We start from the raw sequence: 50,646 nt of genomic DNA, 5'->3' as shown, positions 1-50,646 counted from the left end.
AGATGGGTCGCCGCCCCCTCTGTCTGGCTGCCGAAGATGGGTCGCCGCCCCCTTTGTCTGGCTGCCGAAGATGGGTCGCTGTCCCCTTTGTCTGGCTGCCGAAGATGGGTCGCCGCCCCTTCTGTCTGGCTGCCGAAGATGGGTCGCCGCCCCCTCTGTCTGCATGCCGAAGATGGGTCGCCGCCCCTTCTGTCTGGCTCCCGAAGATGGGTCGCCGCCCCCTCTGTCTGGCTGCCGAAGATGGGTCGCCGCCCCCTCTGTCTGGCTGCCGAAGATGGGTCGCCGCCCCCTCTGTCTGGCTGCCGAAGATGGGTCGCCGCCCCCTCTGTCTGGCTGCCGAAGATGGGTCGCCGCCCCCTCTGTCTGGCTGCCGAAGATGGGTCGCCGCCCCCTCTGTCTGGCTGCCGAAGATGGTTCGCCGCCCCTTCTGTCTGACTGCCGAAGATGAGTCGCCGCCCCCTCTGTCTGGCTGCCGAAGATGGGTCGCCGCCCCCTCTGTCTGGCTGCCGAAGATGGGTCGCCGCCCCCTCTGTCTGGCTGCCGAAGATGGGTCGCCGCCCCATCTGTCTGGCTGCCGAAGATGGGTCGCCGCCCCCTCTGTCTGGCTGCCGAAGATGGTTCGCCGCCCCCTCTGTCTGGCTGCCGAAGATGGGTCGCCGCCCCTTCTGTCTGACTGCCGAAGATGAGTCGCCGCCCCCTCTGTCTGGCTGCCGAAGATGGGTCGCCGCCCCCTCTGTCTGGCTGCCGAAGATGGGTCGCCGCCCCCTCTGTCTGGCTGCCGAAGATGGGTCGCCGCCCCCTCTGTCTGGCTGCCGAAGATGGGTCGCCGCCCCCTCTGTCTGGCTGCCGAAGATGGGTCGCCGTCCCCTCTGTCTGGCTGTCGAACGTGGTTGAAAATGCATTCACACGGTCAAACCAGGTCTGGCAAGCGGTTCGTCAAACGCGGTCGAAAATGCATTCACACGGTCAAACCAGGTCTGGCAAGCGGTTCGTCAAACGCGGTCGAAAATGCATTCACACGGTCAAACCAGGTCTGGCAAGCTGTTCGTCAAACGCGGTCGAAAATGCATTCACACGGTCAAACCAGGTCTGGCAAGCGGTTCGTCAAACGCGGTCGAAAATGCATTCACACGGTCATACCAAGTCTGGCAAGCGGTTCGTCAAACGCGGTCGAAAATGCATTCACACGGTCAAACCAGGTCTGGCAAGCGGTTCGTCAAACGCGGTCGAAAATGCATTCACACGGTCAAACCAGGTCTGGCAAGCGGTTCGTCAAACGCGGTCGAAAATGCATTCACACGGTCAAAACAGGTCTGGCAAGCGGTTCGTCAAACGCGGTCGAAAATGCATTCACACGGTCAAACCAGGTCTGGCAAGCGGTTCGTCAAACGCGGTCGAAAATGCATTCACACGGTCAAACCAGGTCTGGCAAGTGGTTCGTCAAACGCGGTCGAAAATGCATTCACACGGTCAAACCAGGTCTGGCAAGCGGTTCGTCAAACGCGGTCGAAAATGCATTCACACGGTCATACCAGGTCTGGCAAGCGGTTCGTCAAACGCGGTCGAAAATGCATTCACACGGTCAAACTAGGTCTGGCAAGCAATTCGTCAAACGCGGTCGAAAATGCATTCACACGGTCAAACCAGGTCTGGCAAGTGGTTCGTCAAACGCGGTCGAAAATGCATTCACACGGTCAAACCAGGTCTGGCAAGCCGTTCGTCAAACGCGGTCGAAAATGCATTCACACGGTCATACCAGGTCTGGCAAGCGATTCGTCAAACGCGGTCGAAAATGCATTCACACGGTCAAACCAGGTCTGGCAAGCGGTTCGTCAAACGCGGTCGAAAATGCATTCACACGGTCAAACCAGGTCTGGCAAGCGGGTCGTCAAACGCGGTCGAAAATGCATTCACACGGTCAAACCAGGTCTGGCAAGCGGTTCGTCAAACGCGGTCGAAAATGCATTCACACGGTCAAACCTGGTCTGGCAAGCGGTTCGTCAAACGCGGTCGAAAATGCATTCACACGGTCAAACCAGGTCTGGCAAGCGGTTCGTCAAACGCGGTCGAAAATGCATTCACACGGTCAAACCAGGTCTGGTAAGCGGTTCGTCAAACGCGGTCGAAAATGCATTCACACGGTAATACTAGGTCTGGCAAGCGGTTCGTCAAACGCGGTCGAAAATGCATTCACACGGTCAAACCAGGTCTGGCAAGCGGTTCGTCAAACGCGGTCGAAAATGCATTCACACGGTCAAACCAGGTCTGGCAAGCGGTTCGTCAAACGCGGTCGAAAATGCATTCACACGGTCAAACCAAATCTGGGAAGCGTTTCGTCAAACGCGGTCGAAAATGCATTCACACGGTCAAACCAGGTCTGGCAAGCGGTTAGTCAAACGCGGTCGAAAATGCATTCACACGGTCAAACCAGGTCTGGCAAGCGGTTCGTCAAACGCGGTCGAAAATGCATTCACACGGTCAAACCAGGTCTGGCAAGCGGTTCGTCAAACGCGGTCGAAAATGCATTCACACGGTCAAACCAGGTCTGGCAAGCGGTTCGTCAAACGCGGTCGAAAATGCATTCACACGGTCAAACCAGGTCTGGCAAGCGGTTCGTCAAACGCGGTCGAAAATGCATTCACACGGTCAAACCAGGTCTGGCAAGCGGTTCGTCAAACGCGGTCGAAAATGCATTCACACGGTCAAACCAGGTCTGGCAAGCGGTTCGTCAAACGCGGTCGAAAATGCATTCACACGGTCAAACCAGGTCTGGCAAGCGGTTCGTCAAACGCGGTCGAAAATGCATTCACACGGTCAAACCAGGTCTGGCAAGCGGTTCGTCAAACGCGGTCGAAAATGCATTCACACGGTCAAACCAGGTCTGGCAAGCGGTTCGTCAAACGCGGTCGAAAATGCATTCACACGGTCAAACCAGGTCTGGCAAGCGGTTCGTCAAACGCGGTCGAAAATGCATTCACACGGTCAAACCAGGTCTGGCAAGCGGTTCGTCAAACGCGGTCGAAAATGCATTCACACGGTCAAACCAGGTCTGGCAAGCGGTTCGTCAAACGCGGTCGAAAATGCATTCACACGGTCAAACCAGGTCTGGCAAGCGGTTCGTCAAACGCGGTCGAAAATGCATTCACACGGTCAAACCAGGTCTGGCAAGCGGTTCGTCAAACGCGGTCGAAAATGCATTCACACGGTCATACCAGGTCTGGCAAGCGGTTCGTCAAACGCGGTCGAAAATGCATTCACACGGTCAAACCAGGTCTGGCAAGCGGTTCGTCAAACGCGGTCGAAAATGCATTCACACGGTCAAACCAGGTCTGGCAAGCGGTTCGTCAAACGCGGTCGAAAATGCATTCACACGGTCAAACCAGGTCTGGCAAGCGGTTCGTCAAACGCGGTCGAAAATGCATTCACACGGTCAAACCAGGTCTGGCAAGCGGTTCGTCAAACGCGGTCGAAAATGCATTCACACGGTCAAACCAGGTCTGGCAAGCGGTTCGTCAAACGCGGTCGAAAATGCATTCACACGGTCAAACCAGGTCTGGCAAGCGGTTCGTCAAACGCGGTCGAAAATGCGTTCACACGGTCAAACCAGGTCTGGCAAGCGGTTCGTCAAACGCGGTCGAAAATGCATTCACACGGTCAAACCAGGTCTGGCAAGCGGTTCGTCAAACGCGGTCGAAAATGCATTCACACGGTCAAACCAAAAATTTTTGCCTAATGTGAAGATGAAAATCGACGGTAATTTTGCTTAGTGTGAAGATGGAAATCGACGGCATTTTTGCTTAGTGTGAAGATCGAAATCGACGGCAGTTTTGCCTAGTGTGAAGGAGGAAATCGACGGTATTTTTTTCGATTGTGAAGATGAAAATCGACGGCATTTTTGTCCTGTGTGAAGGAGAAAATCGACGGTATTTTTGCTTAGTGTGAAGATGGAAATCGACGGCAGTTTTGCCTAGTGTGAAGATGGAAATCGACGGCAGTTTTGCCTAGTGTGAAGATGGAAATCGACGGTAGTTTTGCCTAGTTTGAAGGAGGAAATCGACGGTATTTTTGCCTTGTGTGAAGATGAAAATCGACGGCATTATTGTCCTGTGTGAAGGAGAAAATCGACGGTATTTTTCTTAGTGTGAAGATGAAAATCGACGGCAGTTTTGCCTAGTGTGAAGATGGAAATCGACGGTATTTTTGCCTTGTGTGAGGGAGGAAATCGACGGTATTGTTGCACGTGGCCTCACGTAACACCGAACGAAACATTCTGAGAAAGCCGTGTAGAGAAAAATGTTTTACGAATATAGAAAAGACGATCAATTTTGACAATTGTGTTCTTATTAAAACTGAGCGAAACATTCTGAGAAAATCTTTAAATACACGTAGAGAGAAACGTTAAAAGACGATGAATTTTGACAATTGTGTTGAACGAAACATTCTGAGAAATTTTCTAAACACGTGGAGAGAAAGATGTTTTAAAAATATAGAAAATATGATGGATTTTGATGCGACGTGACGTCATAACGTCGGCATCAGAGTGCGGGAAGATTTTTTCGGTCCTTGTGTTATGGTCATCGCGCGTAGGCAACTTTTTCCTTGACTTTAGGCGATGAAAACATATTTCTGTATTTTGAGGACCAAAAACTCGATGGAGATAATCAGGAAACTTAAAATGTATATATACAAAAATAGCGTTTTCTATCGACGTCATGAAAATAATGACGGCAATGGAGCGCGGTGCATTGTGGGATTAATGACGTCTTTCCCAATGTGAGAATCTAAAAATTAGTCTTTTTGTCAACTATGCATGAGCACAGTTGTATGATTAAGCAGTTGTTGCACATAGATTATATTTCTGACAACAACATATTTCCACCAAAATGTAAATATTTCTTTTCCAAACTCACCCTTTTTGGCGCATTTCATTTACTGCAAAGTATCTACATCAAATACAATGTCTTCATTTCATTCCTTCTTCCTTAAAGAACCTAATATTGCAAATTAATCGACAAAAGTAATTATAAAGATACCAAGTATCAAGATGATATAATGTTAATCATCAAAATTCGCAAACACAATAGCAAATGTACTCCTACCTCCAACCTCCATTTGAATAACGACAATATGACTTCCGTTGCAGACATCTAGACGTCTCCAGGGACATATTCAACAGCATATGACGGAAAGATAATTTGTTGTTTGGAAATTTGAACAATTAAAATTTGTAACCATATATCAAAATCCCACGAATCAAAATGTCATAGTCAATATCATCCTATTGCTCATAATCCCACATATAATATTCCAGGATGTTGATAAACTCATTAATGAATATAGGCCTAGGTTAATTGGCGTGGGATTTTTACCAATGGGATTATGATCTTATGGGACTCTGTCATGGATTCGACACAGGCAAGGTCATTATATCAAGACAACAGGTCAGGACTCGCAGTTATGGATTTAAACTGGACAAATTTAGATTAAGTTTTTTCAAGAAACGGTTAGACAACTTTATGCACGGGGATGACAAGTGGTAATGGACATGGAACTGAATATTGTAGGCCACATGGTCTCTTGCAATCTCCTTCGTTCTTATGTTCTTATCCCACTGGTCGTCGACGACCGTTGAGAGTTTGTTCGAGTCAAAAACGACGTTGGTTACAAAATTCAAATTTTCAAATGATATTTCCGTTACATCTACCAAAGATGAAGGATGAACTACGAAATTGTGTAAATCTAGATACGGATGTTAGACATACTGTTGAATTGTGCTTGGGGTGTCTAGGTTTCTGTAATAAGCGAAGTCATATTCTAGTTGTATTCAAATGTTGGAGGTTGTAGGTAGGAGGATGTCGGAGGAAAAATAGCCCAGTGTGATTGATAACCCTCCTGGAGGTCAGCCATATTGGATTTGCAAGTTTGCACCTAGATGCTACGCAAGTTTGACGACAATTATTAAAAGATCAGACTATTTGTTACGAAAATTTCCTTAACGATAAGAAATATAAGATAATGAAAATAATTATATATATTTTGGGATCCGGCGAATTCACCGACAACAATTCATCGATACACACAATTCATCGAAAAATTAAGATATTCTAATTTAAAATATATAACTAGGTTGTTTTCATCCTTGATTTAGCATACTTTTACCTATGATAATGAAATAATTACTTTCATAACCTTTATTCAGGATGAAGAATTTCTTTTCGTAGTATTTATCAAGAATAGTTAAAAAAATTACTGACAGAACTATTGAAAATGACAAATCAGTTTAAACTAAACTCAGAACTATAAATTGGTTTACTTAGAATTATAAAGCTAGGTTATGGGCTATTGCCAGCAAATAATCAACGACATTGCTGTATGAAGGATATCTAATTTCTACAATGTCTTTTTTTATCCGTTCAGAAGAGTCACGATATTTCTTTCTTTGTAGTCGAGATGAAGTACTACCAGCCAAGTATTGATCGACTTTGACTTCATTATAGTTTTGTTCCTTGATTTAGCACACTTTACCTTTGATAATGAAATAGTTACTTTCATAGCCTTTATCTAGGATACTACAAAAGCAAGGTAGAATTTCTTTTCATATAGTTCAAATTCTTTAATGACAGAACTATCAAAAATGACAAATTAGTACTTAAAACTATGGCATAGGACATTTGAGACAGGTTGCTGGACACCGCCCTAATATTTGGAAGTTTTTCGACTGCCTGAAGAAAGAACAAAACTATAATGAAGTCAAAATCGATCAATACTTGGCTGCTACTTCATTTCGACCACAAAGAAAGAAATATCGTGACTCTTCTGAACGGATAAAAAAAAAACTTTGTAGAAAGATATCCTTCATATAGCAACGTCATTGATTATTTTCGGGCAAACATGTTTGTCAAACGTGTATGAAGTGATGTTTGACCGTGTGAATGGTTGTCTAACGGTTTGTCAAACGTGTTTGAAGTTGTGATTGACCGTGGGAATGTTTGACAAACCGTTTGACCGTGTGAATGGTCCTTTATACGTGAATATCTCTCTTCGACATGTCGAATTGTACACAAACATTTCACGTCGATACGTTTAGTCGTCACGTTTAGTCAAACGGTTTGTCAAACACGTTTGACAAACGTGTTTGAAGTGACATTTGACCGTGTGAAAGTCAAACGATTCGTCAAACGTGTTTGAAGTGATGTCAGACCGTGGAAATGTTTGACAAACAGTTTGTCAAATAAATGAAAAGTAATGACACAAGATCCATTTTAACATTCTTGTAAGTTTTGACTAATTCATTACATAGTGATGGATATGTATATGTTCAATATAATTCTTCTCTCCAGGCATTCTACCCATCATAACTGATCGTTTTGGAGTTCTATGGTCCTCCATACGTGCCACATGCCCTGCAGCCCATCTCAGTTTTGTTCTGCTTCTTACAAATGTTAAAAATAATAATAAAGAAAATCAAACTAAAGGCTGCATGTAAAGGTGGCACACACACCCCTCGCCTCCCCCCGCCCCCCATACACGCTGTTCCACAACTGCATACTCGTAGATGTAACAGTTCCGCATTTTGTGTCGAAAATAATTTCTTTTAAATGATTTTTGTTTCTTTAGGGGGTGTTGAAAATTGATTTGGCCCCTTCAAATGATAATATATTACCTTTATTTGTTCGTTGCTTTGAAATTACTCTCATGAATTCCACATTGATGGGCGTCGTGTGTACATTGTATTGAGATTAGTGATACAAAAAAACTTTTTTTTTAATAGCAAGTTTTATTAAAAAAATTATAATTTATTTTATTTTATTTTTTTACACGTCCAAATTTGTTCAGATATTAGATACCAAGTATATGAAAACAGGTGTAAGTACTTGATTCATCCCTCCACATATGCATATCTACCTTATCCAAAGAGACATCAGACAGTATAAAAATAAACAAGTAACTGACCTTTTTAGTCAGGACTCAGATGCTGCAACAACAAGTGTAGATACTGCATATGGGCCAATATGGCTGCCTTACAAAATTTACTCTTAGTATAATCTTGAAAGATTAAACGCTCCAAATTTCCTTGTCATGAATGGTTAAACATAAACATGAAATAGGATATACAATAAGGTGGTATGCACAAATCAATCATGGTCTATGGGCCTGGAAGGAAAAATCAAGAAGAGAGTGCAGCAAGGAAGGATAGGAGCAAATGGAGCCTTTTGTCATGGCCATCCCCTAGAGGGGGAGGGGGGGGGAGTTCCTAGGAAGAGGCAGCATCAGACTCAGACATTGTAGATATAGATAGTTCAGGCTCTGAACTTCTGACTCCATCAATCCAAGTCCTGCTGTTCCTCTTCAGGCTCCTCTATATCAGATGGGGCCCTTAATATCTGGGGCCGGACGGCTGGCCGCCGGGGCTGGGCCGTTCATCAATTGAGCCCTCACAATATTCCGTTTCTGAATCATCCGACTCAAGCTGGAAAGTAGGGATGTTGCTTGAAGCAGCAAAATCCCTGATGGTTGATGGCTGTGGTTGTAGTAGTGGTGGATAAGTAGCAGGAGCTGCGTAAAACAAAAAATATATATATAAAAAACGAAAATGTCCATGTTTTTTTTGTCAATTTTTTTTAATATAAAAAAGTACCTTTTTCTAGTTGCATCTATAATTGAGATCAATCAATCAGTCCATTGGCCCTGGTCTCTCTTGCAGAAGACCCATGGTCAGGGATTTTTTTTTTTTTTTTTTTTCAGAGCCATTTTTTTTTTTTTTTTCACCAGAGCCATTTTTTTTTAGTTACCAGAGCCATTTTTGATACTTCCAGAGCCATGTTTTGCAGGTTCGATTTCCTTCCAACTATTGGAAGGCTAACTCATTATTCATGTGCATGAGGGTGGGAATGCACGACAAGCCTTGCAATACACCGTTAGAGTACCATCACTGCCCTGATCCACTTCAAGCCAATCTAGGTTCCACGAGCGTGTAGTAGATTCATGCTTTACTGGTTTTCGTTTTCCTTGGCCCTTGCCCGTAGAGTTTGAATTAGGCTTTGCTGGTCCAGAAGCGGTTCCTGCCGTCAAAACACTCTCCCTCGATTCTGAAAAGACTGAATCTGAGGGCAAACCATCTTCACTCGCTTCACTAGAAATCGCTCCATGTTGTACCAAGATCTATGCATCAAGACCTTGTGATGTACGATCATCGAAAGTTTGGCATGGACGTGACCTAGCTACCGTAGACCCAAGCTAGCAAACTAATAATTTTTTACTTTTGTATTTTTTATTCTCCCTCCAAAGATCCACATTCATGAACTAGATATATAATCATCAAATGTTCATATTTATATTTAAATTGATTTAATTTCAATTTTTTATGAGAGTAGTAGAGCTTGTGTCAGGATTAGAAATGGAGAGAGTGAGTGGTTTGAGGTAAAGGTGGGACTTCGTCAAGGATGCGTTATGTCACCCTGGCTGTTCAACTTATACATGGATGGGGTGGTGCGAGAGGTAAATGCAAGGGTGGTGGGTCAGGGATTAGAGATGGTTAAAGAAAATGGAGAAAAGTGGGAGGTGAGCCAGCTATTGCTTGCGGACGACACTGCGCTTGTGGCAGGATCGGAGGAGGGATTGAGGAAGTTGGTGACAGAGTTTGGGAGAGTGTGTGATAGAAGAAAGCTGAAGATGTGGGTAAAAGTAAGGTGATGAGATGTACAAGGGGTGAAAGTGGCAGTAATCTGGAAGTGAGCATTAAGGGAGAGCAACTGGAGGAAGTGGATAGTTTTAGATATTTGGGTGCAAATGTAGCAGGAAAAGGTGGAGTGAAGGTGGAGGTAGAATGTAGATTGAGAGAAGCGAGTAAATGCCTTGGTGGTTTAAAAAGTGTAATGAGGAATATAAATTTGGAAATGGATGCTAAGAGGAGACTGTATGAAGGAGTGATTGTGCCAACAGCACTGTATGGAGCAGAAACATGGAACATAAGAGAGGAAGAGAGAAGGAGCTTGAATGTGTTTGAGATGAAGTGTCTGAGAAGTATGATGGGGGTTACTAGGCTGGATAGAGTGAGAAATGAGGAGGTGAGGAGGAGAACAGGGGTGGAAAGGGAGCTGGGAGATAGGGTTGATGAAAGAGTATTGGGATGGTTTGGACACATGGAAAGAATGAGTGAAGAACGACTAGTAAAGGAGGTATGGAAGGCAGATGTGGAGGGAGTGAACATGAGGGGACGTCCTAGGATGAGATGGATGGATGGGGTGAAGGGGGCTTTGGGGAAGAGGGGAATGTCTGTTGAGGAAGGACGGGAGAGGACAGAAGACAGGGGTGAATGGAGAATGGTTGTATATGGAAAATATTGTGATGCATGAGGTGGAATGGACGGGAGAATGGGGGGTGAGGTAGTGTGTGTGAGCAAAATTTTGACGCAGCCTGAAGGGATTTCTCCCCGTCCTCTCCTTTATATGGGGGGACGGAGAGGGGGGTCGTCGATTTAATGAAGCGGCCTTGCTGTGGATGTGCTGTGTCTTGCGACACTGCTTCTGACCCAGGGCAGTGGACAGGGTGCGGGGATGACCCGTCATCTAGGAGGTGCTAAGATGGGAGGGAGGGTGGAGTGTTTTCGGGGATGGAATGGGTGGGAATGATTTTATGCCTTTTCCTTTTTGGCTACCTCCCTGGTAAGGGGGAAAAGCCTTGGTATATGTATATGTATACTTTCAATTACTAACCAAACATTTCATTCTATTTTGTTTTCTCATAAATACGCGAACGAGGTTATAAATGGGATTTCCCAGTTTCCCTCCTAGGCCTCGAGCGAGTTTGCATATGTATAGTGTACGTATGCATGCGGTGATGTGGTATTGGGTATGGTGCATTGTACATGTAGTCAGCGCGTTGATTGGGCAGCTAGCTGCATGCAACCAATGAACTTCCCTGCATACAGATACCATGCAATTCGCAACTAGCGACATTATGTAGCACGATAGTCGTGTAGAGTCCAGTCAATATATACTAGTATACGCGCGCATGCAGTTGATACGAAGCTAGGCTAGATAAGCCATTGAACTCTAGCAGCTATACCGCGTACACATACGTATGTACATCAACAAATTAGAGTTGATGGATGCGTTGCGTTTATGATATCGATTGATAATGCAATGGTTGATCACGGGTAAGTTGTGTTTGCTCTGATCCTTTCATCAATGGTGATGGGATTCAGGGATTGCCAAATGATGGATAATGCATGAAAAACGTTGAATCTTTCCGCGGGAGCGATTATTTTGGGGGTGGGGGGTCGTTCCCGCTATTGGATTTGCAAGAGCGACATTGGAACTTTCTCGAGCGAAATCGCTCGTCGCTCCCGTGTATTTTTTTTCGCTGCCCATGGTCTTGAGGCATCCAGTAACAGCCTCCATCCAATATGGACAAACAAGTTTTGCAAATGCTACATTTTTCGGGGCACATGAAGAATTGTCACCCCAGTATGCCAAATATCAACAGTGGAATAAAAATTTCGTTAGGTTAGGTTGAATGAGGGTTATGCTTATTGTTATCAACTTATAATACAACCGAAGAATCGTAAACCCAGGATGGCCCACGTGAAGAATTGTCACCCTGTCGAAGACTGGGGTGACGATTCTTCATGTGATCCCATATTTCTTTATATCATTCACTGCAGACATTTTTTGTTTTATCGTAGAGATTATATCGAGAAGGATTTGATCAACTTTGCCAACAACAACCCTGGCGTGGTGGTGTACCTAAAACCTCGGAGGCATCGATCACCTTGCATCAAAGCAGAGTACTGTAAGTTTGACTTTTGCAACAGGTAGTAGCCTCTTTTACATTGGAGCTTAAACTCAGGAACCTTGTACAGCATGAGGGCCCCACACCTGTAGCAGTGGCAAACCTAAGACCCTAATACTCCTGGTACGGTAACAGCTCTCACCCAAATTCCTTGTAACAAAAACACTGTTACCTGCATTATTGAAAGATATAATTTACTTCCCTTTGAAGAGCTGGAGTTCTTCTTAGCTGAATAAAATTTACTGGTGTTAGCCTGAATTAAAGATTTTATATCTAATGACATTCGCAGAGAATTCACTTCTAAAAGCCTGCCCCCACACCAATGTTCCCTCTTAATTCTTTGCTGTGAAAGAGCACAGAAATTTGGTTGTGTGAAAATTTTTCCTTCTTTGTAAAGTATGTGTGTACTTATGTGGGTCACCATACTGACTGCAGAACACAGTACAGAGGATCTCAAGACATGTGATTTTATGAAATTGACAAAATCTCAAAATCAATTTTTTGTTTTTGTTTTAAATTGTTATGAAATTTTACAATTAATTTCTTTAATTAGAAAATTTCAATTTCATCTTGAAAACCTTGTGTGCACATATCTTTTCCTTTGTGTACTATTTGTAAAACGTGTGTGCATGCACATGCACACAGCTTAGAAGGAACATTGCCCTGCACCCCACTTGTCCTGCAGCATAGTAATTGAGCAAACCAATAAATCAATTTACAATTTGATTATGACTGAGACATACTTTTAAAGAAAATGTATCTAAAATATATAATCTTGATAATTTGTTTATGGATTTATTATTAATGTCATTATTTTTTTTTCTACTTGTGGCATATTACTATTTAGATCTATGGTTTCAGTAAATGGAGGAGAGGAGTATAGAAACACCCATGACCTGAATGGGGAGGAGCTAGTTGCAAAATGGGTCGAGTACATGTGTGGGTGATGAGGGTACCCAGTGGAGTGTCTCTGCAAATATCAACACACAGACTTCCCATCAATACTAGAGGGGACCCTGGACAACCATGGACGCATCAACACCCAGCGGTCAACACAGTCACTTTCCCAGCTGTAAGTAGTTCAGGAGCTTTTTCCCCCTCACAAGAGAGGTAGCCAAAGTAGTAATAACAGGTGTATATCAAGTGGGAGTGTTTGTAGTTTCTGGTAAAGTGATGCAGGTAATGGTTAAAGGTAGTTCTTGAGAACCTATTTTGATTGCCAGATGATGATAATTGTCATGTGAAAGTAATAACTTGTTCGGAAATGTTGGCCATGGTGGACTTGGAAGATTTGTACAGAATAATTTCAGACACTCATGCAGGGTTTGGGTAAGATATATTCTTGTCTATCTCCAGTGCAAACTCCATTCAAATGAAAGCCTCTACTATGGAGTGTACTTGGGAGCCTCTTAGGTATAAAATACCCATGTGTTTCCTTGGATAAGATCCTGTAATGTGTGCCAGTGTTAACGGGATTAACAATTAGCATACAATGACGCTGGTGTTGGCATCATGAGGCATGAGCATGTATATGAGGATACTGGTGTCAGGGTCCTGATTATATCTATTTTGTAGTTGTAACTGAGTGACCCCATGTATTCTGTGGACAGACTTGATCTTGTTTTCTGTAGTTATCCACATTCAGGGTAGAAGAGAACAAGCATTACAGCCATAATTTTATATCTTATAATGAGTGTATTGTGATGCATCATCGTATATCAGTCAGGAAGCTGTGCATGAGTATTCGACTTGTATTGACGAGGTTGATAGTGCAATCTGTCAATGTGTTCTTGGTTCTCTCTTTGGAAGCTAGTTATGTTCATTGGTTTATCCCATAAGTCACTCAAAGGTTCTTGTCTGATAGTGTTGGTACTAAAAATAGTCATTATTGCACGGTAGACGTAGTGTTGAAAGTGTTTTTTTTTTTTTTTTTTTGTACAGAGCCATATAGTTTGTATTTTTATTGCTAAAACTTGCATAGCTGTTTCTGCTCATATGTAAATCTACTATGATTTATCCCAATTTTGTCATATTTGAACTGTTTCATCCATTCCCCATTTCGTTAAGATTTCATTTGTTATGACAAAACTCTTGAGCAAAACTCTTAAAAAAAATTCTGTTTGCAGGAAGAATTATCTGCAGCTCCTCCAGAAGTTACAGGAACAACACAGCTGCTTGAACTGTGTGAGCAGCTAAAGAAGGAGGACACCAGTGGATACATCAATTCATCAGTTGTTTTATAACTTTGTAATATACTGTATGTAGCATCTTCAATCATTTTTTTCTTTTACTCTAAGTATTCTTAATTTTACGGTACTGTATGGGCTTGAAACATGCAACACTAGAGAGGAGGAGTTTGTATTGACCCAATTGTATTTTACGGGACGAGAGCTATGCTTGTAGTGACCCGTTTGCGTATTTCTCCGCATCCAGTTTATTCTTAAAATCGTGTACAGTTTTGGCACTCACTGTTTCTCCCTTTAGTTTGTTCCAGACATCAATCACTCTATGTGGGAAGCTATTCTTTTTCAGGTCTCTTCTGTAACTGTCCTTCTTTAGTTTCTTTTCGCGTCCTCTTGTTTCTCTTCTGTCTCACTCTAACAAGTCGTCTCTATCGAGAATTTCCACCCCTTTCATAATTCTGTGTTTGAGATGAGGTACCTGAGAAGTATGATAGGGGTTACTAGGCTGGATAGAATGAGAAACGAGATGAGGAGAGTGGGGTGGAAATGGAGTTGGGAGATGGGGTCAGTAACAATTAGCAAGTACATTAATAATTTTTTTAAGACCTATTCTTTGTGTGTGTGTGTGGGGAGGCACCAAGTTGCTTTAACATATGTTGGATGTTGTCTAATAACAGCTTAACCCGTAAATTGTTAGCCCAGTGTTTAGCTCAAATGCTGGCATAGGTTGAATTTCGATTTTTTGTTTTTTGCATGTGTCATAACATAAAATGGTGGTGGAGCATCAAAAAATGATTCACAGTTGAATATATCTGCATCTGTGACCACTCGTCAGTCAGTGTAGGATGGGTCTCTTGCATGAAGATTTTCAAGAAGGGATATGTTTTTGGCAATGTACTGCTACCTGAATAAACGTATGGGAATGGATGCTAAGAGGAGATTGTATAAAGGGGTGATTTTGCTGACAGCATTGTATGGGGCAGGAACATGGAACACAAGAGAGGAAGAACTTAAATGTGTTTTGAGATGAAACACGTGAGAAATATGGTAGGGGTGACAAGGCTGGATAGAGTGAGAAACAAGGAGAGATGGGGTGGATGAAAGAGTGTTGGGATGGTTTGTTGGACACATGGAAAGAATGAGTGAAGAAAGATTAGTAAAAGAGGTGTGGAAGGAGTGAACATGAGAGGGTGATGGCCAAGGATAAGATGGATGGGGTAAAAGGAGCATTGGGAAAGAGGGGAATGTCTGTTGAGGAAGCAAGGGAGAAGACAGAAGACAGGGTGAAGAGAGAATGTTTGTGTATGGATGATGCTGTGATGCATGGAAAGGAGTGGGTGGGGGGGGGTGAGAGAATGTGTGTGAATGATATCTTGATGCAGCCCAAAGGAATTTCCCCTCGTCTTCTCATTTTCTGCATGAGGGGGTGTCGCCTGTCGATGTGCTGTGTCTTGCTACATTGCTTCTGACCCAGGGCAGTGGGTCAGATGCAGGGATGACCCATCATCCATGAGGAGCCAAGAAAAGAGGAAGGGAGGGAGGGAGGGGTTGTGGATGGGAGTGGAGTATGTGGGGATGAAATGGGTGGGAGTGGATTTATGCCTTTGACTTTGGGTATCCCTTGTACATACATACATATACCAAAGGCTTTTTCCCCCTTACAAAGGAGGTAGCCAAAAAGAAAAAGGCATAAAAACCATTCACACCCATTCCAACCCTGAATACACTCCACTCCCTTCCACCCTCTACCCTCCCTCTTATCTTGACACCTCCTGGATGATGGGTCATCCCTGGGTCAGAAGCAGTGTCGCAAGACACAGCACATCCACAGCAAGGCCACTTCATTAAATCGGCGACCCACCCTCTCCATCCCCTCATGCAGAAAAGGAGAAGTCGGGGAGAAATCCCTTCAGGCTGCGTCAAATTTTTCTCACACATACTTCCTCACCCCCCATCCCTCCACCCATTCCACCTCATGCATCACAACATCATCCATATACAACCATTCACCCAACTTCTGTCCTCTCCATCCTTCCTCAACAGACATTCCCCTCTTCCCCAAAGCCCCTTTCACCCCATCCATCCATCTCATCCTAGGTCGCCCCATCATGTTCACTCCCTCCACATCTGCCTTCCGTACCTCTTTTACTAGTCTTTCTTTACTTATTCTTTCCAAGTGTCCAAACCATCCTAATACTCTTTCATCAACCCTATCTCCCAGCTCCCTTTCCACTCCTATTCCCCTCCTCACCTCCTCATTTCTCACTCTATCCAGCCTAGTAACCCCCATCATACTTCTCAGACACCTCATCTCAAACACATTCAAACTCCTTCTCTCTTCCTCTCTTATGTTCCATGTTTCTGCCCCATACAGTGCTGTTGGCACAATCACTCCTTCATACAATCTCCTCTTAGCATCCATTCCCAAATGTCTATTTCTCATTACACTTTTTAATCCACCAAGGCATTTACTCGCTTCTCTCAATCTACATTCTACCTCCACCTCCACTCCACCTTTTCCTGCTACATTTGCACCCAAATATCTAAAACTATTCACTTCCTCTAGTCGCTCTCCCTTAATGCTCACTTCCAGTCTACTGCCACTTTCACCCCTTGTACATCTCATCACCTTACTTTTACCCACATTTATCTTCAATTTTCCTCTTTCATACACTCTACCAAACTCTGTCACCAACTTCCTCAATTACTCCTCTGATCCTGCCACAAGCGCAGTGTCATCCACAAACAACAGCTGGCTCACCTCCCACTTATCTCCATCCATGTATAAGTTGAACAGCCAGGGCGACATAACACATCCCTGATGAAGTCCCACCTTTACCTCGAACCACTCACTCTCTCCATTTCTATTCCTGACACATGCTCTACTACTCTCATAAAAACTCTTGACAGCTCCTCGAAGCTTTCCTCCTATCCCATATATCTGCAATACCTCCCACAGTGCCTTCCTGTCTACCCTATCATAAGCCTTTTCCAGATCCATAAAAGCCAAAAAAAAAAACAAAAAAAAAAAATCCTTACCTCTTCCTATTGCTTTCTCACATATCTGTCTTACCACAAAAATCTGATCTATGCAACCTCTACCTGTCCTAAATCCACACTGTTCCTCACCAATCACTCCCTCTGTTCCTCTCCTAATCCTCTCAATCAAGATCCCCCCATAAGCCTTCCCAACTACACTTAACAAGCTAATCCCTCTGAAACTACTACACTCACACTTATCCCCTTTTCCCTTGTAAAGTGGAACTATACAGGCACTTTTCCAGTCCTCCAGTACTCTACCCTATCTCCAACAAACATTAAATAACCTCACCAGCCAGTCCACCATCACTGTACCTCCTTTTTTTAGACATTCTGCTTGGCTTCCATCCAGACCAGGTGCCTTACCTGCTCTCTTCATCTTAACAACTGCCTTCATTTCATCCTTCCTTATTTCTCCTTCATTTTCCTCACTCATCACGGTCATTTTCTTAGCACTTCCTACTGCAACTATCTTTCCCTCCCTATCCTCCTTCACATTTAGCAACTCCCTAAAATATTCTGCCCATCTTCCCCTTACTGCCTTCTCTTCCATTATCATCTCTCCATCTGCACCTTTTACCTTTTCTTCTCTACTTGATTCGCCTCCTCTTCCTCTCTTAATTTCCTTCCAAAACACCTTTTTATTGCTTTCAAAATTTTCTGCCATACTCTTACCCCATTTCACACCTGCTCTCCTCTTTGCCTCCTTTACCTTGTGCTTTACTTCTCTTCTCTTTTCTTTGTACCTCTCATATGACTCCCTTGTCCTATTTTGTAACCAATCTGTGGAAGCTCGCTTCTTCTCTTCTACAACCTTCTTCGTTTCCTCATCCCACCACTCACTACCCTTCCTATTTCCTCCCGTCCTTGTTCCACACACTATTTTTGCACATTTTGTGACTCCCTCCTTGAACCATCCCCATTCCTAGCTCTACTCTATCCTTCACTCCCTCCCACTCCTCCTTCAGCTTCTTCTTGTACTCATTCTCCTTTTCCTTTTCATTTAAGGAGTTCACTCTAAGCACCTTCCTACATTTTGTCCTTTTCCTCTTTCTCCATCTATCCTCCACTCTCAACTTACTTTCCACCAAAAAATTATCTGATATTCCCCTACTCTCTCCCCTTAGAACATGTACATCCTTAACTCTTCCTATTATACTCCCATCTACCACTACATAGTCTATTAACGCTCTATCTACCACCCTTCTATCCACCACCCTCTCCCATGTGTACTTAAGCTTGACTTTCTTCTGAAACACTGTATTTGCTATCATCAACTCTCTTTATAGACACATGTCCACCATCAACTCTCCACTACGATTCTTTCCTGGAACCCCACATTTCCCAGCCACTCTGTCAATTGGTTCATTTTCTACCCTAGCATTAAGGCCTCCCAATACTACTACATTGACGTTCCTCCCTAATCCCTCTATGTACTCATTTAAATCCATCCAAAAAGCCTATCTTTTCTCTATGCTCTTCTCACTACCAGGCCCATATGCACTTACAAAAACCCACATCTCCTTTCCCAGTTTCACCTTCATCCACATTAACCTTGAAGAAACCTCCTTCCACTCCACTACACGTTTACTTATCTCTTCACTTACTAGTATAGCCACCCTTTCTCTCCCTCGCCCTCTCTTCACTCCTGAGAACCTCCCAACTACACTCCCAAACTCACACTCACCCCTCCCTCTCAACTTAGTTTCACTCAAAGCCAACACATCCATCTTTCCTATCACAAACATACTACCGATCTCTTCCCTTTTACTCTCATCTGTACCACATCCATTTCCAACCTTAGGGTGCTGGTTGGAAAAACCCCTGACCTTTTTATACCTTTACTTTTTTTTTAGGAATATCCCCTGTGGGGCTACAGGGAGAAGGATGCCTGGTCCCATTTCCCGTCCCATTTTTCTCGTCTCTTATGATCCAAGAGGGAATACTTGGTGGCAGCACTGAATATCAGTGAAAATAAATATTACAAGCAGAAAACTACAACAAATGTCAATGGGTAAATTAGTCTATCAAAATTAGTTATGAGATTATATACTGTACTTATACTCCAGCCACACTGTTCCCAAGCCTCGCTTATTGAGGAAGCATGTGCATAAAAGCAGGTACTCATAAGCTGTGATTCTCACACATGATGTAAAGTATGTTAAATGAAAAAATATATATGATAATGCCAGTCAAACCAAGATGTGATGCACCAACCCTCTTGAGTTTATCAAATGTGGTGAAAAGGATTCCTGACTGCCTCAGACCTGGGGAGAATAATCTAACATTAGATCTTTTTTTCTTCTTCTCTCTATTCATTCTGTTCAATTACAAAAGATGAGCTGGCTATAATGCGAGCAAAATGATGCATACATACATGTTCCATTTGCAGTTCAAATGGTTCATCCTTGGAACCTAAAATACTTTCCATGTTGTACAATGATGTATGAAGCATGATAATACAGAAGTTGGCTCCTGTTTGATAAAAAAAAAAAAAAAAAAAATTACTTCATCTAATACTCCTGTACACACAAATTAATTCTGTTGCAGCAATATACTATTTTATGTTCTTTACTCATTAGCTGATACTGCTACACACATCTAGGGGTGTGCTGATTAATCGGCATAGGCAAGAAACAGCACTTTTTTTGGTGAATCAGCATAGGCGAGAATCAGCATTCCTTTTTTTAGAAAGGGACTCGGCATCGGCAATATTTTGCCGATGATGATGCCAATTCAGTAATTCACCTATTATTCATTGTTGCATAGGGCCATGCAGCATATTATATGCTATATGAGACACCACTACCAAATAATCATGGCTTAGCACATAGCATCACAACCGTAGGGATTGAGGTGGCTAGGAATATGTTGTGGTAGTGTAAACCTACACTGCTGTCTAGTGCCATAACACACATTTCGAAAATATTGTGCAGATCTGCAGACAGGAAGGCATGCGACCAGAGAAACTTTTAAGATGGCAGTAAATAGTAGAGCAAATTATATTGATTTTTAATTTCATTTTTGTATTTCTTACATAAAATTAAACTAAATATATATATATATATATTTTGAAACAGCAATGTTTCTACAACAGAAATTAAGTGAGAGTAATATGGGAGTAAATCGTCCAGGCGTCCATGGACATCAATTTTACCTGCTTATATATTCGAAAAATTGGCAGACGGATTTACTCCCGCTTTGCAGCAATTTATGGCCAAATGAATCATTTATAAAGAATTTTTTGATGTATTTTGACAAGTAAACACATAACAATACATCTTTACACTTTTAGACAATGACAGCTATGACTTTGACTCATGTTTAGATGATTTGTTTTCAAGTTCGCAATCACAGGAGTCAAATTTGGACATGTGAAACTCCAAAGAAGAAGAAAAAAAGAATATCTTCATCTATTCTAACATTACAAAGCAAAGTTGATCAATTTTGCTCCCTCCCACTGGAACCATGTGACTTGGATTCCTTGAATTGGTGCAGAGAGAAAGAGAGAGAAAAAAAAAATGTTCCTTTATGGAACAAAACAGACACGGCTTTTGAAAAAAAAAAAAAAAATTATTTTGGCTGTTTCCCGCATTCCATGTGTCAATTATTATAGAGACTGAGTTAGGTTTAGTCTTTACTATTAAGTTAGGATTGAGGATTAAGAAATGGATTGATGCAGTTTACACTCTGTACATGTGCTTTATTAAAACCATCCATTAAATGAATCAAGTTACTTGAAGTTAGTAGTTACATCAAAATCTATGAAACAGGTAATGTTTACCTCTTTTTCAACCGATAGAAAATTATACAACCATACATTGATAATCATAAAGTGGTCAATCAATAAGCACTTCATTAACTTCACTCAATCATCAGGATCCAACAGCACAACAACTGGCGGATATAAATCTGCAGAGATTATGATGCAAGTAAAAATCATATCTTTATTACTTTATATTAAAAACTGATACACCATAATTATATCAAGTGGAATTGGCATTGGCAACTAAGAGTGAATAGGAATCGGCATTGGCATCAGCACAAAAAAAAAAAAAATAAAAAAAAAAAAAAAATCGGCACATCCATACATACAGCATTATTTCTTTGTTATCTGAGAATACTTAGTGATGGAATTTCATCCTGGCAGTTAATGACATCTCGGTACTTGACCACATTAAAACCAAAATATGGGTGGTGGTGGATGGGAGTGGAATGAGTGGGAGTGGGAGCATGCCTTGGCTGGCTACCTTCCATATAATTATGGGGGTGGAACCCTTGGTAGAGAAATAGATGACTGATTTTGTTTAACTTTGTGAACTCCCCCCTTATTGGGAAGCTAGGATGGTACTCCTTATAGAAGACTTTGTAGTATGGTCCTATTTAATGTTCCACACCCTTGGCACAACTAACTGGTGGCAGGGTTTGAATTGCCGTCACCTTGACCTCTGCCACAAGTAGTGACGCTCCCTCTTGCTCAGTCAGTGAGCATCTGTTAGACATAGCATAAAACAACTTCATATCTACACATACTTGTACATACCAATGGACCTTCCTTCCCTTACAATGGTGGCTGTGTAAAATCAAATACCCGCCCCACACACATCCGAAGCCCACTAATTACGTCTCCTACCTTAGGCTCTCATGTTCAGGTCAAAGGAAGGCAATGGAGGAAGACAGAACTTCCACAGCAGGGGTTGACAACCAATGCTACTTTACCCACAGCACTATATTATATGACGCCCACCCCCCTCCTCATCCACTCAGAAAATCAATGGATCAGACAAGAACATCCCTTGGAGCCATGCCATTCGTCCCTCATCCACCTACAGTCTATCTCTCACTTCACTCCTACTTATGGCATTCTGTCTTCCTTGCTCAGTACTACACAACATTCTTCTTACATCCAATACTCCTTTCACTCCCATCCATCCACCTCCTTCTTGGTCTCCCTCTTAAATGTGGATGGCAAGAGAGCTATTGGATAGGAAAAATAGAGTGCAAAGGTGATTTGGGCAAAAGCAAAAGTGGCGTGACACTTTATTTGGTTAAAGCTATAACTTCAAGAAGAGAGAGAGAGAGAGAGAGAAATATAAATATCACTTATGAGTTATCCATTTATTTCTAGAAATGCAAAACAGTTAAATGCATACATTGCTATGCAAAAATTACTAATTAAACAAAAATGGCACTGAAATAAAAATATCTTATGATTAAGAATGTAAACTGATTTAAAATACTTATATAAAGGAAAATTGTATACCATATAGATCAAACCCAAGTAATTTTATTTTTATTCTTTTATTCTATTTAAAAAAAAAAAAAATTCGACTGGTGTTTGGTCCAGAAGTGCTAGAAATGGTTCAATTGAAGTTGAAGGATTTTCTTCAACTGGGTATTCACTGTACAGACCTCGATTTGAAGATATTACATCACTCATATCACTGCTTGAAGATGATTTGAATAAATGTTGTTCAGTCCCATAGTTTTCAATAGTTCTAATTATTGTGGGGTTATTCATTATTAGTGTCCAACAGTTCACACACAACAATGAGTCTTTTTTCCATCACACTTTTCAATAAGTACCTCAGTCAATTTTCTAAGATTGATTGTTATGAGCTTGTTATGTTTTTAGTAGTAGGGTCTTGGCAGTATTTCAAGTGCCGAACCATTGTATTTTGCTGAGAAGGCCTAATAGCCAAGATGTAGATATCGCTATGAGTAATTTCTATAAATCTGTAAAAAAAAATATATACAATAAGGTGACACATTTTAGAATCCAGTTATAGATTATTATTGAATTCTTAAATAGTCTATGAGGCTCATTAGAAAACCATCACAACCAACCACACACACTTATGGCTGAAACTGTACTAACTTGTAGATCTAAACTACAACTATCTGTACTGATTCTGTACAAATAGCAACATGTTCCAAAAACTGCCAGATCATTCAGTACTTTATGAATTGACAAACAATTTGTAGATACATGGTGTTCACTTATAAGTTAATTACATGAAAATTACCAAGATAAACGACCTTATATGGCTGTTTATAATAGCCTAGAGATGTGCTTTATTTTTTTATCAAAATAAAAAAAATTAAATTAAGAAGAGGAGGTGAATCAAGTAGAGAAAAGGTAAAAGGTGCAGATGGAGAGATGATAATGGAAGAGATGGCAACAATAGAAAGATGTGCAGAGTATTTTAGGGAGTTGCTCAATGTGAAGGAGGATAGGGAGGGAAAGGTAGTTGCAGTGGGCAGTGCTAAGAAAATGACAGTGATGAGTGAGGAAAATGGAGGAGAAATATGGAAAGATGAGGTGAAGGAAGTTGTTAAGATGATGAGAGTAGGTAAGGCACCTGGGTTGGATGGATGTAGTGCTATGTAGTGCAGCAGGTGTGCTGTGTTTGTGGAGGCTGCAGCAAGTGTTTGTGTGCCTCTCATGTCAAGGTGATCTTTGACTTTGAGGACTTTTGTTTCATAGTGTAGGTGGTCTGTAGGTGTTGTATATGTGCAGCCTGTAATTGCTTTTAATGCTTTGTTTTGTATGGTCTGAAGGGTGTTGAGGTGTGTCTCACTGAGATTAGGTGCCCATGCTGGACTCACATAATTCATCACTGAGCATATGCATTGTTTATATAAGGTAGTATTAGTTTCTTTGTTTTGTCCAAATGTTGTTCCAGTAATTGATTTAAGTGCATTAAGTCTAGATGTGCATCTATTTTCTATGTTTGTGATGTGTTGTTTAAATGACATGGATGTAATGTATGTTACACCAAGAATTTTTGGGGTGTATGTGTGTGTGTGTGGTATTAGAGTGTTGTTGATACAGAGATGAGGAATGTATTTGTCATGATTCAGCAAGGGGAATATGTGGTGTGAGGGAGTTGGGAGATGGGGTTGATGAAAGAGTATTGAATCTATTTTGCCTAATAAAAAAGTAGACTCAGGGGTGATTTGATACAGATGTTTAAGATTCAAAGGAAATTAACATCAAAAGTGACAATATTTTCACACTGAATGCAAATCAGACAAGACATAATGGTCTCAAATATCAGGAATATGATTTAATTTGGAAGTGGGTACAAACAATTTCGCCAACCGTGTAGTAAATGAATGGAACAAACTTCCTGCAGAGGCAGCGCAATGTAGTACGGTTTGAAGTTTTAAGATTCATTTAGATAAGCACATCAGAAATATGCTGTAATACCTGGCATTTTTATTCTATTTGTTATTATTATCAGTTTATTTTTTGTTATTCATTTATTATCAATTATTCTTATTTTTGTTTATCATTTTTCATTATTTACTTATTCTATTCTTTTATCTACCTGTTCATTATTTATTTTTTCCACATCCAACCTAGTTATGGACCAAAAGGTCTCCTGCCGGCATGCTCTTCTTTGTAATTCTTTGGACACATGGAAAGAATGAGTGAGGAAAGATTAGTAACAGAGGTGTGGAAGGCAGAGGTGGAAGGAGTGAAAACGAAGGGGTGACCAAGGATGAGATGGGTGGATGGGGAGAAAAGGGCATTGGGAAAGAGGGGAATGTATGTTGAGGAAGGACGGGAGAGGACAGAAGACAGGGGTGAATAGAGAATGGTTGTGTATGGATGATGCTGTGATGCATGAAAGGGAGTGGGTGGAAGATGGGGGGGGTGAGGGAGTACGTATTTACCTAGTTGTGTGAAAAATAAATTGATGCAGCCTAAAGGGATTTCTCCATTTCTGCGGGAGACAGAATCCATCGCCATGTAGATTGCGTTAGGTGGAAGAAACATCCTCTCACATTCACATTATTGTCGAATACACTTCTTATCGTATTATCGTGTGCTTTGACATTTTCATCATTAACGTTAGATAAAATCCTGGAGGTCATCTGCACAGGCAGGGCTACAAACTCCTGTCTCAACCAATCTCTTCACCTCTGTTTTAGCCGCCTTGTCTACTTCCACTGCTGAATCGTCCGATACATGGTTGTGTTCTCCAGTGTCTCTTGGTTGATTCATCTCTAAATCTGTCACTCACCACCACGTTACGTGGCACCCTTGGCATTTCTCTGTTCAGTTCTTTGCACAGCACCATCTTATCTGCAAATTTCTTACAAAGGATCACAAAAGGATTACAAAGGCAGAGCATGCTGACAGGAGACCTTTTGATCCATAACTAGGTCGGATGCGAAAAAATATAATAATGATAAAAGAAAAGAAAACAAGAATTGTAATAATGTAAATAACGATAAATAAAATAAAATAAACTGTAATATAGATAATGATAAATGAAATAAATAAATACACAAGTATAAATAATAAACAAACAATAGTAAATAATAATAGACAGATACACAATAATAAATGAAAAACAAGCAAATAAAAAAAATAATCAAATAATATAAAATAAATGGTAGTCATTACAGAATCTTGCTTAGATATTTGTCTAAACGAATCTTAAAGCTTCGAACTGAACTACATTGCACTGCCTCTGCAGGAACTTTATTCCATTCATTAACTACACGGCTGGCGAAGTTGTTTCTACCCACTTCCAAATTAAATCTATTTCCTGACAGTTTGAGACCACTATTTCTTGTCGGATTCTCAATGTAAAAATGTTGTCACTTTTGATGTCAACCCCCTTTATAATCTTAATACCTGTATCAAGTCACCTCTGAGTCTACGTTTTTTGTTTTGTTTTTTTGTTTTTTTTGGGCGGGGCAGATTCATTTGTTTTAGTCGATTTTCGTATGATTTATTTTTTTATCTTTGGAATCAGTTTTGTGGCTCGCCTTTGTACTTTTTCCAATCTGTCAAGTGTCTTTAATGAGATTCGGTGACCATTCGGAAACAGCATATTCTAAATGTGGACGAACTAACGATTTATATAGCTTGTTAATGAGAGATGGACTTTTGAAGCCAAAAGATCGCTCAATCAGTCCTAGAATCTTATTTGCTTTCCTAGAGGCTGAAATACACTGCTTAGATGATTTGAGATCGTTACTAATAATTACGCCGAGATCCCTCTCACTATCCACTTTTGTTAACGAATTTCTAAATAACTTGTAATCGTACTTACTGTTATTTTTACCTATGTGCATAACCTTGCATTTACTTGTGTTAGATTCCATTAGCCACTTTTTCAGATCATTGCTGTAATTTATCTAAATCTTCTTGAATATCTAATTGATTTAAGTGATCATTTGCAATTCTGCACAATTTTATATCATCAGCAAATTTGGAGACCGCGATTTTACTCCGTGGTCTATATCATTTGTATACACTATGAATAGAAGTGGCCCCAAAACGGAACCCTGAGGAACCCCACTCATAACATTTTTCCATCTAGAAGTTTTGCCATTTAAAACAGCTCTCTGTTTTCGATAATTCAACTAATTTCTAGTCCAACTTAACTGGCTACCACTTGTCTGTGTGAAGCTAATTCAGTTAGTCTTTCATGGGGGACGGTATCAAAAGCTTTTGCAAAGTTTAAATGTATTAAATCTATATTGGTCCCCAGTGCAGATATTAATCTATTTTCAACCACATTAATTCTTCATGTCTTCGTTGAGCGCATTATCAGTCTCGATCGTGATGACATGGAATTGAAAGTGAAAAGTTAATGTGGTTGAAAATAGATTAATATCTCCACTGGGGACCATTCAGTGTGTGTGTATAACACTTGCCCACGTGCACATACTACCATTGCACCATCATGGCGGGGATGGGTTGAGCATAAGATTCGTGTATATGTAACTCGAGCATACAAATATAAGAAATTGTGCTCAACTTATATCTCTCTTGATGGCGCAGTGGTTAGTCACTGTTCACTTTGGTACGTCTGAGCTGGGTTCAAGTCCTTGGCTTCACTGCGTATCAATTTCCGCATATGTCTCCGTTGAGCGCATTGTCAGTCTCGATCGTGATGACATGGAATTAAAAGTGAAAAGTTAATGTGGTTGAAAATAGATTAATATCTCCACTGGGGACCATTCAGTGTGTGTGTATATCTATATTTTCATGTATACTACTCTACCTGCATGAATGAAATTCCCAACATAGTCCGGATACCGCTTTCTATAATTGATCGCCATCCCATGACTCAACCCTTGTAGGTCGTCACCCATCCTAATTGAATTACTCACATCGGGCATTCCTAATTATCTATATTTCCGGTGTTATGGGATTATTCAAACTCTCCCAGTTTCTCCTTTAAAAATGCTGATTCCGTTGGTATGTGAACGGCACATACCAAATAGGTAGAAATGACAAGGGGAGGGGAGTATACTTTACCACCTACGTCTGATTATATCTACGATTGCCTTCATTCCTGATATGTTCCCTAGAACCCATAAACATAGATAATAGAATCAGGAGTGCCAGTATTACCCTATGAACTTGAAGTTCTTATCTCGTGTGAGTTACCATGTGACATCTGAAAGCATCTCTCATGAGAAAGCTGCATCGCACAAGTCATACAAGAAAGTCTTCTCCTCACCTGTGTTGACTACCATATGCTGTTAGATGATACTGCTCCTTCAAGCTGTTGGAAAGGCCTTTTTTCCGGAGTGGGTCATCAAGTGATATTTCAAATCATCCTTATATCAGAAAGCTTAATCCCACAGGTCACACTGTAAAAGGCTCAATCATGTGTGGATTGTTATGTGACATTTGAGTAAAAAAAATTGTGAAAAACATTTATTGCGCAGGTTACACTGACTGCAATGGGTTCTCTCCTGTATGGGTAATCATGTGACGTTTGAGAAGACCCTTACGTGATAAAAAAAAAAAAAGCTTTATTGCACAGGTCACACTGGAATGACTTCTTTTCAGCGTGGGTAATCATGTGACATTTAAGATCGCTCTTTCGTGTCACACTGGAAAGAGCGACTCTCTAGTGTGAATCATCATGTGACATTTGAGGTGACCCTTTTGTGAAAAAAGTGGAATCACACAGGTCACACCAAAATGGCTTCACTCATGTGTGAGTCATCATGTGACGTTTGAGACTGCCCTTTAGTGAGAAAGCAGAATCACACATGTCACACTGGAATGGCTTCTCTCCTGTATGGGTCATCATGTGACGTTTGAGACCACCCTTTCGTGAGAAAGCAGAATCACACAAGTTGCACTGGAAAGGCCTCTCTCCTGTGTGGGTCATCATGTGACGTTTGAGATGACGCTTTAGTGAAAAGGTGGAATCACACAGGTCACAATGAAATGGCTTCTCTCCTGTGTGGGTCACCATGTGACATTTGAGAGCACCATTTTGTGAGAAAATAGAATCACACAAGTCACACTGGAATGGCTTCTCTCCTGTGTGGGTCCTCATGTGACATTTCAGATTATCCTTGTGAGAGAAAGCAAAATCGCAAATGTCACACTGGAATGGCTTCTCTCCTGTGTGGGTCATCATGTGACGTTTGAGCTCGCTCTTTTGTGAGAAAGCAGAATCACACAAGTCACACTGGAAAGGCTTCTCTCCTGTGTGGGTCATCATGTGACGTTTGAGATATCGCTTTTGTGAATAGGTGGACTCACACAGGTCACACTGAAATGACTTCTCTCCTGTGTGGGTCATCGTGTGACTTTCGAGAGCACCCTTTCTTGTGAAAGCAGAATCACACAAGTCACACTGGAAAGGTTTCGCTCCTTTGTGGGTCATCATGTGACATTTGAGATATCGCTTTTGTGAAAAAGTGGAACCGCACATGTCACACTGGAAAGGCTTCTTTTCTGTGTGGGTCATCATGTGATGTTTCAGATTACCCTTGTGTGAGAAAGCAGAACCACACATGTCACACTGGAATGGCTTCTCTCCTGTGTGGGTCATCATGTGACGTTTCAGATCACCCTTCTGTGAGAAAGCAGAATCACACAAGTCACACTGGAATGGCTTCTCTCCTGTGTGGGTCATCATGTGACGTTTCAGATCACCCTTCTGTGAGAAAGCAGAATCACACAAGTCACACTGGAAAGGCTTCTCTCCTGTGTGGGTCCTCATGTGACGTTTGAGACCACCCACTTGTGAGAAAGCAGAATCACACAAGTCACACTGGAATGGCTTCTCTCCTGTGTGGGTCATCATGTGACAGTTGAGACCACCCTTATGTGAGAAAACAGAATCACACAAGTTGCACTGGAAAGGCTTCTCTCCTGTGTGGGTCATCATGTGAAGTTTGAGACTACCCTTTTGCGAGAAAGCAGAATCACACAAGTTACACTGGAATGGCTTCTCTCCTGTGTGGGTCATCATGTGAAGTTTGAGACTACCCTTTTGTGAGAAAGCAGAATCACACAAGTCACATTGGAAAGGCTTCTCTCCTGTGTGGGTCATCATGTGACGTTTGAGATGACGCTTTAGTGAAAAGGTGGAATCACACAGGTCACAATGAAATGGCTTCTCTCCTGTGTGGGTCATCATGTGAAGTTTGAGATTACCCTTTTGTGAGATAGCAGAATCACACAAGTCACACTGGAAAGGCTTCTCTACTATGTCATCATGTGATATATGTGGTAATATTTTGGTGAGAAAACTGCATGAAATAGGTCGCACTAGAAATGTTTCTCATGAGATAGCTGAGGTATAGATGCCACATCGGGTTTTCTTTGTTGTATGGCAAATACACGGAATCTATGGATAACTTTCCCACAGAAATGTTGATAGTTACCTTTCTGGAAAAAAATTAATCATAAGATTGACATTAACTTTTTGAGATTTGTAATAGTAGGATTGTGGGCATTTTGTACCCAAACCATTTCATACATGCCATCCCCTATTATAAGAATATTTTACTAAAAAGCACACAGTAAAATCGATTATTAAAATCACTCATGAAAATGGGATGTGTTCACATGACATCCACACCAATTACATTGTCCTAGCCCTCGAATAGGTGCCCACCTACCCGGGCACACAACTCGCCAACAACCACCACCACGGTTAACATTGGTCATGGTTTGCTTAGTGTAAACAAACACACAGTTGCCACTGTCCAATCCGTGTAGCAGTTGCAACTGCTGACAATATTACAAACCAACAGACCCTTTCCTCCTATAAAGGGGGTGTCTGCAGAGCCTTTCGCCTTGTTGTTGGTTGAAACTCCATACTTCTCTCCTATTCCTACATAGGTTAGGTTAGACTCAACCCTGCTCCTCAATCAACCAGTACTAAAACAAACTTTTGAGATTATTTTATCGAGTAACGGATTAACCGTTGCAACGGTCACTACAAATGAGTTGCAATTAAATTTGTGACAAATTTACGTCCATTGTCTACTTTACTCATAAATCAGAATGACAACACAATTTTTTTCAGATTCAATTACGGTGTTCACTAAATTGTAACTTTATGCCTATAGTAATTGTATGTCTGGCATTAGAGAATGTAAACACTGAACACGTTTAATACATCGCCTTCTTTCTATCTACAAATTTGGCAGTGGCGATCAGAACCAATGAAGAACTGGGCCAATTAAAGCAACCTTTAACGTAGATGCACACTACTTGCTTTGCTGTCAAAATCTTGCGTACGTCACGTGGGGAGTGTTTTGCAGATGACTTTTTGGGCTAACAGCAAACAAAAATGAAGACAAAGCATCCCGCCAAGCTTTTACCTATGTTAACAAAGTGGGATGTTTAATGCCCATGCTTTAGTTCTAGGACCGTCTTCAGGGGCGTAATGAGATACAGTGGACAAAAAGCTTAAAATATTGGCCGTAGTTGGAACTGGGAGAGGTATTCCGTGATACCGAAGCTGTCCAGGTCCCCCTCCTTCTCCTCCAGTCGCTACGGGAACCGGATAACTGGTCACAACCTTACATACCCAATTTTACATAATGGATCATATACATTTTTATTTGCAAAGAATACAATAAGATAAAATGCAACTTATACAACAAGTGAAAAAAGTGGACTACACACTTGCACGAAAAAGGAAATAAATTAAATCATGTTCATACACACTATGACCTTTGTTCACCCTGTACTCTCTCACTTTATGTTGAGTCTGTCATTGTTCCTAGTGCACAGGTATATTGGATTTAAGTCTATGCATCTATCTACGCTAACTTCTTTTGTCGTCCACGCTTCTACAAATATTCTCCTTTTCTTTGAGTTGTCTCTGTGTACCACTCTGGCTCCTTCCCAGTCAACTTTGAGCTGTAGCTCGTTCATGTGTTTATAAAGTGCTGAGGCTGCATCTTTCCGTTTAATTGCCTATTTATACTCTTCAATTCTAGTGGCGAGTTTCTTCATTCTTTCTTCTATGTAATCTGCATCACAATCCAAACAGCCAATGCGGTACACTACATCCGCCTGCTGAGTGGGTGCTTTCATGTCCTTGACCCTGGTGAGGTGATGCAGAGTGTTGCGTGGTTTATGTGCTACCTGTATGTTCTTGTCCCAGAGTATCCTGGCCGTTACCCCTGATGCACCTTTAATGTACAGAATTGCTACCCTGTGCCCTGTGTGAGGGGATTGTGTCCTGGTACGTTGCGTCCTCGTCCATTTCCATACAGTCTGACTCGGATTACCGTTGGTTTGGAAAACATCACGTAGGTGCCTTCTTTAGCACACCTTCTCAAACTTAGACACTAACTTCCTTAACTCCTCCTCTAATCCTCCAAATTTCTTCATTTTCTTTAACCTTCTCCAATCCCCGACCCATTACCCTTGCACTTACCTCTCGCACCATCCCATCCATTTACACATTGTACAGCCACGGCGATATAACACATTCCTGGCGAAGTCACCACCCATACATCAAACCACTCACTCTCTCCATTTCAAATTCAAAGGATTACAAAGGAGAAGCATGCCGACAGGAGACCTTTAGGTCCATAACTTGGTCGGATGCGAAAAAACTATAATGATGATAAATTGAAAAATAATAATAATAATGATAAGAATAAATAGATAAATAGGTAAAGTTAAATGATAAACAATCAGGTAAATAGTAAATAATAATAAATGGACAGATAATAATAATAAACAAATTAAGAAATAATAATAGTGTGAAAATGTTGTCACTTTTAATGTTGTCAATTACTTTTAAAAAACTTAGACATGTATCAAGTCACCCGAGTCTGCACCTTTTTTAGGGAAAATAGTTTCATATGTTTTAATCGATTTTTGTATCTTTTATTTTTTATATTTGGATTCAGTTTTGTGGCTTGCCGTTGTAATTTTTCCAATCTGTCAGTGACCATAAGGAAATGGCATGTTCCAACTGTAGTTGAAGTCATAAGACCACGCAATCAGTACTAAAAAACTTATTTGCTTTCTCAGAGGCTGAAATACATTGTTTAGATGATTTGCGATCGTTACTGATAATTAACCCGAGATCCTTTTCACTATCCACTTTTGTTAACGAATTTCTAAATAATTTGTAATTGTACTTACTGTTATTTCTACCTATGTGCATAACCTTGCATTTACTTGTGTTCAATTTTATTAGCCACTTTTCATACCATTAGTTTAAGTGATCGTTTGCCATTCCGTGCAGTTTTGTATCATCAGCAAATTTGGAGACAATAGATTTCAGTCCGTGGTCTATATTACTTATATATACTATGAAGAGAAGTGGCCAAAGAACGGAACCCTGAGGAACTCCACTTTGTAGGAACATCTTTGCCTCTGTGAGTTTGGTGGATTCCATCAAAAACATATCAGTCATGATGCCTAGAAATGAGAAACCAAGTATCAAGAAAGTGGTATCCCAGTTGCATGAACAACTGGGATATCCTCTCATTGATCCTTATGGCTTTAACACAGGCTGTACTACTCTTGCAAAAAAAAAAAAAGAAAAAAAAAATCTTGACTGCTATGAACAGCTTTCCTCCTATGCCATATATCTGTAAAACCTCCCACAATGCCTTTCCATCTACCTTGTCAAAATCCTTTTCCAAATACTCAAAGGCCCAAAAACATCCTAACCCTTTGCTAAAGCTTTCTCACATATCTGCCTTACCACAAAAATCTGACTTTGCACATCATGTAAACACTCTCTCAATGAGCAGACGCTGAGTCATCGACTTGAACCCAAGTTGCTGGTTCCTTCTGAGATTTTGATTCCTAATAACCAAAGAATAATTTTACCAAAGATGTTCCCCAAATGAATTTAATTTGTACTTAATCGCACATTTCTTTATCATTTAGCTTTACCTATTCATTATTTATATTACTATTATTTGTATACATTTGTTTATTTATAGTCATATTTTTTTGCATCCGACCTTGTTATGGACCAAAAGGTTTCCTATTGGCAAGCTCCTCCTTTGTAATCTTTTGTAAATAGAATTGGTTACCCTCATAAACATGTAATGTATGCACATCATACCCACACCATTTACAGTGTCCCAGCCCTGTATCACATAGCAAAATACTGCTTAACATGGCTAACCTTGAGGAGGTGCCCATTTATGTATCCATGCTACTCGCCAACAACCACCACTTGACTGCTGTTAACCCCTTCCATACGGTGCCGCACACGTAGGCGTCATGAGGAGCAAGTGGATTCGCGATGCTGCCATATCGGCGTCTTGATTATATTTATTGTAGTCGCCCGTGTTTTTACATTCTCCCAAATGCGCCCTGAATCCCATTCTCTGTGGTTTTCAAAATTCGCGGGTGAAAGAGAGAACGATCGATATAAGCGGCGACTATATTTTATGATGCGAATATTATTTCGTTACGTCATACGTCTGGCATTGGTTGCTGCCCGCGAGATTTAAGTCCCGTATTGAAGTGGTTAATGTTGGTCACTGATTACTTAGTTGGTCATATCAATACACACCCATATGAACTTCATATAGTGGACTCTGCCAACAAATGTTAAACTGCTCATTATAATGGTGTTGGCTACTACCCTTTTCTATTCTTTCACTACAATGTAAACAAACATATAGTTGCCAGATCAACTCCGACATGAGCCACTGTCCAATCCATGTACCAGTTATAACTGCTGGCAATATTACAAACCAATACCGAACGCCTGGACTCACTTGAGGAAACATATTACGTAAAAACATAGTCAAAAGTACATTTTATACAGAATTGTCGGAGACACTAGAGCTCATGGAGGAGTCATATAACTCAAATTATCTAACACAAAAGTTCTCACGACTCATTTAGATCATCAGGTGGAAATTATTGCCCTCCATCAAATGCCCGTGTATAAATCAATTATAAACTATCATCCGTCACAAAATGATCTTATAAATTTCACGATAACAACAAATTCAACAAAACAAGAGAAGACATCACAACATGGCAAGGATATATTGACAGCCTTTTTATAGAAATTAAACCAACAAAGAAATTCCATCACTAGAGCTAATCAAAAGAAATTTATCAATCTGAATGGCGGCCATATTATCCATGCCCTTTAAACGGTTACATTAATTCAACCAAGATCCTCACCCCTGACCAAGAGGAACTACTTAATTGAGGGTTCAACTGCCTTATTATGTCTAAGCTCAAAAAAAGTTCCAAAAAATTAACAGAATGTAAAGTTCTTATTGATGATGTAAAGAAATTAAGTAAAACAGGTGAAGTGTATAAATTTACTATAACAATTGGAAGGACTTCTGTACTAGGGTTCCTCTCTCTGGGTAAAGTATTTAATAGACCTAATCAAATATTTATCAATACAGGATCTGCAGTAAATTTTATAATCAGTAAAGTGCTTAAAAAGGATGAAACCGGAAGTGAAACTCTTGGAATCAATCCACTACTCATTGCTAGGAGTAACAGGAAGTCAGTTAAAAGCATTAGGTAAGACTGACTTTGATGTAATTTTGTATGAAAATGAGCACTTGCACATTCTGGGGATAGTTGTAGAAGAATCTGTCTTCCTAGGAGATTTAGTGATAGTATTTGAAACAATGAGAAAAGAAGGCATGATCATATGTCTGGCTGGGGATGATTCAAAGAGGGAGTTACAAGGTATGCAAAGTTGGTGTGTGGAACAAGGAGGATGGGATGAAATAGAAGGAAGAGCAAGTGGTGGGATGAAGAAGCAAAGAAAGGTGCAGAAGCAAGCATTCACAGAATACATTACAAAATAGGATGAGGGAATCATATGAGAGGTACAAAGAAAAGGGAAAAGAAGTAAAGCACAAGATAAAGGAAGCAAAGAGGGAGATGTGAAAGGGGGTAAGAGTATAACAGAAATTTTTTAAAGTAATAAAAAGGTGTTTTGGAAAGAAATTAAGCAGAGAAGAAAAGGTAAAAGGTGAAGATGGAGAAATGATAATGGAAGAAACGGTGGTAAGAGGAAGATGGGCAGAGTATTTTAGGAAGTTGCTAAATGTGAAGGAGGATAGGGAAGGAAAGGTAAATGCAGTGGGAAGCGCTAAGAAAATGACAGTGATGGTGGACTGGCTGGTGAGGTTGTTTAATGTTTGTCTAAAAGAAGGTAGAATGTCAGGGGACTGGTGGAGTACCTGTATAGTTCCACTTTACAAGAGAAAAAAGAACAAGTGTGAATGTAGTAGTTTCAGAGGGATCAGTTTGTTCAGTGTAGTTGGGAAGGGTTATAAGAAGGGTTTTGTTTGAGAGGAGTAGGAGAGGAACAGAGGGAGTAATTGGTGAGGATCGGTGTGTGTTTAGGACATGTAGGGGTTGCGTGGATCAGATTTTTGTGGTAAGGCAGATATGTGAGAAAACTTTAGGAAAAGGTCAGGATGTTTTTTGGGTTACTTATAGATTTGGAAAAGGCTTAAAACAGAGTAGACAGGAAGGCTTTGTGGAAGGTATTGCAGATACATGGGATAGGAAGGAAGCTGTTGAGAGCAGTCAAGAGTTTTTACGAGAGTAGTAGAGCCTGTGTTAGAATCAGAAATGGTTTGAGGTAAAGGTGGGACTTCACCAGGGGTGTTTAATGTTGCCTTGGCTGTTTAATTTATACATGGATGGGGTGGTGTGAGAGGTAAATGCAAAGGTAATTGGCCAGGGATTGGAGATGGTAAAGAAAATGGAGAAATGTAGGAGATAAGCCAGCTGTTGTTTGCTGAGGAGGGATTAAGTGGGTTAGTAATGGAGTTTGGGAAGGTGTGAAAAAGAAGGGAGTTGAAGTTGTGGGTAAAAGTAAGGTGATGAGATGTACAAGGGGAGAATGTGGCAGCAAATTGGAAGTATTATGGGCAAGAGATAGTTTTAGATACTTGGGTGCAAATGTGGTGGGAAAGGGATGAGTGGAGGTGGAGGTAGAATGCAGACTGAGAAGAGCAAGTAAATGCCTTGGTGGATTAAAGTGTAATGAGAGACAGACATTTGGGAATGGATACTAAAAGGAGATTGTATGAAGGACATTGGGAAAGAGGAAAAGGGATGACAGAAGATAGGGATGAATGGAAAATGGTCCTGTATGGATGACGCAGTGATGCATGGGAGTGGGTGGAGGATGGGGGGTTGAGGGAGTATGTGTGAATGATATCATGCAGCCCAAAGGGATTTCTCCCCATCTTCTCCTTTTCTGCATGAGGGGGCAGAGAGGGGGGGGGGGTCACCAATAAAAATGAAGCAGCGTTCCTGTGTCTTGCTGACCAAGGGCAGTGGGCGAGATGCAGGAATGACCCATCATCCATGAGGAGCTAAGAGGGAGGAAGGGGTGAATGAAAGTGGAGTATGTGGGGATGGAATGGGTGGGAGTGGATTTTATACCTTTGTTTTTTGGCTACTTCCCTTGTCTTGGGAAATAGCCATTGGTATGTATTTTATGTTTATGTTACAGCCATACAAGAATTAAATGGATGTATAGCATGATAACAAGAATAAATCAAGTTCTTAAAGCCCTTACAATTGTGTGATTACAAATGAAGCCTCAAATCAGAGTATGACCTAAGTAATGTGAAGTCATCACAAAGTATGAAAAGTGGAACAACTGTTATTCCTTTATTTTTTCATCTTTTTACCATCATTTCTTTTTCTGGTTGGAAATAACCACTCCTCTGTATGGACCCTAATAAATTCCCCAAAAAGGAAGACAATAAGGTGGCCAATTATTGCACAGGATGCAACTGGCCAGCCTCCACAGAAACATCAAAGTTGGGAGTAAAACAACTTTCAAAACTGGAATTCTTAGCAAGTACCAGTTTCAACATTCAATTGAATCCAATCAACCTGTAGCATCAAGAATCTTAATGTCATCAACTCTATTCTAAACATTATATGCACAGTTTTCTTTTTCGTAAAGGAAAAATAAAATAGATGTGCAAAATAAGTAATTGTTTGTGTTTTATACATGGATTACCTATATCTTGTGGCATTCTGCCTGGATACTAGTTGGAAGAGGTGGTATACCAGGAAGGGATCAAAGTAGAGAGAATTGATTAGAAATGTGTGTGGAGCAAGAAATGGTGATTGGAAAGGAGCCCCTCCAAAATGTTAGGTTAGGTATTTATCAACCCCCAAGCATTTGTTGACCCTTTGCAAACTCCCATTGACTGCCATGGGTCGATACCAACCACTCTGGAGACCTCTGTTCTTGCCAGTGCCTGACAAGCATGTATCACATGACTGCTGTCAATAGTTTTCCTCTAATGGCATTTAAACTTGAGTTCTTGGTGCCTAGGGAATCCATAAACTTCATCCCGTGACAGAACCACAGACCTTGTTTGAATAGAAGGATCTCCTGGCATATTTTTTGCTTTGACACTGCATAAAAAATATATTGTACTATCCAAAGTTATATTGCATTCAGGGATCTAAATCCTAACATTCACAAAACACCCAACAGGCAATTTTTTTCCCAACAATTTTCCTGTTGATTTGACCAAATCGGGTGTTCCATTTCAATTGGAAATCAATTGTTTGAACTAAACCCCCACCCCCATCTTGGGACTGCATTGGGAAATAAGTATTGTGATTTAGAGAAACATGCTAAGGCAGTGATTAATGCAAGAAATGACAACATCGTTCAAATAAACAATAAATTTAGCACAGATTCTCTGATTCTGACCATACCTAACCTACCTCAGTCTCTCTCTCCCTCATGGAAAATAGATTTTTCAATGGTATTTGTTTCATTAGTTTCTTGTATTCGATACGAGATAACTTTATACAAGATAATTTTCATTCTCTTCCATACATATACATTTTTTACAATAAATGTATAGTAATAATTCTACATAATATTCTTAAGTATTCACAAAGATGTTTGCCAGTCGGCAACCCTTTCCTATATCATCTGCTAGCCCATGTTTAAATACAATGAAATCATAGTAACATCAGCAACGATTTTGAAAACACTAAGACTAGCTTCTTTACCGTTACCAAGACTTGTTTAGGTACAAAATTTAACTTCCCTGCAGACAGCCCTCTCTACAATTTTTGAAACGCTGAGTTTCTTTCAACAGAACAATACCCAATTTGATCTCATTACTAACCTACAGCATTCTTTGTAAAGTATCCAACACCTACACAGCTACAACCATAATGCCCTGCAACTTCCAGTCATCAATCTAATCCTGTAGACTGTCTGGCAAACGCCTACAATCATTTTGTCATTACCTGTGGCTGCCTTCTTTGTTTACAATTTTCGTGACACGTCAGCGTCTCACAAATGTCTAAACTATTTCAAATATTCTTGCAAATGTACAAAGGCACTTTTAGATTTTTTTTTTACACGGTTACCCCTACTTAGCGAATACATTGGTCACAACAGATCTAAGAATGCTTAAATCATAAGCTCTATCAAGGGGTGGGCTAACTAATCTGTTTTTGTTTCATAATAATCCAGAAATCCACCTCCTTACGATCTGACCGTTCACAAGCTGTGGTTTACTAGCAGCTGGGGTGCCGCCGATTCCTCGCTTGTGTGGATGAACGGTTACCAGTTATCCTATAATTAAACGTGTACAAACATAGGAAAGTCTGTAGTTTCACTGCAGTTACCATTTTCTAACCATTAGGTGAGAAAGAAAACGTATATAAATAATACTAATTGACCATATAATGTCTTGGGGAGAGTAAAAGATCGTGCGTCAACGATTAATGTGCCTCAAACACGTATGCCTAAAATGTAAAAAAGTAGCAAATACGTAAGGTTAAGAGTTGTTTTACCGTCGTCAAATTACTTGCAATAGTTTTCTGACACGTAAGACAAAAAGCTTTTGTTGGATCTCCATCTACCTTTGCCAACCATGGCTTCAATTCCTCCATCTCCAGCCATGCATCTCTCAGCTTCCGTTTATTAGCCATGATATATAATCTGAAGTAGACCATGAACTTTAAAATACACAAGTTCAAGATATGCATTCCATTTTCTTTGGAGTGCCCCCCATTCAGATGAATTTACTATAAAGGGGTAACTTTGTCAGATTCGGTACACTCATGAAAGATTACTTACTTGTGATACTTTGACTGTTTAGAGGACTATTATTTCGTGTGTGTTATGCACGCAGTATTATTAGAGAAAATTAAATCAGTTGAACACACTAGCAAATAGGCAGGGCTCATCTCGGAGTGATCCTTGAACAGCGGCTATTACGAAGGCAACCACAACTAGTTCTGCTTCATAGTTCGAATGCATTTTGCCTCGGTTTGCATATTTTCTACAATAATTTGCCAGAGCACTGCACAGTTATGTTCAGAAATATGTGTAAACATAGTAAGAAAAGATATATCCAACGTAAAAAGCTGAATTTTCTATGAGGAATTTTATTCTACGGAAAGAGGAATTTGAAATTACCCTATTATGTCTGCTAAATATATTTGTAATAAGCCATTCATCAATCAAATGAATAGAATTTGTTAATTACTTCTTATAACATCCGTATTAATAACATTTACACACTATATAGGTAGTTATTATGTCGATCTTTTGCCAAGTGGCGAATGAGGGGAAAAAAAGCTACAGGCAGTTGCCAGATATCGTCAGCTTCATTCCGCATAAAAAATTCTACGAACGGCAACACTGACTAGCAGTTTTGTTCTGTGCAGGAAGTAGTGGTGAGATGATAGCCGGCGGCGGCGCCAAGGGGGGACTTGGGGGGGGGGGGCTTTAGCCTCCCCCCAAAAGTGGCCAGCCCCCCATTAGCCCCCCCCCCCACTGAAATGAGCAAATTCAAAATTTAAAACACTCATTAACATAATTTTTTCGAGTGGAATCTTTAATGGCCAGGGCTAAAAATTTGTCAGCCATCAGCGCTAGCCCTACCATTGACCCCCTCTCCATCTGAAATGAGGACAATATATTTGTATTATTACGGCGTTATGTAAGTTCAACTGTTTTCATTCTATATGACCCACGCCTAAAGTCACCTGTAACCCGTTGTAGAAATGTCACACATTTACAGATACCCTATCTGTAATGTGTGACATATATGTGCATAGCCTATCTGAGATAGGCTATGCAACGAATCAGGGCGTGGCCAGGCGACAAAAGTATTTCCAAATGGTCGATGAATAGCCAGGGGGTCGAAAGGGGGTCGGTGAATGTTTACTGCTGGAGTAGAAGAGACCATTTGAAAATAATTTCAAACTACAAAACTACACTTTATTAATGATTATGCTAATAAACATTTTTAGTTAATACCAATCATTGCTTTAATATCGATAATATAAAAATACTTTATAATAGGTTATAATACATTATTGTAGTGGAATTTCTTTATATGTATATGTTTATATATATATATATATATATATATATATATATATATATATATATATATATATATATATATATATATGTGAATATATATAAGAAATATATATATATATATATATATATATATATATATATATATATATATATATATATATATATATATATATATATATATATACAGACTGAAACCTCAGGCAGAAGAAGTGATCGCTGAAGAGCAGGCTGGATTTCGCAGTGGTGGGAGCACCACAGAACAGATCTTCAACCTTAGAGTTCTGTGTGAGAAATACAGCCAACATCAGCAGGACATCTATCACGTCTTTATTGACTTCAAGAAGGCGTTTGATAGAGTATGGCACGACGCACTGTGGGCCACAATGAAGAAATACAACATGGGCCAGAAGCTAATCAACACCATCAAGCAACTATACACCAAGGCCAGCAGTGCAGTACTTGTAAAAGGCACCATGGGAGACTGGTTCCATACGTCGGTAGGGGTCCGACAGGGATGTCTGCTATCACCAACATTGTTCAACATCTTCCTTGAACGCATAATGACTGAGGCCCTAGAAGATCATCATGGCACAATCAGCATTGGAGGCCGGACCATCACAAACTTGCGGTTCGCCGACGACATCGATGGGTTGGCTGGAGACGAAAAGGAACTCGCCACCTTGGTGAACCGCCTGGACAGAACATCATCCAGATTTGGAATGGAGATCAGTGCCGAGAAGACAAAGTTGATGACAAACAGCGCAACACCAATCGAAAGAAAGATCACAGTCAACGGACAAGAACTCGAGACTGTGACTCAGTTCAAGTACCTTGGAGCCATACACAACGAAGAAGGATCAAAGATTGAAGTTCTAGCAAGAGCAGCACAGACGGCAACAACACTTGCAAAGCTGAAACCCATATGGAGAGATAAGAACATCTGTCTCCAGTCAAATCTGAAGCTACTCCATGCATTAGTCCTGTCCATCTTCCTGTACGCATGTGAGACATGGACGCTGACAGCAGAACTGCAGAGAAAGATCCAGGCAATGGAAATGAGATGTTTCAGAAGACTCCTTGGCATCTCATACACAGATCACATCACAAACGAAGAAGTGCGCAAGACGATCTCACAGCATGTGAAGCACTATGAAGACCTCCTGACCACAGTGAAGAAGAGAAAGCTGAAGTGGTATGGACATGTGACACGGTCCAGCGGACTATCAAAAACCATCCTCCAAGGGACAGTTCAGGGGAAGAGGAGACGAGGCAGGCAGAGGAAGAAGTGGGTAGACAATATCACAGAATGGACAGGGAAGAACTTTGCAGAGACCCAGGCCCTTGCCCACGACCGTGAAAGATGGAGGTCACTACTGAATTGTTCATCGATGCAGTGCCCCTACGACCCCGGGGGGTTAAGGGATTCGTGATATATATATATATATATATATATATATATATATATATATATATATATATATATATATATATATATATAAATTCGACGCACCCAAGTTATATTGCATTTGACCTCTGTCACACTCCAAACTTCATCATAGTTCTTGTCACAATTTTTGGATTGTGACACACGGCTCGCTAGCTTCCCTTCCCATTTTCTTTCTGCTTTCTCCCCGTTTCGGTCATTCATTCCCTTTACTCAGGGGAATTATTGGAACTCCTAAGACTTCTAGTAGCTACTTCCTGACCTTTCTCCTTATCCTCATTACCTGTTGTGCCAATTTAGCAATCAATTGCAGTGCCTTAACGAAGTTGAGAGAGACTTCTAATTATTTAGGGAAAACCTTCCCCCTCCCTTTAGATTCAAGTGTTTCCGTAGGCCTATGTGCAAGTCACGAATGTTAATATCAAGTTTGGGATTCCACAATTTCCCAAGTTTACTGTTTCTTATTGCCTTTGTAAGTTGCTACTCCATGATCAGACTGAGAGATTTTTCATTCAAGTGTTCCCATACGACCTAGGTCTAACGGTTTTTCTTCGGCCAGGAAACAAAGCGGCCTTGTACCAACTCTCCGCGGCTTCGCGCGAGCACCCCCCCCCCCCTGCGCGCTGCCACATATTGTTTAAGGTAGTTAATTAGATTTATTAGGATCGTATCTTACACGCTCGTGAATAGTGTCTACCCTCAAGGAACAATTGGAACTGTGTCATCTTCCACATAAACATTGTTCGTAGTTCCCTTCAAAACTAGTGACGGAGACGTAGAAATATCGGCAACGTTGGATGCTGGCTGGCGGGCATTTTGACCTGACATGCCGCGGGACACAGGGCAGTCTTTCCATTGGGTTCAACTAGGGAGGTCGGGCCGCTCGCATTCTCGGAAGTTCAATCGCGCCCTTTCCTACCTTATGGGGCTCACGAGGACCTTCTCCCTTAAGTGACAGACTACGCACTGTAAGACTTTATACGAGTGATTCGGGTACAATCCCACCGCCGGAACTTCTCAAAGTGCAGTGTACAAGTGACCAGGAATACGTCGGTGAAGTGGGTTGCTTACAAAACCGACCTCAGCGCCCGTCCTTAAACACCAAGCTACCAGGTCGATCAGTTTCCCGCCTCGATCCAAACAAAGGCGTCCCATCCCAGAAGTGTACCCGCGCCTATCTGAACGCAGCAGGAAGATTCCGCGCTTATGGAAGACGTCTCCACTCAGCAGAAGACAATAAGATAAGAGGTTTAAGATAAGTTTAGATAGTAATAGCGCGCAGGGAATATATAGGATGTATGAGTGAAATCCAGTTAACTGTTAACCCACATTGCTTAATGACGAGTAGCATAATTCTAGTGTCTAATTATAGAATTAATTAATCTATTAAAACTCACAATAGGAGTTCTGGGTTTCATTAGCCTAGGACGGTTCACTTAATGAGTTGCCCCATCATCCCCCCCTCTTTGATTTACGTTCACGCTCGCCCTGGAGGGAGCGCGAGTGGTCCCGGGCGCGATTTTTTTCTTTTCTTTTCTTTTTTCTACGAGACTTCCGGACCCCAATATTAACTCAATTGCATACAGCCAATCAGAACGCACCTGACTCTCAGACGTCTGCCAGACGTGCGATGTTGTCATAATACCCGCATTATGAAAAATAAAGTCACTGCTCTCTATCGCCGTTCTCTTTCACCCGTGAATTTATTGTATCAGGAAGGTTTCCAAAGAACAAATCAATCAGCATAATATCATAAAAGCTCGTTCTCTTAAGCATTACAGCAAGGAATTGTTCTGCGAAAGGTTGTCCGCGGTTAACTGGTTTTCAGTCGTCAATTGTACAGATGTTGATCAAGCTTGGAATAATTTTAAAGCACTGTTCTTGGGTGTATTAGACAATTTAGCTCCTGCAAATTCCATCAGAATAAAACAACGTTTTCCTAGTTTTTATATGAGGACCACAGTGGAAATAGGTCTTTTGACTTTCTGTGCCATCCTCGGATGTACAATTATATGTGCTATGTATAATGTTGAGTCTTATATGTATTGTACTTATGACTGACCGCTTCCCCTCTTCTTCCCCTATTCATCCGAAGCGGTCAGTCATAGCAGAATTTAAAAACATTTTTCATGTGCAGAATTATGGACTAACTACCTACGTAATTATGGATAAACGGTTTTTAGTCACTTGGATTGAATTGAATTTTATTCGGATACAATTATACATACAATAAGTACAATGCATGTAAGACTCAATATCATACATAGTACATATAATTGTACATCCGAGGATGGCACAGAAAGTCAAAAGATTTATTTCCACTGTGGTCCTCATATAAAAAATAGGAAAAATATTGTCATATTAAAAGCTAGGTTATAAGAAGTGTGAATTAGGATTATAAGAAGTGTAAATTAAACATATAAACTATTTTATTCAGAGAGAACAGTGTCTAAAAGATAACATTTAGCTGATTTTTTAAAACTACTTTTAGATACAATTGATTGAATGTTGGTCGGTAAAGAGTTCCAAGCAATAGCACCAGTGTACTTGAACGTACTTTTCCCTAACGAACTATTAAACCTAGGCACAATAACAGATGACCTACTAGAACGAGTTCTCAGGGAACGAGCATTTCTAACAAGTGTAAAGGTATCTGACAAATAACTGGGACAAGAGTCCTTTACAGTTTGGTGAACATGATTAAACTTTAACTGAACAACACGATTCTCAACAGGTAACCAATTTAACAGTTTAAAATGCGTATAATCTAGATGAGTACGCGGATGGAGTTTCAAAATAGTCCTGATTAGTTTGTTTTGACATATTTGAAGATTACTCTTAGATTTTTTAGATAGGTTGCTATACCAGGAAGAACAATTATAGTCAATATGACACTGTGCCAGGGCCGAAGATAGTCTCTACATCTAGGGATTTTTGTATTCTCGCCAAAAAAATTGTGCTGGAACTGACTCTTTTAATTATTTTTTGTGCCATAACTTCTCCCGACACATTTTGATCAATTTCTGTTCCAAGATATTTAACAACAGACTTGGGTTGAATACTAGTATCATCACATTGGATATTTAAGTTGGGAGCATTATTGAGTTTTTTTTTTATTATTATTAGAGCCAAAGAGAATGGATTCTGTTTTACCTAGATGTAGAAACAATTCGTTATCCATCAACCACTTGCTGACATTCAATAACTCTTCACTGAGTAACATCTAAATCCTATTTACATCTTTGCCAGAAACTAGTAAGGCTGAATCATCGGCATACAACAGCAGTTTACAGTTCACAGCAGCTTTCATGTCATTAACATACAAAAGAAACAACAGCGGACCTAAAATGCTACCCTGTGGGACACCACATGTTATTTGTGCTGTTTTTGATGTTGTACTATTTACATTCACAATCTATTCTCGACCTGTTAGATAAGACCTCATCCAATTAATAACATCCAATTTGAAACCTAACGCTTGTAATTTGAATAATAGAATATCGTGATTTACAGTATCAAAAGCTTTCTGGGGATCTAGCAGTAATTACCTCTATCAATTTCACCTTTGATATAATCAGTCAAATTAATCAAACATGTATCAGTAGAGTATGATTTTCTAAAGCCTGTTTGTAAATCATAGAACAAGTTATTACTTTGCATGTATTCATAAACCTGGTTATAAACAACTCTTTCCAAGACCTTCGATATAATACCGAGTACTGACACAGGTCTATAATTACCGGATTCTGTTTTGCTACCCTTCTTGTACAAAGGAATAACTTTTGATAATTTAAAATCTTTGGGAACTTTGCCTTGTTGAATCGAAATATTGATCATGATGTGAGTGATACAGGGAGTAATCTGCTCAGCTGAGTCATTAACAAATCTGGCTGGAATATTATCTAGTCCGGTAGCCTTAGACCTGTTAACAGTCTTCAACATTTTATACACATCTACCTTAGCAACCGTAGACAGAGCAAAGGTGTTATGGGTTACACCCTGATTCCAATAATAATTATTAAAGTGTTCTTGGCCAAAAAGACCTGAAGATACTGATAGATCACTTGCGAGGGTGGAAGCAATGGTGGTGGAAAAATGAGTTAAATATTTGATCCACTGCTACTCTGTCGAAAGTAACAATCCCATTAACATTAAGACCAATGTTACTACTTTTGGATTTTGGATTTTTGGAGGAACCTAACTGTTTGATTGTTTGCCATAGTTTTTTGGGATTGTTTTTGTTGGTTTGAAGAGAATCTTTGTAAAATCCTACCTTAGCTCTGTCTACCATAACCTGAACCTCGTTCCGTAACTTCTTGTACATAGCAAAAACAGATTGATCTTTTGCTTTCTTATAATCTTTTAAAGCCTTATCTCTCCTGTTGATCATTTTCAAGATGTCACCAGAAAACCACGGCTCGGAACGTTGTTTTATTCTGATGGAATTTGCAGGAGTTAAATTGTCTAATACACCCAAGAACAGTGCTTTAAAATTATTCCAAGCTTGATCAACATCTGTACAATTGACGACTGAAAACCAGTTAACCGCGGACAACCTTTCGCAGAAAAGTTCCTTGCTGTAATGCTTAAGAGAACGAGCTTTTATGGTATTATGCTGATTGATTTGTTCTTTGGAAACCTTCCTGATACAATAAATTCACGGGTGAAAGAGAACGGCGATAGAGAGCAGTGACTTTATTTTTTATAATGCGGGTACTATGACAACATCGCACGTCTGGCAGACGTCTGAGAGTCAGGTGCGTTCTGATTGGCTGTATGCAATTGAGTTAATATTGGGGTCCGGAAGTCTCGTGAAAAAAAAAAAAAAATCGCGCCCCGGGCGGTGGTACAAATCTCCTGGACTTCGGTTCCCCAACTGCAGCTATCCTCCCCCTCCCTTCATCACTCACTGAAGGCACGTATTACCCACACCCCCTCAACCACCACCTTCTCCTTCCACTGTCCAGGAATTTTTGTGACAGTAATAACAATAATAATAACTAGTTGAATTGATAAAAATGGTAATGACAAGAACAATGATGATTGATAATAATAATGATGATAATGATATTAAATGATGACGGAGACGACGACGATGATGACGATAATAATGATAAATGATGACGGAGACAATGATGATAATAATAATGATAATAATAATAATAATAATGATAATAATAATAATAATAATAATGATAATGATAATAACATTGATAATAATAATAATGATAGAATAATAATAATAATGATAACATTGATAATAATAATGATAATAATAATGATAATAATTATAAAAATAAAAATAATAATAATAATAATAAAACGTCAACAATGACAATAATAAGTAAAAACAAAAAATGTCGATAAAATGCTTCTTGGCTGGACCCACCTTGACGACGCCCTGGACTACCATGATGGCGTCAAACGTCTCCTTGACGACGAAGCCCTGGCTGGTGACGTGACGTCGCACAAGGGGTACTGCTGGTTAGGTAGCCCGCGGGGCCCGAGCACTGATCTGCATAACACCTGGATCGAGTATACGAGCCGTGGGCTGCCCCAGGAGTGAGGCGGGCAGGCGGGACATGGCCGCCATATTGGTAGTATCAAAACATTAGCACGTGTGAGCCACTCCGCCGGTCATGGGAGCTGTCGTGTTACTCTCGTGGCCTATGTGGCTGGTATGGGCTGCGTGATAGTGATGCGATCTGTAAATAAGTTTTCCTGTGTGGTTTATGAAACAGTACATGTCTACATGTACCGGTATTTGACCATAAGAGTAATCAAACAAGTACGCTAAAACTGACATAAACAAGAGAACATGTAGATGTTTTAACTTGTATCCACTGATCTGCATAACAATATAGATCAGTGGTTGTATCCTATGTACATTATTTTCTGCGGAGCATAAATTAGGCCTTCACATATATGTGTGAGTGTGACCGCATGTTATAATCTCAATCTCTCGAATCTTGACAAGCAGTCATCTTCGGCGTTTTTCGAAATCTCGTCATCTGGTCATTGAAATGCACACAGTTAACCCATTCAACTCCGATGACAAGATGTCTTGTCATTTGGTCAAATAAAACAAAAAATCATAAAACACCAAAATGTTTGATCAAACACCAGAAAAATATGACGTCAATCCTCGCTTCGCTGCGAGCGAAGCGAGGATTGACGTCATATTTTTCTGGTGTTTGATCAAACATTTTGGTGTTTTATGATTTTTTGTTTTATTTGACCAAATGACAAGACATCTTGTCATCGGAGTTGAATGGGTTGATTACTGGATTGCAATTATCACGTCTTATATTGACGATCCATCTCTTCATCATCTCGGGTTTACTGCGAGGGAAACTGGAAAAAATATGAACCCTAACTAATATTTGTATGAATAATTAATCAAAGCCTCCTGGAGAGATAAAGAAATTGCCATATCTATGATCTAAATTGTTTCCAATAGTAAAATATCGCATTAAAGTGGTGAACATGTAATAAGGGGCCATTCAAAGAGTATGTAACGCAGGTAGTGCAATGTAGTTCAGTTCGAAGCTTTAAGAATCAATTAGATAAATACCTAAGATGCTGTCATGATTATAATTTATCTTATATTATTTGTTTTTGTTTTGTTATCATTTGTCTGTCTGATTTTCATTTATTATTAGTTATATGTTCAATTTATTATTTACTATTTACCTGTTTGTTTGTTATTTAACTATACCTATGCATTTATTTATGTATTTTATTTGTTATTTACATTATTATAGTTTTTATTTATTGTTTTTTTTTCGCATCCGACCTAGATATGGATCAAAAGGTCTCCTGTCGGCATGCTCCGCCTTTGTAATCCTTTGTAAAAACGCTAGGGTGGGGTGGGGGGTGCATTGTCGATGCGATGCGTTACGAGGATGTGGGGGTGTTTTCAACAGTGTTACGCAACGCTAATAATGGTTATTTATATTTATTGATTAATTTATGTCATAAATCATGCACTGAAATAGAATATCCTTAATAGATCGAGCAATAAGCATCGAGCAAAAAAATCCAAAAACATCATGCCATGTTTCATTCTTTGATGCAATCGTGAACAATTTCACACAGGACAAATTAAAATGAGTACGTTTTGGTGAGAAGTCAAGGGGGAGGGCTGTGTTACGTAATGCAGGGAGGTGTAACGCCCAGTGTTACGCAATGTTACATGGGGTAGGGGGTGTCGAATTTCACCAGAAAAAACGTTACATAATTTTTGAACGGGCCCCGAATAGTAATTCAGCCCATCTGATATGAATTCCTCACACTTGACAATATGGAAAAAGCCTCAACATGTAATCAGGAAGAACAACTGGTTCTATACAGCTACACAGCTCTGGACAGCGTTTGAGCATTATAAGATATTTTTAAATGATAGATATTTATCCTGCTATTGCCACGATTACATTCGTGACAAATGGGTTGCTGCTAGATCTATTTCTTACCGATAATAAATACATAGCATTAACATGACAAGACCTAACAAAACAGTTGCTGGGCAACATTTTATGTCTCCTGATGGCTGCATCATTTGTTGATGGGTATCGGGATGTTTTGGGTAACAAAACCTTCATTTACTTACGAGTGGAAGGACTGCTCACATCCACCTTTTCTCCGGTTGGTGCAGTTGAATGCAGCACAAGTTGGCTTTGTAAGATGATCGTTAAATATGTAAAACACACCAGTATATAGGAGCGAAAGCTGCCGAGAACTGTAACTGTATCAATGCTATCAGTGAATCGCGTGCAGATCAGTGATCGCGTGGCGTGGCTATGTTTTGGTACTAGCAACATGGCTGCCGCCGACCTCATAATCAGGACACCGATCCGTGATCCAGTTACTTTTAGATCAGTGGGGTAATCATGTGACGTGACGTTTGAAAAGACCCTTAAGTAAAAAAAAAAAAAAAAAAACTTTATTGCACAGGTCACACTGGAATGACTTCTTTTCAGCGTGGGTAATCATGTGACATTTAAGACCGCTCTTTCGTGTCACACTGGAAAGAGCGACTCTCTGGTGTGGATCATCCGGGCTCAGAAAAAAGCCCCACCGGGGGAAAAAAAGGCCCCAACAGAAAAAAGCCCCACCGGAAAAAAGCCCCCAATTAACCCATTAAACTCCGATGACAAGATGTCTTGTCATTTGGTCAAATAAAACAAAAAATCATAATAAAACAACAAAATGTTTGATGATCAAACAGCACCAGAAAAATATGACGTCATCAGTCCTCCTCGAGGAGGACTGATGACGTCATATTTTTCTGGTGCTGTTTGATCATCAAACATTTTGTTGTTTTATTATGATTTTTTGTTTTATTTGACCAAATGACAAGACATCTTGTCATCGGAGTTTAATGGGTTAAGAATTTCCCTGGCGGAAAAAAAGCCCCAAATTCTAGAAAAGCCCCAATTTAGGAAAACAAGGTAACAATTTAAGAATAAAACTATGTGTTTATTGCTTAAAAGTTTACTTGACACTATATGAAAATAATACAATATACTAAATATAAAACAATCGGAAATTACTTCAATTCAACACATATAACACATGACAATAG

The 50,646-nt window shown here is 40.3% G+C and overlaps 1 protein-coding gene and 1 pseudogene across 1 annotated transcript; one reads left to right on the top strand and one right to left on the bottom strand.

The window, feature by feature from the left end:
- The first annotated feature begins 9,913 nt into the window (after positions 1 to 9,913).
- LOC143030723 (large ribosomal subunit protein mL43-like) lies at positions 9,914 to 14,750 on the top strand (annotated as a pseudogene).
- Positions 14,751 to 22,341: 7,591 nt separating this feature from the next.
- On the bottom strand, positions 22,342 to 38,924 carry LOC143031585 (uncharacterized). The gene is made up of 3 exons (XM_076195627.1): positions 38,769 to 38,924; positions 27,509 to 29,685; positions 22,342 to 22,751 (listed from the first exon to the last, which is right to left on the bottom strand). Exon 2 carries the CDS (start codon positions 29,432 to 29,434, stop codon positions 27,989 to 27,991), a length of 1,446 nt encoding a protein of 481 aa, XP_076051742.1. The 5' UTR covers positions 29,435 to 29,685; positions 38,769 to 38,924; the 3' UTR covers positions 22,342 to 22,751; positions 27,509 to 27,988.
- Between the last annotated feature and the right edge of the window lie 11,722 nt (positions 38,925 to 50,646).

The sequence above is a fragment of the Oratosquilla oratoria genome, chromosome 12, assembly GCF_046742065.1.
Source record: "Oratosquilla oratoria isolate Oo_2021 chromosome 12, ASM4674206v1, whole genome shotgun sequence".
NCBI lineage: Eukaryota > Metazoa > Arthropoda > Malacostraca > Stomatopoda > Squillidae > Oratosquilla > Oratosquilla oratoria.
Note: the sequence above shows the minus strand (reverse complement) of the source record. Positions and strands in the feature narration are given on the sequence as shown.

Bases quoted from the DNA above. Each gene is read 5' to 3' on its own strand.
- LOC143031585 (XM_076195627.1), bottom strand. From the start codon at position 29,434: ATGATGACCCACACAGGAGAGAAGCCATTTCATTGTGACCTGTGTGAT.